Source organism: Scylla paramamosain, chromosome 3 (genome assembly GCF_035594125.1).
Source record: "Scylla paramamosain isolate STU-SP2022 chromosome 3, ASM3559412v1, whole genome shotgun sequence".
Classification (NCBI taxonomy): Eukaryota; Metazoa; Arthropoda; class Malacostraca; order Decapoda; family Portunidae; genus Scylla; species Scylla paramamosain.
The window spans coordinates 12,700,999-12,772,500 of NC_087153.1; the positions used below are offsets into that span (position 1 = coordinate 12,700,999).

Consider the following 71,502-nt stretch of genomic DNA (forward strand, 5'->3'; position numbering starts at 1 on the left):
ACAAGTAATTCTCATCACCATTCTGATCAAATATTTCAAGTTTACATGCTGTCTCTGTGTATCTTTCAAAATCAGATCCCCTTCATAGGGAATTAGCCAAGACAGGACAGTCTTTTGTCCTGCTTCCATGTTCCATGCTTCAGCTCCTTACAGAACTGTCACTATCAGAACACACTAACAATCTTTTATTTATATTTTTTCCAAGTGACTTACAACCAAACACTTACTCATTCATCTCTATAACTGTTCTTCCATCCACAGCAACTTGAGATCCTTGATACTTGAAACAGCCTACTCCTCGCTCAGCTGTCTCAGTTTATCCTTTTGCACTTACATTACTGAAATAAATAATTATATATATATATATATATATATATATATATATATATATATATATATATATATATATATATATATATATATATATATATATATATATATATATATATATATATATATATATATATACATATATATAAAGAAAAGTTGGAACATGCAAATTAAATTTATCTGTGTTCTATGTGCTCAGTTTTTGGACGGTCCTGAAGCTGAGGTGTGTAGTGGAGGAGAGGGAGACTTGAAATGCAGTGCTACTGATCTAGCGAGGTATAAGGTGGTGGGCTGGACTGGATCTGTGATTATTGCCACTGACTCTTCAAATGGAGATACTGTGGCCATTAAAGTGAGCTATATTGTAGTACAGTCAGCACCACTTGACTTGATTGCGGCTAGTTGCACGTCACAAAACTGCACCCCTATTATTTTTCCTCTGTATCCTCCACAGAAAAGCCATGTGGGAAAAATCACTTCTTTACGGCAACACTAGAGATCTTGCCCAATGCTTTGATTGATAACAATGGCCAGTATTTATTATGCTTGTTTGAAGAAATGTGTACTTTCTTATCAAGTGCCTCTGCCTTCACCCCCTCCACAGCTGTGAGTTACACACACATATTTCCATGTGCAAATTTCCTCTCATGTCTTTGACATGCACAGATGAGGCTAATGTGGTGAGCATGATTGTGTACTACAAATTAAGGCCCAGTGCTAAGGAAATATAACACCAAATTGGAATGAATGTATTTATAATATGCTGCTTGGTCTCCATGTTGAAAGCTTCTGTAAAGCGTAAGGTACCCTGCCACAAACATGGTGGCTAAAGCGTCCCAAGATAAGTGATAGGACTTTTTTGGGTAACAAAAGGCAACTGAAGGAACAGAATCCTATGCCTCTCCAGGATGTTAATATTTGTAGCAGGGTACCTCTTACTCTACAGAAGCCTTAAACAAGAAGACCAAGCAGCATATTATAAGCACATTTATTCCAGTTTGCATTATTAGTACTGACCCTTAATTTGTAGTACACAATCTTGCTCACCACATTAGCCTCACCTGTGCATGTCTCAGACATGAGGGGAAATTTGCACATGGAAATATGTGTGTGTAACTCACAGCTGTGGAGGGGATGAGGGTGGAGGTGATTGATAAGAAAGTACATGTTTCTTCAAGCAGGTGTAATAAATACTGACCATTGTTATCAATCAAAGCATTGGGCGAGAACTCTGGTGTTGCCATACAGAAGTAATTTTTCCCACATGGCTCTTCTGTGGAGGATACACAAGTTTTGTGACATGCAACTTGCAGCAATCACATCAAGTGGTGCCGACTGTAGGTTTGTGTGTGTGTGTGTGTGTGTGTGTGTGTGTGTGTGCTTGTGTGTGCATGGGTGCATGTGTACATGTGTATGAGAGTTTTCTTCATCTCAGCTACCTCACTTTGCAAAGATGTCAGCCTTATATACATTGAGATAGATAGATAGCATTTGTGTATGTATCACCAACAAGATTTCTTATAAATTAATGACTTCTTTGTGTTGCCATCTGTTTTTGCTGTTGTGTACTAAGTAATACATTACAAAAACATTTTACTTAACTTTAGAAACAAAGTGAATGGTTTGTAAAATCTTTCTAATGAGACTTACATTGCTGTCACTGTAACAGGTGCATGTAAAGAGTGGGATAGGAAGTGGAGAAAAGACTGTGATTCCAAGAGAAGTGCCATTCATGGTGCCTGTGATGCGATACCATGAGACTGACACTGCCATCTACTTGGTTCTCAAATATATAAGGTAAATTATGCTGTCAATCTCTTGAGTTGCTGTCTGTTTCAGATTTTATATAATTTAGAATGATTTGAAAAATACATGTATTCCGAAGATAGTAATATAGTATGATTATATCTGAGGTAGAAATAAATTAAGCATGTGAGGAATTCACAATATAAAACATTAAGGATATAGATTATTGGTAAGAGTGGGATATAGAGAGATTTACAGAAAAAAAAAAATGCAGTAAATTATACATAATGAATGGTATTGATTAGGAGAGGAGTGTGAGATGAAGCATCTTGTTGGGTTGCTGTACATATGTATGCTGTGAACTTAATGTCTACTATTTGTACACTGGAGAGTCTTGTTGTACAAGCTGTCACTATACAAGAAACTACTTATGTGAGCAAATACTTTTAAGTCACTTCATACACAAATTTTATCTCAAGTATTGGTCAGAAAAATATAATGAAAAGACAGTATGGCCATACCAGTGCAGTGTAATGAATATTGTCACAAACATTATTGTCACAGCAAAGACAATATTGTGGTCAAAATGTATACCACATCAATATTGACAGCTATACCACCATTTATTAAAAAAACAATGCTTGCATATGTGGATCTTGTTCATCTAATGGCAGCTCTTCAGACTGCACTCTAGCATTCTCCCTGTAGCTATAGAAGCAGTCCTTCTGTACCACTTTATTCTAAGTTTCTCTTAGTCTTTCTCTGAAACCTCTACTAGCTACTTTCATATTGCCTAGTTCTTTCACCAGATTATTCTATGCCACCTTTCCAACATGCCCAAACCTTATTATTCTGTGTTTTATTACTGTGCCAGTACACTCGAAATTCATCCTCTCTGAATTCACCATCTGTGATGTGTGATCTTAAAGTGTTTACTTCAGTCCTCTATATATTTTTTGAAAATTTATATTTTAAATGTTTTATTTCAGTGGAGGGAAGTTGTGGAGCCATATCAAAAAGTATGTTGAAGCAGAAGAAAATTTCTATAATACTCTCCATGGCAGTGTAACAACCACTACTTACTCCGGCCGCCGCCTGCTTCAGGAATCCATGGAATATGACAGGTCATCTGCTGGACACCAAACACCTTCTCATAATTCCCACGTGTCCCATTTGTCATCTGCAAGCCTGTTAAACATACCCACTTGTACTACAACAAGAGCAAATTCTGAGTGTTCAGATGTTTCTTCTACATGCCTGCCTGATGCATACCTACAGATCTACTCAGAATATGATCCAACCCTCCCTTCTTCATCCTCCATGTTGATTCTTCCCCATAACACACACAACAATCATACTACAATGGATTCTGTACCTAAATCACTCAGCACAGGTGCTTTATCAGGAACATCAGTGTATCCAGACCCTGGCTGTGCTGGCCCACATGACAGTGGTGGGAAATCAGTGGCAGAAAATAAAGTCACAAAAGACTACGTTCCATGGCCTAATGGTGACAATATGATTGAGGAAGACAAAGTGAGTATAGGAAGTGATACACTGTCAGGAGTTAGTGAAGATTTTAGTTGTTCTTTACCTGTTGGTGTCCCAGATCTGTTACCAGACACAGTACCACTTCCAGAAGTGAGAATCACTGCAGATAGCTCTGTGATTAGCTCATGTAATGAATTACCTCAGACAGTAGGAGGTAAGGAAAGTAGAAAAGATAATATTAATGGCTACTTAAAGGGTGAATCACAAAGGAGCAGTAAAACCAATAATATAGTTACAAAGGAAGTGACACCAGAAGATGGAAAGGAACTGCTGGACACTAGACAGTTAAAAAGTCCTCTTACTGAAAATGGAGGAAAAGAGACTGTATCTCCTACAACTGCTGTGTCCCCTACAGCTGCTGATCATCTTGAGCCTGATGATGAAAATAGTATAACTGACACCTCCTTTGCCAGCATCACTCTTCCATCTTTTTCATGGGCTAAGCAGGAAGAGTCTGAAGTGGCCTCCCTTGATATCGAGGATCTTATAAGGAATTCTCGTCAGCTGTTGCAAAATGTTGACCACACACTGTTACAGAGCAGGAGTCAGAGTGTAATTTTTCCTATTTCGGGTGAAAGTAGCTCAGGTGACCAGTCTGAACTGCCTAATGATAATGGTAGTATAAACCAGGATCAGCCTAATAAAAAGGGGGCCTTAGATTCCCAGACTCTTCATGAGAAAAAATCACTAGGGATCAAGCTCTCAAAGAGTAATTCTTCAGTGCGAGTATCGCCATTAATGGCTCGCCGACTTGGATTAAATCAAGAGGGTCACAGAACTAAAAAGTCTAGCTTGAAATGCACTAGAAGTGAAAATAACTTGTCAACACCACAGAAATTTGCTACGTCTGTAACAGAAAATAATAAAATAGATTTGGAAACAGGAGTTGTAAAGCAAATTATAGACATGTCACTGAATGGCACTAGTCAGGCTGTGTCACAACATTCTGAGCAGTCACAAGATTATGTAGAAAAGTGGAGTTCAGAATCGAAAGAAAGCCTATCTCTTGCTAAATGTGATCCACCTTCAGAAAATTCCTTGGCAGCTCTCCTTGAAAAGTATTCTGCTAGTAGAGGACAAGACTCCCAGCCAAGGTTACCAGAAGGCATTGTGAAGGTATGGCTGTCCCAAATAATCTCAGCTGTCTCATCTCTACACCACCAGGGTATAGTCTTAGGGTAAGAGCCAGCTGTTTTTGTTGACAAAAACATTATTCTGCAGATGTTGGAATATTGATGTGTCTTAGTACGCCAGTTAATCAGAATTATGATACAGTATTTATTAGTATATAAGATTTAAGTGTTTGTTCTCTTTCCATTCTCAGGGATCTGAATCCAGATGATATTCTACTGGATGAAGGGGGAAGCATCTTGATGACTCATGTGAGTCGTTGGTCTTCAGTGCAACAGGGAGTGTGGAAGGCCCGTGGCGTGTCCAGCATGTCAAAGGTCTGGATACAGAGGGGCTACTTGGCCCCAGAGCTAATTTCACCTGTGGCTCATCCAACACCTGCCTCTGACTGGTGGTCTATAGGAGCATTAATGTACCATTTGCTCACTGGACAGGTAATGCTTTGTTTGATCAAGTGGTGGGCTGTAAATAAATAAGTTAGAGAAAGACCATAGCCAGATAGGACCTCAATGGTACTGAAATGTAACCAGTGGAAGTTCATACTAGGAAATAAACTAGTGACTGGCAAGTGAACTGAATCTGACAACACATGATGATATGGTTGCTTTGTGGTTGGCTGATGTGCTTTTACAGGGACTGCCACATGTAGGTCTGATGGCTTCTTGCATCTTCCCTTATTTTCTTATGTTCTTATGTTCTTAAAACTACTGTGATTGGCTCTCAGGCCATTCTGTAAATAGTTGAAACTCTGAAAGTTATACATTCTGCTGTACACACTGCAGTGGAATTTAGTGATAATCTTTGTATGAATACATATTCTATGAATAATAATGCACAATATTTCATTGGTCTTGACTGTAATGTTCATTAATATTACACTTGTAGTATTCAATGTCTACTTTGTCATTTTAGAATCTCAAAACATTTTGAGGAGATACAAATGAGAGTGTTGTTATTAAGATCTGATAAATTGTACTGAACAAATACTTGAGATATTTCTTCTGTATTTCACAGAGCCTTTCCCGAGCACATCCTTCTGGCATCACCTCCCACACTGAGCTCCTGATGCCACCACACCTCACTCCTGAGGCAGTTTCTCTCCTTTCCCAGGTATGGTAACTTGCTATTTTATTTTCTGATTTCTTCATTTATTTAATTTCCATTGAAAACTTTATGGATTTCTGCTAAGATCTTTTGATAAATGTGAAAATTTGCCATAAGTTCTTGAATCACTCACAGCTGCTGTGTGTTCATCCCACGGAGAGGCTTGGGGGAGGTGGAGCAGGAGTTCAGGAGGTCAAGGATCATCCCTTTTTCACTGGTATCCAGTGGGCCAACTAGCTGCTTCGGGTGATGAATCTCCCTATGCAAAGAGTGAACTATAATGCTCAAGTGTAGATAACATTGTGAAGCAGATTGAGGCTGAGTGAGTGAGTGTTCATAATAGTGTTGTTTTAAGTACATTACATGACAAAGGATCTGGCAAATTTGCAATATTGGTGCTCCTCACACAATGAATCCAGTATTCACTGTGATTTTTTCAGATTTATTATTTGAAAATAGATAAACAAATACACACACAAACATATAGAAATGTATATATTGTATCTGTATATTAGATTAAAATTTCCTTAAAAGTGATATTGGGGTCAAGGTGTCTGCATAATGCCTTGCCATATATATATATATATATATATATATATATATATATATATATATATATATATATATATATATATATATATATATACAGTGGAACCTCAGTTTCTGAACTTAATTCGTTCCTGAATTCCATTTGAAATCTGAAATGTTCAAAAACCAAAATTATTTTCCCCACAGGAATCAATGTAAAATAGATTAATCTGTTCTTAGACACCCATCCACCATGTCTTAGCAGGTAATGACCAACACTCCCACTGCTAAGATTGCCACTCCACATCTTCAGCATAGAAATTTTTTGTCCTAAAAGGATGTATTAAATGAACTTAGTGACACAGAACTCATCAGAAGATATTGTTTAGACCATGCAGGCATTTTCTATGTTACCAATCAAGTAAGGGAAGCCTTACAGAGTGACACAGAGAGGAGCAACCCACTCACCACCAAAATGAAGGTAATCATAACACTTAGACATCTTGATAGTGGGAAGAGCTACTGGGAAAATGCAGTTGTGCAGTAGTGATAGCATTATGGGTCATAGAGAGAGCCACAGGAGACTCGCGATTACTCCTGAGCCCCAAACCTTGTTTGTTTACATCAAGTTTCTTCAACGGGATCACATTTAACTTCAACAAAGATTGAATTACTGTCTTACCTTCTGTGTCTCTCCTCCAAATATATAAAGATTAAAGAAATGTTTATAGAAACTATAAATTAGTAATAAATGGCAGCTTTTGCTACATCCTGTAGTATTTGAAATCAAGTAACCTTGTTCAAAAACTGATTTATGGTTCGGCAACCGAAGCAATTATGAGTTAAAATTTTTGTTTGAAAACTGAGTTGTTCAGAAAGGGAGGTGTTCAGTAACTGAGGTTACTATATATATATATATATATATATATATATATATATATATATATATATATATATATATATATATATATATATATATATATATATATATATATATATAATTTAGATTTATATAAATAAGTAGATATATAGATAGATATGGAACCACACTTGGTCGAACTTTTCTCTCTCTCTCTCTCTCTCTCTCTCTCTCTCTCTCTCTCTCTCTCTCTCTCTCTCTCTCTCTCTCTCTCTCTCTCTCTCTCTCTCTCTCTCTCTCTCTCTCTCTCTCTCTCTCTCTCTCTCTCTCTCTCTCTCTCTCTCTTAGCATCCTACATATGTCAGCTAAGGAAGGAGAGCATTCTATGCTATTACAACTTTCTCAGAGTCTTACATATCTTTGGCCAGTGGGAGGGTTGGAAGATCAGCCACTATAGCAATTTTTTTGACAGAGCCAAAATACACCAGCAGACATATCACCCATTAAAGCAATTGCTTGTCTTCCACAGATTCTGTAAGCTTCTTCTTAAGCAGATCAGACAAATACAGTTAAACCTCAATGTAACAAACTAATTAAGAGGAAGGACATCTTTATATATCAAGTAATTCACTATATATGTGACAGTCATCATAAAACAAGGCCTTGTAAGTAACTTAGGTTGTTTTGTAAAGCAAAATCATTAGGTAAAGAGATAATATGATGTGCAGTTATCATCAGATACCATGAGATAGAATAGGTTGAGCTAATGGAGATGTTTCTTAAATCTTCATCAATGATAATGTGTGGGTGAAACAAGTGCTACCAATTGTTAGCTGCTTCTTATTAAGTTAACAGGAAATTTTAACATTTAGTGAACTTTCCCTGTCATAATGATATGGAGCTCAATTAGTGTTTGCTGGGCTTAAAGGGTTTGTTTTATTGAGGTTTTCCTGCTACTACTTTTGATTATCCAAAAGTCCCAACTTATACATAGTTGGAAAAGCTTTTGCCTCACCCTTTTGTGATCATTAAAGACTATGCTTGTTATGCATAGCAAGCAGAACCATTTTTTAATCTTTATTAATTAATATGTTTTGAGTGATGCTCTTGTGAATAAAATAAAGAATTCAGTTGAGGAAGAGAGAGAGAGAGAGAGAGAGAGAGAGAGAGAGAGAGAGAGAGAGAGAGAGAGAGAGAGAGGCTCATAAACAGAGAGATGGAGTGTTTGCTGTGAAGTGTTTGGACTGGTAAGATGAAGCATCTTCAGGCATGTCGGTCCCTCTGGCGGTGTACAAGGAATGTAAATCAAAATGGAATAGAAAATTAAGTAAATGAGATGAACATATTTATTTGATGGTATTTTGCTTTGATCATAAATGTCTGAAATGTGCCATCTTTGATATGAGTCAGTGAATGTTCATTATGGTCAAACCTCTTTATATAATTATGCTGTATACATATGTACTGTTTTTACTTATTATTTTCATGTGTTTATTTTTCATTCTTATCTGTATTCCATATCTTTTATTTCTATTTTATTTTATTACCTATTTATTATTATTATTATTATTATTATTATTATTATTATTATTATTATTATTATTATTATTATTGTCATTTTTGTTATTTATTTATTTATATTTATTTATTTATTTATTTATTTTATTTATTTATTTATTTATTTATTTATTTATTTATTTTATTTATTTTATTTTATTTATTTTATTTTTTTCTGAGATGTTAGTGTTCTACTCTTTGGCCTTGTATAGGGCATTATCATTTGGTGCCATCCTGTACTGGTAGAGGCAAGTGTGTTTATGACACTATCTCTTGAAGACTCGTGCTACTCTTGGTGCCACATCTAACCACTGTTAAATTTAAGTTGTATGGGTAGCATGCAGTTGATTTTAAATCAGTTGACAGCACACTAAATATCAGCATGCCAGCATACTTATGTAGTAGTTGTGCATAGAACTCTTTATCTTTCATTTCACCTCAGTCACTACCTCCTTTATATATATATATATATATATATATATATATATATATATATATATATATATATATATATATATATATATATATATATATATATATATATATATATATATATATATATACATACACAGTAGGGTATGTGACAATGAACATGATTCATTCCGTTGTGGTGATCATTATAGCAAATGTCAGTTATGGCGACTGAAGAACTTAAGGCCAAAAAATTCATTGATTCCGGGGAACCAGAAAATAATAAGAAAAATTCCACAATTAAAAAAAAACATCAAAATGAGCACATTTGCACTACCAAATTTGAGTTAACACAACATGTATATATACAGTACCCTCCCAAATTTCACGCCTAGTCCTATATTCTTACCATTCCAGCTTCGCGCATTATCACCCTGAGTTTCGCGCTGCTTAGACGAGTATGGGTTACATTTACCTACTGTTCATCATGTGTATACATACAGTAAATCCTGCCTAAATTGGAGCCATCTCTCTCTCTCTCTCTCTCTCTCTCTCTCTCTCTCTCTCTCTCTCTCTCTCTCTCTCTCTCTCTCTCTCTCTCTCTCTCTCTCTCTCTCTCTCTCTCTCTCTCTCTCTCTCTCTCTCTCTCTCTCTCTCTCTCTCTCTCTCTCTCTCTCTCTCTCTCTCTCTCTCTCTCTCTGAAAGTAAGAACAATCCTAAGAATTGCTAAATAGAATGAAACTGATTGAGAATAAAAATGGAATTACATGTACAAGAGTGAGAAAGAGTGAAAAAAGATGAAACAAAAATGACATCAAATGAATGAGGGGGAGAGAGATATTTCTGACAGATAAGGGGGAGAGGAGGTGACAGGGAAGGAGGTTTGAAACAAGAGAAAAGAATGGAGAGGATAGAAAAAAGGAAGGAAGAGACAGGAGCTGGATAGGTGAGCAGTGGCTTGCATCGCTGGTGAGTTAGTCTTGCGAGTTTTAGTTTGTTATTCCGATTAAGTTTTTATTGAAATTTCAGTTCTCACACAAATAGCAAGTTTGTCTTGTTAGTTTCGGTTAGTTATTCCAATTATATTTTTATTAAAATTCCAGTGCTCGCACTAGTGGCAAGTTTGTTTTGCCAGTTTTGGTTCATTATTCCGATTAAATATTTATTAAGATTTTGGTGCATTATTGCAGTTGTGTGTTGTTGTGTACCCTACTGTGTGTGTGTGTGTGTGTGTGTGTGTGTGTGTGTGTGTGTGTGTATATATATATATATATATATATATATATATATATATATATATATATATATATATATATATATATATATATATATATATATATATATATATATATATATATATATATATATATATATATATATATATATATATATATATATATATATACTGTATGTGGATATCCTTGAAGTTGCCAAAGTACATACTTTTAGATTGAATTATACATATTGGTTATGTAATCAATGTTATATGTTTGAGTATCAATGATTTCATAAATACTGCAGAGTTGAAATCCATCTCTATCAAAATTGTTTGCATATAGAGCAAGAATATGGATATCTGATGGGAACCCAGCACAGCCTTTGTGGAAACTGATGTATCTGCTCCACTGGAAAGACTCACTTAAAGTTGGCTGTCCTGCAGTCCAAACATTGAAGGGCAAGTGACTTGCATACAGTCTACTAATCAAGAGAGAATTGGCTAATGCTCCCAGTTCTGCCTCATCCAGTCTCTGTTGTTTTGCATTGGGTAGGGTTTTACATACCAATTGTTTTGACATGATGTCAACATGGCTGGATGTGTCAGCAAAACATCCATGTGGACAGATTCCTTGGATCATAAGCCATCTTATATGGTTGTATAAATTATCAAATTCTTGGGATTGGTTACATAATAGCATCATGAAGTGGGAGAAATCAGTTGTAATCCACACAAAACTCATTCCAGAGCCCAGAGAGAGACTCACCACAAATATGTCATTGCACATTCCCCAAAATGTCTATAGCATATGTATGTACTTTATAGAAAGAAGAAAACCAAGAAAACTTGGTACTCTTCATCAGCATAATCCAAGAGCCTTCATCATGCTTGCAAGAAAAAAGGAAAAATGGCAATATGGTTGTAGCAAAAAAAATGCTTTCTTGTGGAGCAAACTTGGCCCTTTAATTGGAAAACTCACAGCTCTGCACTGGCCCCAGGTTGTAGAAATGCTGCTTGGAAAGTAGCAAGTCAGGTACAAAATGCATTATCTTGTTTTAAGTTTGTCTGATGTGTCATCTATGTAATAAATTTTGTATATCATGATATGTGCAGCACTAATCATGAATCCATTAAGCATGCAGTTTCTTATGGTCTTACAGTTTGCTTTGTCCTGCACAAATGATATAGCATACAAATAAAAAATAGAAGTAAAGTATTAAAACTAAATAATAGGATAGAATTATAAAAAAAATTTTACCTAATTCTTGTCATGGAGAAATTCACAGTCCTCTCTTGTTATTCCTTGTAATTACCTATAATGACATAAATCATAATTAAAAGGTATCATCAAACATACAGCTGATAAATTCATGATCAGTGCAGCATTTTTTTTGAAGTGATATGCTCTGCATTTTATTTTTAATTATTATTTTACATAAATGTATTGTGATTAATTTATACCTTATTTTTTTCAAACTCATGTGTAGACTCCTGAACAACCTCCCCCTGGCAAAAACAAGATTTAATAGTGCTTGATTCTTTAAAGAACTAAAGAGTTTGAGTTATCACATTCATACTGTAACATATCCAGAATCTTACCACAATAACTACAAACTGCAGTGTTTTAAAAGTATTTTATATACCATGTGTATGCAAATGTGATGTAGGGCATAGGCTTTGTTTTGTGTAGTTGACAGACTTTATTTAGGTGTAACTAATGTTGCCTTGTTGTGAGTCAGCAGTGCTGTCTCACAACAAGGATCATCCTTGGTACTGACTCAGCACCAATGATGATCCTCTGTACATTGTTTGGTCAGTACACACTCAAGCTATCAGGAAAAAAATACATACTGATCATCTTGTACTTTGATACTTTCATATCACTTTTTTTTTTTTTCTTCTCTAGATAGGTATTAACTGTTTATTCTCAATCATTTAGTAATCCCTCAGACTAGTAGCTGACTAGCCATAGAGAAAGACCTTTATCAGCTCATGATGTGTTCATAATCATCATAATCTTTCATGGTCATTCTTGAAGTGGCAATCATCCCAGTCTTCTACGGTTGTTTTCGAAGTGATTAATTACTACCTGTGATTTGCTCTCACCTGCTGAACCACTCACCATGTAACACATTTTTACTGTAATACTAAATATAATGCTACTGGTTATGAAATTATTCCTTGAAGTCTCATTTCTTTGGAGGAAATAGTTAGGTATAGGATGACAAAAAGAATGAATTTTATGATACTGATTGAAGGTCTTCCTGAGATGGCTTCAATCTTGGTGAAATTGATAACTGTGCTTTTGTGCTCACTGTTTGTCAAGTCAAAGTTTTTGTTTCTCAAAACTTTGCATGTATGTATTAACAATTGATTTACCTTTTTACTTGCTGAAATTTAGGGCTAAATATTCTCTCAAGTCCTTTAAACTCTCATTCTACAAATTTTTATTTTGTTTTCCCTGTTGAGCTTTGAAAAGTGTCATCAGTTGAAAGATTCTCTAGGATCTTTCAATATAATTTTCTTTTTGACCACCAGTATGGATGCTATGAATAATGCTCCAGTAGTGATTCACTTCATTAGCTGAAGCTTGATCATTCATTTTTTAGATCATCTTTCAAACCTTTAATTACTGTTACTTCAGCCATCCCAAAGATTTACATTTGAAACCTAGAGCAAAATTTAAGTTTCCAAATTGCCTTTTGATGGAGTATATCACTTCTTCATTATCTTAATAAGCTCTGGTACAGTCTGCCTTTCTTTGAGTAACTTTTCTGAAATTTTTATTTCTCATTAGGAAAGTATGACAGTAACTCTTCAATGATGTTGATCTGGTCTTTGGAACTCTTTCTGTGGGCTGCACTGAGATAGTCAGTCTCCATATATGTATCAGAAAAATAATGAACTTGTATGTAGAGGCAGACATTGCTGCAGGATCAGGATGTTTCACTTAGTTTGGAAGACAGTATGCTGTCACAATGATCTCAAACATGGCTTCCCAAGCAGAAGCATAGAAGCATAGAATGGACTGGAAGAGCAAGTGGTCTGTGCAAGAAACCTTCTTTATTTTAAGAATACATTGGATAATAGTAGACATGGAGATGGGACAGCACAAGCAAAGTTCCTTTCCCATATGTTACAACTAGGTAAATACATACATACATACTTACATAATGATAGTACAAAAAACAAGTTCATAGTTAGTGCATGAATAAATTATTTATGATAAATGACAGAGCCTGAAAACTATCACCCTTGACCATTGCTTTATGGGTTTATGGCAAATGAAATGGCCTAGGCAGTTCTAGTGCAAGGCAAAGTACAATTATTTTGAATAAAGGAAAAAAATGTGTTTATAAACAGCATATATATATATATATATATATATATATATATATATATATATATATATATATATATATATATATATATATATATATATATACACACACACACACACACACACACACACACACACACACAACAAAGGAGAAGGTCAAGGCCTGCTGGACTTGCCCTAGATGTGAAACAGATATATTTCCAAAGGAGTGATTGCACTTTCATTGTTGTTAAAAAAAAATATTACATTAATATGAGACTGAGCCACAGCCTTTAGGACTACTGGCATTACAACTATATAGTTTATCCAATATTATGATGCTTACTTGCTGAAGCAAAACAATATCAATACAAGATTATTTAATTATTATCATTATTCACTCATGGTAAATAGTACAGCTTGAGAACTACAGTACTACCTACATTGTAGTAGTACTGTATGCATTGGTCCTGCTGGCAATTAAGTGCTGTTTGGTACCATTCATTAAACTTTGTAGAAAATTGTAATCATTCACCATTCCCTGACCATTTTGTCTCCATGCATGCACACTACTATTAAAACTGGGAAAATATTCACGTTATATATTTTGTCTGTCATGGCACCCACACTTATACTTGGAAAGGATCCATGCCCCTGAGGTACAATTGTGTTTATTTAACATGCAGTTTACATTCCTTTACACTTATCTAACATTTTAACAAGATAGTCTATATATACATTGTTTATTGTTGTCTTAAGTTCTTTCACATCCCCAATTTTCTTCTGAACATCTACATCAGTATTTGAAAACTCTTAACAGAAAAACAATAAAGATTATAGAACTAATAAAAATGTTCTTTTCACTATGTTTTTTTTATTTTGAGGATAATCCTTTTACAATTACTGGAATACATGCACTGAGAGAGAGAGAGAGAGGGAGAGAGAGAGAATTATTATTATTATTATTATTATTATTATTATTATTATTATTATTAATATTACTACTATTACTACCATTAATGGCAAGTTGTCAAATCACAAATTTGACAATTTTCGAGTTATAATAGAAAGTGAGGTACCGCTTTATCATCATTCATCAGATGCTTATAACTTGATGTGAAGTACACACAGGCCTGTGGTGCTCTATACAGTTGTTGCTGCAGGGACTGTAGGCTGAGCTGCAGCTGTGTCTGGCCTGAAGCTGCACCATCCTCAGTGCTGGTCTGAACTCCTGTTGAGCCAGGCTAGGCAAGGTGGTGGCCAGGAGGACCAGAAGTGAGTGGCACATACTCTCCAAGACAGGGCAGACCTGTAGAGGGACATGATGCCCTGGGCATCGAGTTTGGCGCCTATGCATCAGATGCAGCTAGAAGCCACAGTCCAGGACAACTTTCCTCGTATGGCTGATGGCAGCGAGGACAGTGCCTGTCCACCGGAGGAGGGAGATAGACTGCTAATGTTGACAGAGTGGTTGGAAGATGTGTGGACCAAGGATTCTACATAAGAGGATATATGGCCTCAATGGGAGGGCTGGAGGAATTGACTAGTGAGTTTCAATAGCAACATTAATAGAAAGTGTCAAAGTCTTTCAAGATCTAACCCCTCATGACTTCTGGCACCTAGCCAAAAACATCTCCAATAACTTTGCTTTATCATTCCCTCCTTTAGTTTAACCTGATGGCACCACTACCATTTCATCTATTTCTAAAGCTGAACTCTGCTCAAACCTTTGCTAAAAAATCTACCTTGGATTATTCAGGACTTGTCCCTCCCTCTCCTCCACCCTCTGACTACTTCATGCTACCCATTAAAATCCTTCGCAGTGGTGTTTTCCATGCCCTCACTGGCCTGAACCCTCAGAAAGCTTGTGGACCTGATGGGGTCCCTCCTATTGTTCTCTGAAACTGTGCCTCCATGCTTGCACTGTGCCTAGACAAACTCTTTCCACTCTATGAGCTTCTACCTTTCCTTCATGCTAGAAGTTCACCTACATTCAGCCTGTTCCTAAAAAGGGTGACTGTTCTAGTCCCTCAAACTACTGTCCTATTGCTTTAATTTACTGCCAATCTAAAGTTTTTCTTTTTAATCTACCCTCAACAGGAAGATCCTTAAACATCTAATACTTCACAACCTTATATCTGATCACCAATATGGGTTCTGTCAAAGCCACTCTACTGGCAATCTACTGGCTTTCCTTACTGAGTCTTGGTCATCCTCTTTTGGTGAAACTTTTGCTGTTGCCTTACGCATATCAAAAGCTTTTAATAAGAGTCTGGTACAAAGCTTTGATTTCCAAACTACCTTCCTACAGCTTCTATCCTTCTCTCTGTAACTTCATCTTATGTTTCTTTTCTGACTGTTCTATTGCTGCTGTGGTAGATGGTCACCGTTTTTCTCCAAAATCTATTAACAGTGGTGTTCCTCAGGGCTTTGTCCTGTCACCCACTCTCTTCATATTATTCATCAATGATCTAAATCAAACTTGTCTTATCCACTTGTACACTGATGATACCACCCTGTGCTTTTCCACATCTTCATAGACGTCCAACCCTTCAGGAAGTAAACAGTTCACCCAGGGAAGTAACAGAACGTCTGACTTCTTTAGTACTACATGGCCTGGAGGAAAAAAGGGCTCAATGTAGTTTCCAATAACAGGAAGATAAGAAAATAACTTGTAAGCTCATTTGTTACATTTGTATAATATTTGTTTCTTTTCCAATAACAGGAGGATAAGAAAACAACTTGTAAACTCATTTGTTACATTTGTATAATATATGTTTCTTTGCAAAATTGCTGCAGCAATTTTGTCTTTGTTAGATGTTGCAACTCCACATAAACCAAAAAAGAAACTGCAAACTTATTACTTAGCTGGAAATTTTAGTTTCTTCAGCATGCCTTTCTTTATCATCAGTCAGTCATGTTTCTAAAATGGCATTTTGTTGCTGGGTGTGAAATGGTTCCATGCTCTCAATATCACATGAGAGGAACTCACACGTTGCTGGGACCACTGTGATGCCAACGGGTGACTGGTCAGTGATGTAGTCATAGTCATACGTGGTGTAGGTAATATACCTGTTAACCTAGTAATAAATAAAAACAGTATTCTTTATGCATATTGTCAAGAGGAAAGTAACAGGAAGATGATTTATATACCAGTGGTACATTTATAACAACTTGTATTGTGCTGATTATATATATATATATATATATATATATATATATATATATATATATATATATATATATATATATATATATATATATAGGATCACCTGAAGATCCACCACCCCAGCCGCACTCGGGGTGGCAGATCTTCAGGTGAGACAATCTGGGATGGCGGATCTTCAGGTGATCCCATACTTTTAATGAAGTAAACTTTTTTCTGCATTTTTTATATCCACTCAGTTTTTTAATGCGTTAATGTTGTTAGGTTAGGTTAGGTTAGGTTAGGCTAACCTAACCTAACCTAACCAAGTGAGAGTCTGGGATGGTGGATCTTCAGGTGAGACAATCTGGGGTGGCGGATCTTCAGGTGATCCCTGTGGGGTGGCGGATCTTCAGGTGATCCTATATATGTATGTATATATATATATATATATATATATATATATATATATATATATATATATATATATATATATATATATATATATATATATATATATATATATATATTTTTTTTTTTTTACTTTTATATAGGTGGCTGTAAGAAACAGGATAAATATGGATAAATTGTTGCACAACTTTCTATGTGCATATGTACACACACACACACACACACATCGCGTAGCGTAGTGGTTAGCACGCTCGGCTCACAACCAAAAAGGCCCGGGTTCGAATCCCGGGCGCGGCGAGGCAAATGGGCGAACCTCTTAATGTGTAGCCCCTGTTCACCTATCAGCAAGTAGGTACGGGATATAATCTGAGGGGTTGCGACCTCGCTGTCCCGTTGTGTGGTAAGTGATTTCTATGAGCTCTGAGCTCTTCCCGGTGGTGACCAGCAGACGACCGTAAGTGAATCACACACAGAGCACGCACGTCGCACGCACACGCTCACAGACAGAGCATGCGTGGACACAGCAAACGCACACACTGAGGGAGCTTGCGTGCACACAGAGCCCGCGCGCACACAAACAGACAGAGCCCATGCACATAAAGACAGCATACACACGCAGGCGACGTTCAGTGAGGTAGGAGACAGGTTCGTGTACTGCACGTCTCTCTCTCTCTCTCTCTCTCTCTCTCTCTCTGATGGATGCTGTATCTCATTGCAGTTATAACTGCAACTCTCTCAATATTATAATCATTCCCCAAAGATCTATATTAAATTCTGTCTAGTTATCTATGCATTTGCATCATAACTCTCTCTCTCTTTCTCTCTCTCTCTCTCTCTCTCTGATGGATGCTGTATCTCATTGCAGTTATAAATGCAACTCTGCAAGTAAGGGTTAATATCACAATGATCTTTGACCTGCTGTCCCTGCTGATGGTGAAACACTTTGGAGAGCCAGTGTTGTTTTATGGAGACCTGCCACCCTTCATGTGCAGCGCCAGCTTATATGCTATCATTCTTCACATCCTCTCGAAGCTCACCCGGGTATGTAGTTAATGCTCTCTCTCTCTCTCTCTCTCTCTCTCTCTCTCTCTCTCTCTCTCTCTCTCATCAGCGCACTGGTAAGACATAATGCATTTGTGCCATAGTTAAATTCCACTTGAGAGCTGTGAGAATCATGCAAGTTAGATTAAAGGAATCTGATAAATCTTGATAGGTAAACGGTTGGATTTTAGGACATAAAGTAATAAGTGACTGGATCCCGATTGAAAATGCAGCATTTTATGGTTATAAATATATATGTGTATGACAGTTTTTGTATATGGCAAGGTTGCTTTGTTAGCACTTAGCCATCAAATGTGCAGATGCACTTTATAAAGTTTTTCCTGAGATAGACACATCTCAGGCTAGTAGTCTTTTCTGTATTTCATACTTTATTTTCCTTCTGCTGTTCATTTCTGTTTGGTTTTCACATGTGAAAGCACCAAATTTCCTTCCATAGCCTGCTCAGAGAGGCCTACTGTATGGAGACAAGGCAAAGAGCAAAACCAGGAGTGCCTCAGCATGATTTGGAATCAAGTTAGTTTTTGTACATGCATCCATAAGCTCATTTCTCGCAAGCTGGTAGTGGATTAGAACTTGCTTTTAACACTCAAGGACTAGCATCAGAAGGGTGGATAAACAGGAAACGAAAATGGCAACACTATAAGGACAAGAATCAGGAAAAGATTAAAATAAAATGTGGAACAATAAGCATAGCCACTTACCTCAATAAGGAGGAAGAGATTTTAGACATGATGGAAGACAGAAAAATTGACATATTAGGCCTGGCAGAAACTAAACATAGAGAAGAAACAGATAAAGAACTGAGACATGGGTATATTTTGATGTACAAAGGAAGAAAGGAGAATGCATAGAGTAATAGAGTAGGCACAGAAGAGGAAAAAGAGGAGTTTTTAAATAACCCAGAGGAAAATTACAATGCACGTCAAGAACAGACATCACGATGGGAAACTTCAGTGCAAGAGTGGGAAATGAAGGAAGAGGAATTGAAACAGTCATAGAACTATTTGGAGAGCCACACAAGAATGAAGAGGGAGAAAACTAATAGACTTATGTACAAAATGATCTTAAAATTATGAACAGGTTTTCAAACACAGAGAACAGCGTATGTATATTAGATATTGATGGAACAATAGTACAAGACAGTTTGATAAAAAATCATTCTTTGATTACTTTGTATCACCAAATAAAAAAGTCATAGAAAGTATAAAAGTTGTCCCAGGAGTGAGTTTGGATTCAGATCACAGACTTGTTATTGGAGAAGTGAAAATAACAAAAGTAACCACTCCCAGAAAACATAAATGGAAGGTGATAAAAACAGAAGGTTTAAAAGAATCAGGAATAAAAGAAGAATATGAGACAAAAATAACTGAAAGACTGGAAGGATGCATGGGGAGAGAAGAGACAAATTGGCAAGATGTAAGTAACATAATTAAGGAAGTTACAGAACAGGAATTGGGAAACAAATGGATAGGAGGAAGTAAGAAGAAGCACTCCTTGTGGTAGTCTGAAGATTTGAGGAAACTGGTTAGAGAGATTAAGAAACTCAGAATATGGCTGAGGAGAAGAACACCAGAAACAAGCCAAGAATATGTGGAGGTAAGAAGTTAAGTAAACAAAGAAAGGAAAGAAGCTAAGAGGAAGTGGTGGGGAGAAAGAGGAAGAGAACTTGAACAAGATGTACTTCAAGATAGAAAAAATAAACTATATAGATTCACCAAAGCATATAGAAAACAAGAAACAGGACTAATAAATATGAAAAATAGCAATGGAGAGGTTATAACAATACCTGAAGAAATTAATGATCATTGGACCACATATTTTAAAGAATTACTAAATGTAGAATGGGAAGAACAAATAGCAGACTATGATCAAGAAGAAGAATATATCACAAATGAAGATGAAGATGATATAACAGGAGAAGAACTGGATAATGCATTATCAAAAATGAAAAATGGAAAGTCATCAGGTTGTGACAGATTAAATAGAACTAATAAAACGTGGGCAACTTCTAAAGATGAAAATATTAGAAGTTATAAACAATATGAAGGAGAGAGAATATTCCAGAACAATGGGGAAAAACAATAATAGTACCTATATACAAAGGAAGAGAAAGGAAACTGCAGAAATTATTGAGGGATTGCAGTAATTAATCATATCACAAAATTGGATGAAAGAATCTTAGAAAAGAGGGCTAGAGTGATCATAGAAAATTAACTTGGAGAAGAAAAATATGGATATAGATGAAATAGAAGCACTACAGATCTTATATTTGCTTTGGGGATAGTAATAGAAAAGTCATGGGAATTCAGTAGACATGTATACATTGCTTTTATAGATCTACAGAAAGCATTTGACTCGTTAGCAAGAGGAAGACTGGCAACATTTAGAAGAGAGGTATGAAATAGGAAGCAGGCTGAAGAGAGGAATAATTAGCCTTTATATTCTTTGTGAGTACAATGTAAGAATGGGATACGAGAATGATAAATGGTTAAATGTAAGCTCTGGAGTAAAACAGAGCAGTGTCACATCCCGTCTTCTTTTTAGTGTATACATGGATGGAATAATGAAATGTTTTAAAAGGGGATATAGACAAATAGAAGGAGACACAATGGTATATGCAGATGATATAGCTGTGTGGAGTGACAACAAGCAAGACATGGAAAGAGCACTGTTGAGATGGAACAAGGTACTGACAGATGCAGGTTTAAAGATGAATGTGGAAAAAACTGAAAAAGTGAAAGTCCATAGAGGGGAAGAAGACTTCGTAGTAGAAATACAGGGAAGCAAAGTAAAAAACGTCAGGGAAGTGAAATGATTAGGAAGTATATTTACATCAAAAGGAAATAATAAACAAGAAATAACTGACAGAATAGTGCATTATACTAAATCAACAGGAGCATTATATCTACTACTCAAGGATGCACATATACCTCTAACAGACAAGAAAATTATGTTTGAAAGTATTTTGATTCCAACTCGAATACATGGGTCATAAACATGGACAACAAACAAGGAAAGAAGCAGAATACAGGCAGTGGAGATGAGAGTTTTAAGACTGATTACAGGAAAGACAAGAAGAGATAAAATTAGAAATAATAAAATCAGAGATGTTGGAGTTGTCTCAGTGTTGACAAAAATAGATGTGACTCATTTGAGGTGGTTGGGACATTTTGAGAGGATGGATGAGGGAAGAATTGCCAAAAGATAGGAATGGGTACCAAATGGTAGTAGACCGAGGGGAAGACCCAGGAAAAGATGGAGAGATGCAGTTAAGGAGACATTAGATAGATACAACATGCCAAAAATAGAGAAACTTAGGAGACAAGGGACTATGCAACACAATGGATGAGGAGGCTGGCCAGCCTCACTGACAGGGACACTGACTGGGATCTGAAGTAAGAAGTACTGTAATATTTCACAATATAATATTTTAAAGATAGTAAGACAAGACAGTATATACTTGATTGAATTTTATTGTTTTTCCTGCCTTTGTATGTGGTAGGTTAATGAATACACAAGATACATGTATGGAATTTATTTATTTATTTTGCTGATCATTGGATTACAACTTGAAGTAATGAGGGAAGTCTTCATGCACTCTCCATCCTGCCACAACACTTCTCAGTGGGAGATATCATGAACTGTCAAGTTCTCGGTGTTCGCTGGATGGTTTAAGAAGTTGGTCAGCATCGTCTTGAAGTACAGAGTAGTCGTCTCAAAACACTACATTACGGTGTACCTATTGATTTCCTGTGCTTTTATCCCTTCCAGTATTTTTCTGTTGCTATTTTACCATGTTATTTCTTGATAGTTACTTGAGTTTACATGACTAACATAATTTTATATAGTAAAATATAGTGAAATACTGAATGATGAGTGTGGAGCAAACTAATATACAAAACACAATAGCAACACAAGAAGGGATCTCTTAGCCACACAGAAACTAAGAAAAGATCACCATAAAATGGAGGAACTCTGAGAAACAACAATAAAGACCTTGATAATGTCAGAATAATGTTCAGCATTGTTGATATGTTTACATGTGACAAAATGAATGAATTAATTGGAAAACTGGAAGAAATTAATGAAAAGCCACATGTGATTGCCAGTCAGACCAAAGTTCTGTAGATTTTAGAGGTCAATATCTGAATATGAGATACAAGGATATGATTTTATCAGGGAGAAATTTATCCAGCAATGAGGAGGGACGAGGCATGTTACTGTATGTTAAACAAGGAATGATTTTCTATCTTTGAAATTTGAAAAGCCTTTTAGCGAATATATGAGTGTGAGGATAAAAACCAAAAGTGGGGACTTGCTACTGGTGTCCATTTATAGAAGGCCTAGCAGTGATCAGGTGAATAATTAAAAGCTTCTGAGTTTACTCCAGGAAATCAGCATTGCTAAATCTAAATACAAAGTAGTACTTGGTAACTTTAATCTGCTGGGTATTGACTGGTGATCTTTCACAGTTTGTGTTGGTGAGTGTAATTTTGAACATGATTTCATTGAAAAAGCATGTGATTGTTATTTTACTTAGCATGTACACAGTGTAACCAGGTCCAGAGGTGTCAAGGGAAACATACTGAATCTTATCTTTACTGAAGATGAAGAAATTATAAAAAATGTAAGCATAAGGAGTTCGCTTGGGAAGAGTGACCACGCCTGTATACACTAACTGTGAGGTAAAGGCATTAGATGCACAATGTAAAAGAATAGTTTACATGTATGAAAATGCTAACTACAAAATAATGAAGCAAAAATTGAATATAAACTGGGGGAGAGTACCTAGGCAATGATAATGTGAATAAAGTATGGAAGAAGTTCTTGGATAAGTTTCAAGAAATAGTAATGGAATGTATTCTGTGTTGAGAATTTTGGGACAAGGACATGACGAGAAGAACTAATAAAAACTTACCTATGACTTGGAAATTAAGGTCCAGGATAAAACGAGACGAAAGATTATGGGAACAATTGAAGAACATGAGGAAAAATATGGAGGGAGTTAAAAAAAGACTTTACGTATCAAGTGACCAGACACAATACTGTAAAGTTGATAACCAATTGAGGAGAGAAACAAGAAAACTATTAAAAATATAGAGAAAACCATAGCAAATAATATACAGTCTAATCCAAAAGTATTTTGGAGCTATGTAAAGAAGATGAAATACAAACCTCAAGTCACTGATTTATATGTTGGTATTGAAAAACGAGAAAAGATCACCAATAACAAAGAAAAGACTAAAGTCCTTGCCAAATTCTTCAAGTTTGTTTGTGAATGGACCTGAGGCTGCCATACCAAGCCTGGAAACTAAATAGATTGAGGAGTTATCATTTATGGAAGTAACAAAAGCACAGATTGAAAGAGCCTTACTAAACTTGAAAAGAAGTAAATCACCAGGACCAGATGGACATCACCCATTGGTTATCAAGGAGATTATGGAAGCTATCCTAAAGCCATTGGAAATCAACTTCAATTTATCCTTGAAGGAATGTGAAGTTTCACAGGACTGGAAGAGAGCAAATATTACTGCCATCTACAGATAGAGAGACAAATGTGATCTGGGCAATTACAGACCAGTAAGTCTCATGAGTAAAATCATAGCTTCAATTGTAAGAGAAAGAATAATTACACACATGAAGAAGAATAATCAGTACAGCAATAGTTAGTTTAGGTTTATCTGAAAGATCAACTGTGCTTCAGTTAATAAAAGTACTTGACAAGTGGACAAAGATTCTGGATGAGGAAGGGGCCATTGACATTGCATACTGTGATTTCATGAAGACCTTCAATACAGTTCCATACAAAAGACTGTTGGAGAAGTTGAGAAGTTATAACATCAGAGGAGACATACTGGGCTGGATCAAGGCATTTCTATCTGGCCAAACTCAGAGAGTAATGGTGAAGCATCTTCTTGGCAGGCAGTCACAAGTGGAGTACCACAATGGTCAGTCCTTGGGTCCCTAATGTTTCTCACCTATATAAATGATCTCCCAAATTTAATGGATCATAGTGAAATATACCAGTATGCTGATGACACAAAAGTTTTCAAAAAGATCAGTGAGCATGGTGATTGTTACACAACTGCAAAGTGACTTGAACAATGCTGAGAAGTGGTCTGACAAGTGGTTGCTGAAGTTTTACCCTGAAAAATGTAGCTTTTATGAGAATAGGAAGAACAGAGGTTTGCAAAAGTCAATATGAGATCAGTTCTGGAATACAGATGAAGGTGGATGTGAAGGAGATCTCTGGGTAGTAATGGACAGTACACTGAGATTTGAGGAACACCTCACAGAGAAACTGAACAAAGCCAACAAACTGATGGGACTAATCTGAAGAACTTTTAGCACCTTGGATGAGGCAATATTCAAAATATTATTTGTATTACTGGTGAGGCTACTGCTGGAATATGCTAATCAGATATGGTGCCCATACAAAGTCAAAGACAGAGAGTCTTGAAAATGTACAGTGAAGGGCAACAAAACTCATCTAACACTCCAAGACATAACATATGAAGACATATTAAGAAGGCTGAAATTACCGACCCTTGCATACAGCAGTCCGCAGAGATGTTACTGAAGTTTATAAGATAATGAATGGAATATATGATGAAGTTTGTAAGAATTTATTTTATAAAAAGAGAAGGATGCACAAGAGGACATGACAAGATCTCCAGGCAATGGATAAAATGCAGTGTTAGAAAATATTCTGCCAGAGTAATAAACATCTGGAACAACCTACCAGAGGCTGTAATTGCATTCATATTAATCTTGGAGTTTGAAAGACAGAGCCTGGAAAAATTGAGCTAAAATATAATTATAAAGCAAATTTAACCCTAGAAAGGTATACATCCAAATTTTTGGGTAAACGTGTGCCAATTGGAATCACTGTAGGAAAAAATAAAAATAAAATATAGACATGTTTTATTGATGCTAAATGATAGTCAAGTACAAAAATAAGTATTTCTTACTACTACTGGTGAGTTTTTTTGTAATAAAAAAAATTGAAAATCTGACTTTGAGTCCACTGAAAAAAAAAAAATAATAATAATAATAATAATCTGTGATTTGCTGGTAAAAAAAAAAAAAAAAATGAAATTAAGAGAAAAAATTGTTACCAAAGTAAACTAGCATGATGGTGGATGCCATATTCTGCCTGCCAAACCTTCGCTGCAAAGCAATCATGGTGCCTGGAATGAATCAAAATGGGTGATTTTAAATGTGTGCCGATTGGAATCATTGTCGAAAAAAATAAAAATAAAATATAAAGACATGTTTTGTTGATTCTAAATGGTACTGTGGTACAAAAATATTCTGGACTACTATTAGCTATGTTTTATAATAAAATAAAAAAAATCTGACTGACTTACCAGTTATTCTTGGCATTCGAAGCATAGGACATCTAAATGGTTGGGATACACAGGCTTCTCACACTGGGAGCAGACCGTCCTTGTCTGTCTTGCTGTCTTCCAAGGGCAGAAACTGCACCTCCTTTTGTTGTGGGGACCTGATGCAGCTGCGCGAACCACAGATGTATCATGGGTGATGTTGAGGCAAGATCTCATGGGCAAGATGACTGACAATTTCATGCCCCTCTGACAAAGCCTCACCTCAGCCCATGGCCTCACCAGTTCCCTGGCCAGTGTATGCATAAAAGTGCATCGCACTGATACCTTGTAGCTGTCTACACAGAATGAAAGCATACATGACAGCAATATTTAGGATTCCATAGAATAGACAGACTGACCACCGTTGAGTTTTGTGGCTGCAGGAGTATCTGGCACACATATTATCCAGTACATCTACTCCACCTTTTGTTTTCTTATAGTAGTGGATAATCTGTGGTTTGTCCTTATCTCCAATCTCAGGAGCGTTGTGTTTTGAAGATAACAAAAGAGCAACCTTGTTTTTCTTTTGACTTGTATGACACCATGGTGAGGTTCTCTTTGAAGAGGAAGATGCTTGTGTTCAGGGGGCATTTTAGCTTAGTGTCAACCATTGCTGAAGGGACATACCCCTTTCATCGTAATGTTCCTATGAGAGTTGTTCCTCTTTTGTCTAGTTCTTCTGAAAGGGACTTAGAAGTGAACCAGTTGTCCACAGTGATGTTTCTGCCACTGTCCAGATAAGGTTCCATAATTTTCATGGTGTAATATTCACCAAGTTTTCCATTGGTTACTTTTTCATGCCTGTGCTTCCCCAAATCAATAATGGCATTTAGCATATGATTATTTTCCACATCATATGCTATTATAAGCTTCCAGCCATATTTCTTAGGCTTGTTGCCAATGTAGAATCTAAACTTGCATTTTCTTCCTCAAAACCCTAACAGTTGTTCATCCACTGTTATATCTGTTCCAGGGACGTAACTTTCTCTGCAGTTGATGTTCAAAGAACTCCCTAATCTTGGTCAGCTCACCAGTCTTCTTGCATTTATCTCGTGTGCTTTGGTCATCAAATACTAAGAATTCCAAGAGGAATTGGAATCTTCTTTCACAAGCTCCATGTTGTGGATCAAACATTTATGTTGTTGTCAGTTTATTATCATATTTAGCCCCAGATTGTATAAGTATGCCCATGAGGGCCATTATCTCCAGGGCATGTGTGTGATACTGATTTAATGTTATCATTGGCATGTTTTGGTGCACATACATCTATTCTCTGGTATGTTTATGTCACCATGTCTCACACCATATCATCCACAAAAAGTGAGAAAAAATCTTTGGCGGATACAGCATTTCGTGACTTGGCCGTCACTCCTTTTGTGTATGGGATGACTGCTCATGTGGCTTTGGAAGAGGTGTCTGGGACCATATAGTTTTGTCAGATGTAAGACATTGGCTACAAGATAACATGGATCGCTTCTCAGCACGATCAACGCTCAATGTGGATACACCTGTTGGATCCTGAGAAGGTGATGATGGTCCCGCTGATGCGTCCTGGGAGGGTGTGGATCCACCTGCTGTTGTCCTGAGATGGTGATGATGGTCCCGCTGATGCATCCTGGGAAAGTGTGGATCCGCCCACTGTGTCCCGGGAGGGTGATGATGGTTCTGGTGATAAGACCTGAGAGGACATATGAACCACTACACTTGCATCTGAGCTGAATGGATCATCCCAAGACTCAGGTACAAATGCTGGATCAGAATCATCACTGGATGAGTCAGTGAAAACAAAACATGTTCTCTTGGGCTTTGGGGTGGATGTGCAGAGACATCGCTTGACAGGAAGGCCTGATGTTGATGGTACTCCCTCATCAGTAGCTTGACTTTCCTTAGTAGGTGTTATAATAGCACATACACCACCACCAGGCAAAGCACTACACTCTGAGTGTCTCTGATGGTGGAGAGGAGCCACGAGATGGAGGGGGAGGGGGGACATCCCCATAGATGCTCACTGAGGGGTTCTGCCATTGGTGACTGATTCCAGTGTGATGTGTGGTGACTGAGACATCACACTGGAATTCAGTATCTGACATATGTCATCCTCAGAAATTGGCCTCATTTGAGGCATGACTCAAATCCCCCCCCCAAAAAAATAAAATAAATAAATAAATAAATAAATAAATAAAATAAACGTAGATAATGTATAAAACTAGCTTTAGTATATGGGTCATGTCTACTGTCCAACAAATTTTACTCAAAGTAACACTCAGAAAATTCGCGCCAAATCATCTAACACAACAAGATATGGCAACTTTCCTTCACCCTTTTACTTTTTTTTATCCAAAAAATTATTTAGGTTTACTTGTGCCAATTGGATACAAAGCTACTTACCATAGTCAGAAATCTGTGGGGAGTACTGCCACACACCCTTCCCCTATGAGCGCATGTGTTACATTGTGGGTATAACTAACAAAAGTTGTCAAATACCCATTTCTGTGGGAACACTGTGCGCGAAAATATAAAATGCACAAGTGTGTGATTCCAATTGGAACAGGAATACTCATCTAGGGTTAAAGGTCACCTACCATCCAACCAATACAAGTAGTAGATAACTTAAAGAACTGGTGTCACAGGCCTGAGAAATCAAGCCTACTACCAGAAGTCATCTGTAAGCATCTGTAAGAAACTGCCCCACCATCAAGTGACCATCTAAATTACCAAAACCAAATCCTCCCAGGAGCACCACAAAACACGTTCATGTTCCAGCGCTGTATACAATACATGAGTATAGCATTCACAAGAACATGTCAGTGTACACTTGTGCTATTGCTGACTGCAAGCTGTCATTGCGTAAGCAGGACAGAGACGTGAAAGGATGGTGTGCCTTTCCAAGGAAGAAAGACACTGCACAAAGACTACTTTGGGAAGCCAGGTGTAAGCGGAGAGCGACTTGGAGGGCAACCAATTTCCAAATGCCGTGCAGTGTGCTCAAATCACTTCTTAAAGTGGGACAACGGGCCTTCACCTTCTCATCCTGATCCAGTTATTCAGGTATTACTGCAGTTTCAACCACTACACCATACGTAATTATAGCCCTTCGCAGGATCTACAACTCACTGTTTGGAGCATTTCTAGCCCCATTTTACCTTGTTGGAAATTAATAATAACTTTAGATGAGAATTTTGAAGGTTTAAGTCAATTCCAGCTTAGATCTACCTCCAGTTGTTTCTCGCGGGATACTGAGTGTATTCGTATGTTATCACTGGTGCGCATGCTTGATGGCTCCATAACGTTGAGTCACATGTTAAGACCTATGATGACGTGGGGTTACCAACTGTGAATCAAGTCACACGGAAACTTGTCGGCCAATCACATATAGGCACGTATGTTTAGAGGGGGAAGGAAAACCCGGGACTGTCTGTGCTGTGTCAGTTAGCCCATGGCCACGTAGAAGATGCGTGCTGGCTGTGAATATACGAACTGGCAGTTTACCACCATTTCCCTCACTATCTTAAGGTATTTTCATTCAGTAATTACTGTTGGTAGGTAGTAATGACTGACAGAATGTAGGAGGTTAGAAAATGTTACATTACATTAATTTACCTCATGGGAGGGGGGGATTAGGATGTTAGGTAATGTTAGGTTAGTGACCTTAAGGGGGCGGGACTGGGAGGGGATGTTAGGTTAGTGACCTTAAGAGGGGGTCCAGGGAGGGGCTTTGCTTGGCCCCTCCTTATGCTTGTTGACTTTGGTGAAAGAAATAAAGAGGATGGGTATATTGGTTGAAACTGCAAATTTACTGGCAGGCCACATGAACAATACCTTGATCTTTACCTTGATGGGGTCTTGGGTCCCTCATCAGACTCTCTTGCATCTTCCAACCAGAAAAACAAGACAACAGCAAGTGACAACAACAAAGGGTTGAATGATTATAGATGCGATATAGAAGTGTAAAAAGAGAAAAAAACAAATTAACGATACTCAAAAAGAACAGGACTGTTCCTTACTGCCACACTCTTCAGATCCTATACTTTCCATGGCAACTAAGGTTGTCTTTAATCAAGCGAATTGATGCCCTACAAGCTGATGTGCATGTTGAAGTCAAGACCTGGAATGATTCATCACCACTATGAAGTATGTGATTGTACCACATAGTTTTACTGATTAACTTAAGGTATTATTTTACTCTTTCACCAGTCTGAAAAAGGTTTTTCTTACACTTACCATCGGAAAGAGCTTCTCATTCTGAGTAATTTGAACCCCATATATATCCTCCACAAATCATTTATAATGCTGAGTGTGAAAGTAAAAATTTTACCCATCTTTGTATAGCATATATGTTACTGTACGTAAAGCGTATGTACCTCACGTCATTATTCCTCAGCATTTATAAGTGAAATGTTCAATAGTTTTCTATTTGCATGAAAACGTGTAATGTGTGTAAGTATCAGTATTCAATGCTATATTAAGCACCAAAGCCGATGCTCACTTGTTGGTAGAGTGTGGTTAACCCACTGATCGCCTGTGGGCATCACTCACGGCCAAGTCGCGCTCAAAGATGGGCAGGATGGTGACCGAGGTAAATACTTCAATTTTGTAGTAAAAACTGATTGTCATAGTGCCAAGTTGATTGCATGTGTTGTTAATGAATATTGTAATATGTTGAAAGTGTTTAATATCAGTGTATAATGTTATTTTGTAAGAAATTGAGACCGAGAACTTGTTTGCAGTTCTTACGGTCATGCCTACCTCATCAATAAACGTGTCAGGGAGAACTGCCTTTCCTCGACCCTACGGTGATGGGTGTGATCAGTAAAACAGATCACCTGAGAGCCAATTGATGCCCAGCCGGTGCGGCTACAATATATATGCCAGACTCAGATTTTTCTATTGGTATTAACAAAAAATAGACATTAATATAATAATGACTTTAAATCAACACTAGCTATATACCTTCATTAACATGCATTTAGGCAAAAAAGTGACCTTACAAAAATATATTTATTACATAACAATTTCATAACATTGATGAAATATAAGTCCAATACTTTAAATTTTGGTTTACTGTGCTTGATTGCATATCAGAATTCCAAATGTTTAGAGGCAGCCACAGCAGATATGGAATCAGATATGGATTTGTTACTTTCTCACTGGTTCGTGTGGCATATTTATTTGCATCAGTCATTCACTTACTTCCTAATCACTTGAGTGTAGAGAACTCTTGAGCCATGCCTGAAGGCAGAGGGTGATGCTTGCCAATCTTCATGTTCACTCGAGTGAGGAGGGGAGGGAACTCGAATGAGGAGGAAAGTTCTTCCACAGTCTTTCCTTCCTGGTGAAACCTCTTGACAAAGCCCCTTTCGCATGAATGGAGAGACACTCCTGAAGGTTGCTTGTCAGTCAGTCCTCATATCACAATCTGAAGGAAGGAAGGAATGTCATGTTCACTCTTTTCTAGTGAATTATGACTGATGCTGCTTCTGTCACTGTGCTAGCCTGTGGTGGTGGTGTGTTGCATTGTGTAGTGTTGGATCATTGTGTCCATAACTCCTCACCTGTTCTTTCTAAAGGTTCCCAAAATAAACCATAACTCACATATTACCAACAGCAAACAAGTATAACAACATTAAGGGAAATTGCTAACCAAACGTGAATTGGTGTATGTGTGTATGTGTGTGTGTTCGCATGCATGCATGCATTATTTGTCAGATTTACAAGTGTGGCTGGAAAACTCAAAGCTTGCAGAGGAATGCAGTATATAACGCTCTACTGAGGTGCCATCGAACGTTGGTTGTAGCAAATGAGTGGGAACTTCTTATTTTTTTAAAGGCAGATATCTGAACAAGATATCAAAAGCATCGAGTACTCTGTTAATCCATAAACTGCAGAGGGAGGGGGAAGAGGCATTGTTAATCTGTAAACTGCCGAGGGAGGGGAAGAGGCTACGTGCCACGATGGTTTAATGCAGATGTGGACAGGAATGACCTGCCATGTTGTTAGGGGCTGATTCTCTGAAACAATAGATAGTTAGATAGTTTATTAACCACAGCAAGGTACAGCATAATTTATGATTACATACAATAAGTCTGTAAGATTCCAGTCTACAACAATGTAAACATTATAAATTAAAATTTGCAGTCCAAAATTATATGTGTGGTGATCTGACAAGATTTATTAGTCCTGCCAAGTAGGTGTCCACTGACTTCACCTGCAAATTGATGACCCCACACCTGCGCAGAGGCGATGTTCAGTGACGTAATAGGCAGGGTCATGTATCTCTCTCTCTCTCTCTCTCTCTCTCTCTCTCTCTCTCTCTCTCTCTCTCTCTCTCTCTCTCTCTCTCTCTCTCTCTCTCTCTCTCTCTCTCTCTCTCTCTCTCTCTCTCTCTCTCTCTCAGTATTCACAACATATATACAAGACTGTATAGGGCATGTTACACTTTTGTATTGATGTATATCATTGAGTAAGTAGTGGATTAAATCTGTATATTGTGCACTTTTATCAGCTTAAAGCGCCACCTTTCCTCATGGCACTATTTCAAAAACCGAGTTTTGTTCACCACACCAGTGGAGTGGTGGGTGTTCCTTGCCATCTGTTTGCATCCACCTTCACCTGTTGGTTGGACATCTCTCACACTGAGGGTACTGCTGCGGTGAACATATTCCACAGTCGAGAGACTGGCAGTGAAGGTCCTCCAGTGCTGACTGGTGTGTGACCTTGCCACCCCAACCTGCTTGTGGCTGGAGAGCAGTGTTCTCATGTCTGTATGTGTTGGTCGAAGCGGAGCTCTGCATCAAAGTTCACTCTGAGGATCATGATGTGGTCCTGGAGTTGGAGGGTGATGGAGCCGAACCTCACCTTTCCCTCAACAGCTTGTGAGGCTGCCAGGTACTGAGACACTACCATGGCCTGAGTCTTCTCAGGTGCAAAGCTCACCTGCCAGCACTACCCCTGCCTCTGTATTATTTGCATTTGCTGGCTGATTTTGGCAACTGCTCACTGGCTTTTCTGGCAACAATAAGAGCAGGAGAGTGTGCAGTCATCAGCATACATGGAGACTACTGGCAGGGTCCTGAGAAGGTAATCAGTGTACAGGTTCCAGAGAACTGGCCCCAGCACAGATTCCTGAGGAACTGAAGCTCCCTACTAGGAGGCTCCTGGACTGCTGCCCGCTGAGGACAACATGGAGTGACCTGTCGTGGAGATTGTCACTCATCAGCATCAAAAGGTGACCTTGAATGCTTTTGACATGGAGCTTTTCGAGCAAGCCCTTGTGCCACACATGGTCAAAGGCACCCACGATGTTGGGTGTGGCATGAGCCTTGTTGCTGTGAGTTGGGTTCCTCTTGAAGCAGAGTCATGCACAGTGCTACTTCTCTGCTGCAAGTCAACATGATACCCAAACCAGGGCTGATCGGTGAGTCACAACCTGTACTGGCAGTGAGGAACATGCCATTGTTGGAGAGACTTGAGCCGCTCATTGAATGCCCTGGCCTTGGCATCTGCTCGTCCAGAGAGAATAGCTACCCAGTCCGTATTCTGCAGATCCCTCCTCAGCAATGGCCATTCTGCTTTGTCCCACAGCCATATAGTGCGGGAGATGGCTTCGTCTTGTGCCACACCCATGTCAGTCTGCATCAGGATGGAAGTGGGGGGGGCAGTGTTGCCTGGTGGGCAGCATGCATGGACTGGAGTTGCCTTGCTGAGCAGGAGGGTGATGACGCACCTCCTGTTGCTGTCTTGTTCTAGTGGCTTGTTGTCTGCCCATCTGTTGCTGATTTCCTGTTTGTCAGTTGTTGTTGTTGTTTCCACTGCCACCAGTATTACTAGCGATGTTGTTTCTTTTACATGGGTTGGGGAGGCAGTGATTATCTTCCCTGTTCTCATCCTCCCTGGCTTGAGTACCACTGTTCCTGTAGCTGGCTGAGGTGGTGGTGGTGGTGGTGGTGGTATTGTCCTCGCAGGTCCTGTCAGCTCTGTTGTCATTGAGTGTGGGTGTGGAGCAGGCGAAGAGTTTTCTTAACTTGTGAGGCTTGCCTGATGATCATGAGCTTTGACGGGAGGCAGACTTAGAGCACGTTTTCCCAGTCTTTGTCTATTTTACTGGGTAGTGCACTTGCAGTTCTGGTAGTAATCTGAGGAAATTGCTCTTGTTGCTCTGCAATCTCCATCATTTCTGGTACACTTAGAGACTTTGCTAAAGGAGTTTTCTGGTCTAGGAGGAGCTTTGTCTTCTCCCTGTACCTTTTTATGATTAAATCTTGCTTTTTGTACTCTCCCTGAAGCAGCATAAGTTATGTGGCAAGTTCTTCTCTAGTGGAAGAGGAGAGGAGGTGTTGAATGATGTCTTCTGTCTCTTCCTCCTGCATGTCAGTCAGGTCCTCACTGTTGGCCTCCACAGACTCTGGGATGGCGGATGATGTCACCTTGTACGTGACTGGCTGAGAGAAGCCATGTGCAACCCTTATATCTGCTGTTTGGGAGCAGTTGAAATTGGCATCTGAAGAACACTTGGCACACTGAATTAGGGCAGTCTTCCTCCATACAGGGCATCACAGGCTTGTCACGTGTAACAGCTACATATACAACAACATCTAGCACTAGGGAAACCAGCTTGGCCAGCCCAGGCGATATTGTTGTGTAGGGGAGGAGAAGCTGCCATGTGCGTCAGTGGTGGTGTGAGGCAGGTGGGTCAGGTCAGGTCAGGTCAGAGCCTTCACTGTGGTTAATCCCTCCAGGAATGTAGGTGAGGCTAGAGGCCTTGGAGGGTTGTGTTCCCAGGGGAATTCTGCATACTGAGACAGCAGGGAGGAGTGTAGGTACAGTGCTACGGTGACACTTTGGATACACTACACTTCTAAGTCAGTCACTGCACTTAACTCACTGTCACTGCGCTTTACACACTGTCACCAGACTTTTTTTTACCATCATTACACACACACACAACACAATGTTCACATCATGAATGGTGTAGTAGTGGACTGACTATCCTTCTGATGAGATAGGTGGCACTTGTGATGGAGGGTGTATCAGTCCTTGGGTCACAACATCCACTATAGTCTGACCATTTTATCCTGAGCATTTGGGCGTTGTCCTTTCCGGGGATTTCCTGGCCTTCAGCACTGCCAGACTTGTAGCAACACACACTTATGTCAGGTACTTACTACTTCAAAATTAAATGGAGTTGTAGTATTACACTGTAATCCTCCAATAAATTGAGTTAATGTAGCATACACTCATACCTTGGTACTATGGACTAAAGGGGGGAGAACATTGGTCTGATGAAGCCGATTGTCTGTAGGCGCTGACACTAAGCATTAAGTTACATTAGGAGCAGGTAATGTCAACAAATACATTACGAAAGACAGGAATAAATACAGTACAGTGAACCCACAGTTTTTCAAGGGGTCATGTTCCAAAGGCACCCATGAAGTGCTAAAATTCACATAATATTGATACTACCCCTAAAATGTTTACTTATTGTTTCTATTAATAAGAAATACCCCTAAAATAGCTACTTATTGTTTCTGTTAATAAGAAAAAATACTCACTGATGATGGATGAGATGAATGAAGATGATGAAGTAGCTGTGCAGCTCGATATAATGAACATATACGGAGAGAGAGAGAGAGAGAGACAGAGAGAGAGAGAGAGAGAGAGAGAGAGAGAGAGAGAGAGAGAGATGAATTGTGGTTGTGTGATAGCCAGTGGATGACTTTGACAGTGGCTGGTGTTGGAGCTCTCCCTCTCTCTCTCTCTCTCTCTCTCTCTCTCTCTCTCTCTCTCTCTCTCTCTCTCTCTCTCTCTCTCTCTCTCTCTCTCTCTCTCTCTCTCATACACACACACAGATAAGTTAACACACACATGCACACACTGTCATGGTGGACAGAGAAGTCAACGCAAACAGGTGCTCCTAAAAATCCAGCCATCTACATCTCTGAGAGCTGCCCTAGTGGAAATACAGAGGTGAGAGTTCACACTGGTTTTACTTGTTGCTGTCCCGTCTCCAAAAGTGTTTTGTAGAAAGCAGTTAAATTGTTATAATGAGTGATGAAGAGGGGCTACTTCAGTCCCCTCTATGTTGTTTACACCAACAGAGACTGTCCCGAAGGGAAGACAGAGAGACTTCTCGGGATTTGGGGAAGAGGACTGAAGGGTTGGGGAAACAATGATGAGAAGGAGAATTATCACACTGGAAACCAAAATGAAGGAAATGAAGGATAGATTTGACAAGATGGAGAAGATGGTTGAAACTTTGATTGCTGAGAAGAGGGTGTGGAAAGGTGCATACGACGATCTACGTAAAAAGTTAATGTTATATGAAAAGAAAGCAATGAAATATGAAGGCAAAGTGGAAGAGTTAAACGTAAAACAGGAAAACTGGAAGAAAGAACAAGAGAAAGAAAAGATCGATTTTAGGAAAATTGTGGAGGAACAAACAAAGGCAAACGACACAAAAAGCTAACAGAAAAAGTTGTTCAAGTTATAAAACAGAAAGAAAACTTGGTGAGAGACACTGTGGATAAGAAAAAAACTGTTGTGGTATTCGGCCTGAAGGAAGAGTGTACACCTCAATGGACTGCAAGAGAAAAGAAGGAAAAGATATGTGTTGAAAAATTAGTGGGGACATTACAAGAAGAAAAAGAGCTAACTGGAGACATTGAAGAAATTAAAAGACTGGGTAGATATGTTGAGGGTGGACAGCGTCCTATGAAAAGAAGGTTTAGGTCACAAGTGGCAGCTGAAGAAACACTAAGTAAATCCTGAAAACTGGCCAAGGTGGAAGAATACAAACAAGTGTGGATTAAAAAAAGATAGAACCAGAGAAGAGAGAGATACTGTAAATGAACTAAGAAAATAAGCAAATTAAAAAAAATGGAAAACTATCAGAGGTGGAGAAAAAACAGTTCTTTTGGAAGGTCATGGACATGAGGTTGAGAAAGTGGTACAGGAAGGAAGTAAATGCAGAAGGGGAAGACTAAAAGTAGCATACACGAACATAAAAGGACTAATGTCAGAAGTGTTGGAACTAGAAGACTATTTAAAAGAGGAGAAACCGAGCATCATGTGAATCGTTGAAACTAAATTGGCAAGTGAAGGGGATTTATTAAATACTGGTGAAGGAAAATACAACCTCTAGATGAGAAATAGAAAGAATAAACAGGGAGGAGGTGTGATGCTTCTAGTTAGGAAGGATTTATTAGTGGAATCTGTCACATATGGGGTGGAGGAGGCAGAAGTATTGAAAATAAGCTTAAGACAGAATATTGGAAGATACCATAACGTTGTGGTGACTTATGTTCTCCCCTGTTCCAATTCTTAGAGAGAGGATGAATATAAGAAAATGCTTGAAGACACAAGGACATGTTTGGCAGAGCTCCTTGAGGAAAATGGTGATATACTCCTGATGGGGGACTTCAACTGTAAAGAGATATCTTCAGAGAATTGGATCACAGAAGGCAGTGAGTCATCATGGGGGGAACAAGCTACTAGACCTGGCTATTGAAAATTTCTTGACACAATGGGTTACAGATGACACAAGATTTAGGGGAAATGAAGCACCTTCAAGGCTCAATCTAATTTTCACCAAGGAACAAGAAATAGTAGAAGACCTTAAATACATAAACCCAACAGGAAAAAGTGATGTGCTGATTCAGTTCACAGTTATGGATCATAACCTCAGTATAAGGAAAGAGGACCACAGAAGAGAATGGCTAAACTACAGCAAGACTAACTTAGGACAACTTAGGAAGTATTTCAGTGAAGTGAATTGGAACATAGTTATTCAAAAGACATAGAGGAAAAGTGGACAGTTTTCTTGGACAATTATAATAAGGGAGTAGAGAAATGGGTATCCAAAAGATCAACAGAGAACCTTTTCAAAGAGGATTGGTACAACAGGAGATGTGCAACAGCTAGATTGGAGAGAGAAAAAGCATGGAAAAAGTGGAAGAAAAACAAGAGACTGGACCTGTGGAACAATTATATAAGGAAGAGGAACGAATATGTCAAAACTCGCAGAGATGAGCAGAAAATTTTTGAAAAGAATGTTGTGGAGAAATGTAAAGACCAACCAAAATTATTTTATAAATTCATCAATGGAAAACTAAAGAGTAAAGATGAAATAAGCACGGTAAAAGCTTGAGAAGAGACAGTGGATGACCCAGAAAAGGTAGCTGAAGTGTTTAACAGATACTTCCACTCTGTGTTTACTAAAGAAAATTATTTCAGAGGTGAGAGGACAGCGTTAGAAAAAGGGACAGATTTAAAGGAGATTAAAATGACAGTAGAAGTAGTAAAGAATATTTTGGAAGACCTGGATGTAAGGAAAGCAATGGGTTCTGATGGTGTATCGAGTTGGATTTTAAAAGAGTGTAGCTCACAATTAGTCTCAGCACAGCACAATATAATTAGCCCCACCCTGGTAAAAGGTAGAGTACCCATAGATTGGAAATGGGCAGATATTACTCCAATTCATAAGACCAGAAATAAAGAAGATCCACTAGATTATAGACCTGTATCACTCATGAGTGTGGTGGCGAAGATTTGTAAAAAGATTATCAAAAACAGATGGGTGAAATACCTAGAAGACAACAAGGTGATAACAGAGAAACAGTTTGGCTTCAGAAAAGGAAGATCTTGTGTTACGAAATTGATAAGTTTCTACTCAAGAGTAATATATATAGTGCAAGAGAGATAGATGGGCCGACTGCATATACTTAGATCTAAGAAAAGCATTTGATAAAGTTCTGCACAGAAGACTAAAATGGAAATGGAAAAAAATTGGAGGACTCGGTGGATCACTGTTAAAGTGCATGACTGAATTTTTGACAAACAGAGAAATGAGGACAGTAATTAAAGGCAGCAGGTCGAACTGGAGAACAGTAATAAGTGGAGCCCCACAAGGTTCGGTACTTGCACCTATTATGTTCACAGTTTATGTAAATGATATGACAGAAGGTGTAGAAAGTTGCATGAAGGAAAGTAACAAATAAAGAGGACTGTAATGCCTGATTAATTAAGTGCTGATTTAAAAATCAGGACTCAATTAAGATTAATGAATGGTCATTAAGGTGGAACATGGAGTTTAATGCTAAAAAATGTAGTGTGATGAGGTTTGGAAAAAGTGTGAAAAGACCAGTTGGCAACTATTACTTAGGGAATGAGGAAATCTCTATAAGATAAGAAGAAAAAGACCTAGGAGTAATTATTACTGATAATTCATCATTTGGGAAGCACATAAACAAAATTATAGGAGAAACATATAATCTGGTGAGAAACATCAAGATAGTATTCTCCTATATTGATGAGGATATGATAAAAAACAAACAAAAAAAACATAACAACAATGATACGTCAGAGATTGGAGTATGCAGCATTAGTGTGGTCGCCAAGTTTGAAAAAGGCTACAAGAAAGTTAGAAAATCCAGAGAGCTGCAACTAAAATCCCTGCAAGCTTAAGAGAGTATAGTTATGAGGAAAGATTGAAGAGATTGGGCCTGACTACACTAGAAAAAAGGAGAGAAAGAGATGATTTGTTAGCAATATATAGAATATTGGAAGGAGTGGAAAAGTTGGACAGAGAAGACCTCATGATACCAGATATGAGAGATACAAGAGGATATGGAAGGAAATTGAAAAGGAGTGTTTGCAGAAGAGACATCAAGAAACTTAGCTTCCCACACAGAAGTATAACAGTGTGGAATGAACTTAAGGATGAGACTGTGTGTGCAAAGACAATTCATAAATTTAAAGAAAATCTAGATAAAAGTTGATATGGAGATGGGACAGCACAAGCCTAGTGTGGCTCTTGTCCTGTATTTCACAACTTGGTAAATACAACTAGGTAAGTACACACACACACACAGAGAGAGAGAGAGAGAGAGAGAGAGAGAGAGAGAGAGCATTGCATCAAGGTCACTTGCTGGCTGTCTTTTCTACTTTCCCTCCAGGTGGCATGGTTATAGAAAATTATGATAATTCAAACACAACACATAAAAAGGGCAAAAACCATGAAACAATGAGCTACACTTATTGATACATTGATTAAACAAATTGACCACCTGCTACAAGCAGCTTATGTCCAGTGTTGCCACAACTCCATCCGTACCACAGTCAGCTGCTCGAGATTTTGTCCACTGCTTCTGAAATCTGTTAAAGCGAGATCTGTAGTACTGAGGTATGAGTGTATGTTTTTTTTGTGTTAACTGCATTGTTTTTTGTAAACACCTTAATATTTGGCAGCATTTCCTCCTAGCATTGTCCTGTCTCTTTGAATGAATTGGGTCACACTGCCAGAGTGATCATGTCAATCCATTGGCCACTTCCTCTTGCACTGTGCACAAGGAGAGAGGGAGGAAAGAAGAGAGAGAGAGAGAGAGAGAGAGAGAGAGAGAGAGAGAGAGAGAGAGAGAGGAGAGAGAGAGAGAGAGAGAGAGAGATGCAAATGCATAAGATAGATGAAATTTGATATAGATGTTTGGGGGATGATTATAGTATTGAGAGAGAGAGGGGGGGGGGGGGCACAGATTTTTCTCTAACTCAAATAATTATAATTCATAGACAAGTATAAATCTCTTTAAAAGAAGTACATTTGCGTGAAATGTAAATTCTGCATGCAATACAGAGAGAGAGAGAGAGAGAGAGAGAGAGAGAGAGAGAGAGAGAGAGAGAGGGTGGCTTGTCTCTGACAGGCTCTAATCCAATAATTTGTCCAGTACAAAGTTTGGCTGTGCCACAGGCTAGGAAATCCCTGGAAAGGACAACACCTAAATACTCAGGATAAACTGGTTGAACTGGTTGGACTATAGTTTGTTATTTTGCAGGAAAAATTAATTTCCCTGCTTTTTGTCTCACACTAGGATTTACCACTTGCTAATCTGTGTATTTTGCGAAGTTCCGTGTAAAGTGAATGGAGGTGTAAGAAGATGATCAACGGAGCTGCGAGGAGTATGTCTGTCCTCTCTTGTGATCAGGTCAGGATTCTCTCTCTCTCTCTCTCTCTCTCTCTCTCTCTCTCTCTCTCTCAGTAAAATATTACCTGCTCACTCCTCCACTTAACTCCTAAAGGAGCCACCAGATTTCTATACAAATGTCCAAGGTGTCTTGCAACTCTCTCTGCCTCTGCCACCTTGGTGCATTGCTGACCGCGTCAACAAACCCTCCACGTACATTCACAAGACGGCACATAACTCATTTCCACACATCCTCTGAAAACAGGGAACGTTACTTACCAGAACTCTAAAACACAGCAAATCCTCCTCAAGTGGCCATGTGGAGGTGGAATTGACATTGAAAGTAACTATCTAGGTACTTTCTGGGCAGGAATGGGAAAGCCACCATTTCATCTTGGAGTTAGTTGGTGTTTCAGTATAGTCTCTGTTTGAAGTAATCAATCCAGGCAAAGCAGTTGAACTGTCAAGCTCAAAAATAGACTAGTTGGCCATTTCAAAAGTATTTCGATCTGTTTTATTCATATATGTGATAGGGGAAAAAAAAATCACTTCTGAATCAAGTATTTCTTAGATAAATTTATGAAGAATAGGAGAGTCATGGCTATGTACAAAATGGTGCAAGAGTAAGTTATCAGAAACACTTTATCTCCCACTCACACTCTGCAAAGAACATTCATCCTGACGGGTTTCTGAATACACGATATAACTTCTTACATGAAAAGCCTTCTCAGGGTTAGGTTTGGTTAGTAAGGAAGTTTCAAAGAATGGATGGCAAAACAAAGCAGAGTAGTCATGTATTTTCACTAGGTATAATTTTGCTTGAAATTACATGTACTTGCATCCATTTAATCTTTCTCCCCTCTGTCCACAGGTCCCAGAGGAAGCCCTGAATAAGATATCTTATGGCAAAATTCTGAGGGGGTTTATAGATTTTAGAAGTAGTCCTTTAGAGAAATGAGGTGCTATGATGGCCCACCTCAAGGTGCTGTATCTCATTGCAGCTATAATTGCAATTCTGCAAATAATGGTCGCTTTTACAATGACCTTTGGCCTGCTATCCCTGCTGATGGTGAAACACTTTGGAGAGTCAGTCTTGTTTCTTGGAGACCTGCCACCCTTCATGTGCAGTGACAGCCTGCTGTCATTCATCACATCCTCCTGAAGCTCACCATGGTATGTACAGTCTCTCTCTCTCTCTCTCTCTCTCTCTCTTGTGTGCTTGATAGCTAAACAGTTGGATTTTAGGACAAAGTAATAAGTAACTCTGGATCCTGATTGAAAATGCAGCATTTTATGGTATGTATGACAATTTTGTGTATGGCAAGCTTGCTTTGGTAGCACTTAGCCATCAAATGTGCAGGTCCACTGTATAAACAGTTTTCCCTGAGATACAGACATCTCAGGCTAGTAGTCTTTTTGGTATTTCATACTTTATTTTCCTTCTGCTGTTCACTTCTGTCTTCGATTTTCACATGTGAAAGCACCCAGTTTCCTTCCATGGCCTGCTAAGAGAGGCCCACTGTATGGAGACATAGAAAAGAGCAAAACCAGGAGTGCCTTAGCAGAACTGAATTTCATGATTTGGACAAGGTGGGTGGAATCATGCATCCATAAGCTCATTTCTCTCCTCCTTGACTGAACATCATAACTTAAATAGCTTCTCTCCATCTTCTCTCTTATTATATTCTCTCAACCCTCTCCCACCCTGATTCTCTTGTCTCTTTCTTTTAGTGAATAATACAGTTTTAACCTTAATTTTTTTTATTAATGACTGAATTCATTACACCAGGTTTTTTCTCTTTATATTACTACATTTTCATCAACAATAACCTACAGAATTATCATATGTATACATATTTTACAGCACTTCACCTAGACCAATTACACATATTAACATTTTCTAAGGAAAGCACTCCCAACACTGTACTGCTGCACTATTTCGTGACTTGGTGCATAGCGTGAGCAAGGTATTCAACATTTGTGGTAGCAATACCTGCTACAGAGATGCGTCCATCTTTGGTAAGGTAAACAGAGTACTCATTTGTCAGCTTCTCCACCTGAAAGATTAATTACATCGATTAATCACACAAAGACCTCACTCATAACAACTACTTGGAACTATGAATTCATTCTTATTCTGTCATTGTGCATATTTTTGCATTTTTTAAATGTGATCCCATTTTCTTCTACACAACAAATTACAACTAGCATAATTACATAACTAATAATTTACCTAATAATTTACTGATAATTTACAAATAACATAACATAACATAACTGATATTTACCTTAAATGTTCCTCAACTTTAGTTGAAGAACATTTAAGGTAAATATCAGTTATGTACTGTACATGGTGATCACACAGATCTCAACACCAAGGCTTCCTACTTATTCCCTTTCAAAACAGTTCAATGATGAACTGTGTATTCATGAACTACCTACTAGATTCCCTATTTATGTACAGATCCTCTCTTTAATTTTCTGCTCTCTCCCTCCTCCTAAACAGAGAATAATGAGCAATGGAGAGAAGAGAAGGGGAAGAGAAAATATAAAGAATTTGCATAGTTCATAAATAGTAGTAGTAGTAGTAGGCAGTTCATGAATCAGTGGGTTGTTTTGAAAGGGATTAAGAAGCATTGGGACATGTTCCAAAGAGGTTTACATAAGCTTATGTAACCTCCCCCCAAGAGTCTGGGACAGTCAATCAGCTGCTGCCCATTATTCATAGAAGAAATGAAGTCTCAAGACAAGAGGAGAGAAAGAAGAGTCAGGGATTCTGTTTATTTATCAAGAGTACCCCCTTCACGTGGGGAAAGCGTACTACCTCTCCAGCCCATGAGCTTCAGTAAGCCCATGAGCTCAGTAATATCATCACCCCCCAAAAACATGTTCCATATCATTACATAAACCTCTTTGGAATGCGCCTTTGGTGTAGCGATGTGCAAAATAAAATCATGTAATTAACATTTACAGTAATTGTTCCTCACCTATAATTGTAGTGCAGAAGAAACTGGAACTGCATTTCAAAAGTGCAAAAAAAGTGCATGATAGGAGGGGAGGAGAAAAGGAAAGAAAGTACTTATCTATCTTCTCTTCCCTTACCATAACTGATAAATTCTCTCTCTCTCTCTCTCTCTCTCTCTCTCTCTCTCTCTCTCTCTCTCTCTCTCTCTCTCTCTCTCTCTCTCTCTCTCTCTCTCCATTCTGCTGTGCTATTACAGGTCCTATAGTTAATGGTTCATTCTTACCTGCTGTGGTGTCATTCCAGTAAAGCAGAACATGCCAATCTGGTCAGTGATGTGGGACCAATCCTTGACAGACCCCTCTTTGGCAAGATTGGATTTCAGCTTCTCCCTCATGGAAATGATGCGATCAGCCATACCTTTCACATCCTCTGCCCAGATGGCACTACAATATAGATTAAAAATCTTCAGTGTCTTCTGTCTGCATGTGACATGTCATTCCTTCTATATGTAACTAAGCTTCGTCCCTACCCAGTGAGATTCTGATAGCCCTGGTGCCAATTTATGTTTTTATGGTTTTATCTATTTTTGCCATGCAAGTTCTGAATCCATCATCAAATGTAGTCTCACAGTATTCTCTTTTCTCATAATTCATATTCAATCTGGCATTCTCTCTCTCTCTCTCTCTCTCTCTCTCTCTCTCTCTCTCTCTCTCTCTCTCTCTCTCTCTCTCTCTCTCTCTCTCTCTCTCCCTTCCTTTGTTGCTTTTCCAACCTCTTCTGTCTGCGTTCATCTTCTCCACTTTCCACCTCACTCAATCCAATTTAATTAATAAAAACTACACATCTCTTTGTACTGGTAACTTAAGTGTCTATCCTTACAAGCTTACCAGAGCTCAGGGTTTGTGAGGATTGTTGCAACGATGCGTGAACCATGAAGTGGGGGATTGGAGTACAAGGGTCTGATGAGAATCTTCACCTGAGACATGACACGTGCAGCTTCATCTTTGTCATGGCATATAATTGAGAATGCTCCAGCTCTCTCACCTGTATTGAAAGATTATTAAATAGTTCAAAAGCATAACTGTTCTTGCTTTGTGATGGAATTCTGTATATTTTGTTGTGGTTGTTCAAAATGTCTAAAAGATTCATTTCCTTACCTTGAGTATTGTAAATGAACATCTGAAATAAAGAACAGAACTTCATCTAGTTCCTATTCCAAAGTAAAGACAGCTTTTGAATATTACTGAGGGAATTGCAAAGTGATTTATTCAACCTCTGTCGCTGATCCCTTCAGGTAAGCACAACTCAAGTTAGTGTAGGAAGAGACATCTCTAAACTGGTCCAGACTTCAAACTAATGAAGTAAAAAGTCATGATTTTTCCTCTATATCACTGTATATCACAATGAATCCTACACTAAGTTTACAGTTAGTTCAGGCAACAGCAAAAGAACTTTTACCATATCAGTGTATTCCATCAAAAGTACATGCTTACCATATAATCCCATGTTTTTGGAGAAAGACTGTGACAAGCAAATTCTGTGGCCATCTTCCAAGAACTTTCTAACAGCATAGGCATCTTTAGCAATATCTCCAGATGCAAAGCCCTGAAAATCAGTTTATTTTACTACCACCAGCACTAATAATAACCTCTCAACTCAGCTGAACTGCAGTGATTATGATACCATCAAGGCAAAAGCCAATTTTGAAGGATACTGCATGTGGATTTTAGTATTGCATTGAATGTTACATAACCACATGTCCTCTGATAAATTATTACTAATGAATGTAGATAGATGAATTATCTCTTAGTTGTTTACTTACTAATTATATGGGCAACAATACAAAATCTAATGTGCTATGTACTAACACAGGTGTGGTTAAGGGATACATACTCGCACCTGTTTTAATTTACTCTATACTAATAAATGCAGAGGCTTATATGACATGTATAATCATGAAATATGCTGATGGCATGTAATAAAAAATTTCCAAGCATAGCTCATTAAATATCTTGCTCAAGCAAATTCTTCACTGCAATGAGTCATTTGAATTATTTAGATCTTAATATCAAATAAAACTAAGACATCATTTTCAAATTGAGTGGGAGCAATTATATGCCTGACCACATTATAATCAACTCTGAAGTCAGTCAGTACAAGTATTTTTGTGTGATTATATAGAGAACAACTGTCAGGGACCCAAAATATGGATATGGTGTACAAAACTGGTCAGCAAAGGTAACATTTTACAGATTTACAAATAAATGACAATGTCATGAATTTGTTATATAAATCAATATTTGAATCTCTTAATTTTCTTTTGAAATAAGATATGGTAAGTTAAAGGTTAAGGATGAGGGAAAACTGTAAAAAAGATACAACAGCACAAAACTAAGGGCAGAAATTACTTAATTTGATGACTTGTATAACTGATCAGTAACCCAGACAGTGAAGATAATATTCAATAAACAGATTGGCCCTCCATGACCAACATACAAATTTAAACGTTCTTGTGTACCAGTGGAAAAATATTTAAGCATCTATCAAGAATAAAATTACATATGATAAAAACAGTGGGTGATAACTTTTTTCCCCAATTCATGAAGATCACACTAATGAAACTACTTTCCAAATAGTTTTAGTATATTTTATTCCATGATTGTTGTGACATGAGCTTAAACCATTAAGAACTTAAAATTGTATACTAAATGAAAAAGTGCATCTTTTCTTGTTATGTTCTGGTTCTTCAAAAAACAGACCTGACAGGAGCCGAGGCTGGGATGAGATTCAAAAGTTTGTAGACAATTAAAAAACTTATATGAATTATAAAGATGGTGGCTCTGGACTTTTGTAATGTAGCAGACAACTAAAGTTGATCATAATGATACACATCTCTATAAAAAAAGTAGAAAACTGATGAAATATTTGAAAGAAGAGGAAGAAGAATGATTGGGGTATACTAGTACATGAAGACTGCTTACCTTGGGGAGAAAATAAATAAATAAATAGAAATTGAGAAACAAGCCTCACCTGATAAGCCATATCAAAGAAGGGTAGGAGCTTCTTATCCTTAATGATCTTGCTCATTTCATCCCACTGCTCAGGCTTGGGATCAACACCAGTTGGATTGTGGGCACAGGCATGCAGCATAATCAAGCTTCCCTCTGGTATTTTCTGTGGAAGTTATATCAATGTAATATAATATAATTACAACTACTAAAATTATCATTATCACAGATCTCATCCAAATGGCAAGGTAATTATGGAAACCATAAAGGAGCCACAAAGAGGGGCTGACTACCAGAAAATAACCATGAAAGCACATAACTATACTCACAAAAAGGTAATATCTATTGACTGATTAAACTTAAAAACATAACAAACCTTCGCATTCACAAGAAAAAAAAGAGAGAGAGAGAAGGAACCTTGAATTTTCCTGATTCAGCTTTAGAAGAAAAGAAATCTGTAAGGAGATTGTCAGTTTGCTCCAGTGTAATTGATTCATTAACTGAGCATACCACTAATGTTTACTTAAGGATGTTATGCAGATGACACCTATATTTCATTTTTTGAGTCCAGGTGTAATGAAGATAACTTCTGGTCTCTTGCATCAGTAAAGAAAATTGCAGACATAGATGCACACACACACCACACCGGAGAAGGCAGAATTTTTGGTCTTTCACTCTGACAAGACCACACACACAAATACACACAGGAGACCAGGACTGCTTGGTTTCCATTCCTGCAAGGCTGCAGTCAACTTTCAGCTTTCATCCCATACCTAAGTGAACAGGAGCTACATCATGAATGGAGATAAATTACATCAAATTGTCTCCACTCAGCTCACAATCTGAACTTAAGTTCTCTCAGTTATCAACCAAAAATGCTGAAACCCCACACAACCAAGCAGCTATATTTCATATTAGTGTAACAAAGATAGTGCATACCACTATCCATACCACCTTTTAAATAAATAAATAAATAAATAAATAAATAAAAATTAAGATTGTGTATATAATGCACCATAGGCAGCTTTAAAAGTACAAATTCACACATGTAACTATAAGCTAAAGGTGACAATTCTCTGTATGCGAGAAAATTTCCGCGTGTTGAAGTCCTATGGAAGACAAGTTTTTGAAACACAGCAAAGACCAATATCTGTAATACCTTCTTTACTATAACACCATTGGACTTAAAGCTGCATCAGTATACTGCCATTATCCCGCTTAAGTTAATCCATTTCTCCCATCTTTAACATTAAGAAACCTGACAGGTAACTAGTCTACTGAGGTGCTCTTCTTGGACCAGAATTCCAGCTTATCAGACTAAAAAGCTAAAAACATCTCTGTCAATGTACCCCTTGAAGGTGGGATGAGGTCCTGGTAGGGCAGCTATCCAGTCTCTCTCTCTCTCTCTCTCTCTCTCTCTCTCTCTCTCTCTCTCTCTCTCTCTCTCTCTCTCTCTCTCTCTCTCTCTCGAAGTATCAAAGAAGGTAGCAATATTTTGGAATTTTCACATTAGGATAAACCTCATGTCATAACTGCCACTGCAAGAACTGTAAGAAATAAGATTTCTGTCAGTGCCATCTACTTAAGGGACTTCTTTGAAAGAACTGTCAGATATAGATAGATGAATCTCTTCATATCATTTCTATTATTCAGGTTCACATTCTTCAGCATTTTATTTAGGAAGATGCCTTCATCTATAACCAATTCTAATATCACTAACATAACCAGCAGTTCCTGTGGTGAAATGGCCAGTAATGTGTGCTATTTTAATACTAAACATATCTTACAAATCATTACTAACTGATATATCTTCCAGCGCTCCAGCGAAATCAAAACCGGAGGTCTTGGGATCGTAATATCTATAATGCTGAACATCCATGTTAACATGCTTGAAGATGGGCACATGGTTGCCCCATGTTGGGCTTGGTAACCACACATTCTGAAAGACACAGTAACTTTATTACTTGAAAGTACCTTGTTAATTAACTTTCCTGGGTAATCCTTTACAACTTTAATTTAATGTGTATTATCTTAAAGTAGAGAAACATAAAAGCCTTTAAATACATTGTACTGCATGATGAAGATGCATGCTATTATCATGACTTCAGTCTTGTTAATGTATCAGGTTATAGAAGAAATTAAAGCAAATGTTGGTAATTTGGAGAAGAAACAGGTGATAAAAAGAAATGAAATTGTTTTTCTTGCACATGTGTGTCTTAGCCAACATCCTTCCCAATATAGTATATGGATAGAAAATAGAAACTAAAAATTATAAAGAAATTTTAAGTCTAGATAGCTGTGGAAATTATGCATGATGATGATTTTGTTTGAATGACATTGGAAAATGCAAAGTACTTATGGAATTGAGAGTAGGATTTGAAATACAGGATATGATAATTCAGTAATGACAGCATTTGGCATAGATGGAGCATGAGTGATCAATTCTTTTAAAACTGTATTTATACCAAGGAATGACAAATGCATATAAAAAAGAAACTTTTCTATCCCCTATATACAACATCTATTTTACCTTTGGACCTGGGAAGAACTTTGACAGAAAGGCAGACCCAATCCTGAGGGCACCAGTTCCAGAAATTCCCTGAACTGTCACATTCTGAAAAGAAACCATGTGAATGTATATAATTATGTCCCATTGTAGGTCTGACACCTAGAATACAGTACAACATTGAAGATCTTTATTATAAGTATATAAGGTTCCTTGTAATATGGTGAAAGGCAGTATGATATGATATACAAGTTTATATATTTATTTATTTTTTTATTTACAAAATAATACTATGTGATCCTGATAGCTCTGAGAAATCCTGCATATATAAGATCAGCCACCAATCACTCAGAATGAACCAGATACACACAGTGATCCTCATGTCCTTGGGAGAGAGAGAGAGAGAGAGAGAGAGAGAGAGAGAGAGAGAGAGAGAGAGAGAGAGAGAGAGAGAGAGAGAGAGAGAGAGAGAGAGAGAGAGAGAGAGAGAGAGAGAGACTAACATGGTTAAAGGGGAATACACCTGAACTGAAACTAACATGATTAATAATATCAAACAAAAGTAGGCAAAACAATTATACATACCAGTCCATCAGCAAGTACTGGATTGTTGTCACCAAGTGCCAGCTTGATTGCTTCCTTGCAAAATTCAGCATTGCCTGATATGGGCAAGTATTCTTTGTCCAACTTTTGGCTGACAATAAATTCTTCAGCCTGAAGTATATAAAATAAAAATCCATTAATATTTCAGTTTTTTTAGGTACAAGAAAGGGCTAACTGTGACAGCAATGTCACAGTTTGAGATGAATACAAAACTTCACTCCTTTACAAATCAAACATGTGGAAGTAAAACAACAACGAATTACTACCCACAAAGCTTGGAGCACTAATTTACAATATTTGCTCCATCTTCATGATGCATGTAAGTACTCTGGTGTGTTTTGGAGCAGCAAGCACAAGACTGGCTTGAGCTTGAACTAAGAACTTTGCCTGAACACTTCCACTTGCCAGAATTATTATATTCAAATTAGAGTGACTTGAAAGAATGATTTCTCTTGCTCAATTACAACAGATTGCTGTCCAAACACCAACAAAATATTACAATGATTCAGATATAATAAACTCAATTAGAATATTTTGTTTGGAGACCACTAAAAACATCGCCTTCACAACTAATAATATTGGTACAAACAAAGATGGTGTAAAGCTGCAAAGTTTTCTAGTCTGAAGACAATCCTGCCATGCATCAGAAATTTTGTTGTTGTACTATATTAACTATCTTTCGAATGTCAGATTCAAGAATTTTTAAATCACAAAGTGATACAATCAAGCACAGCTAAGTTAGTTATATAAACCAGTATCAATTTCTCAAATCTCTTACAAAAATAAACTGACCTTCCTGACTGAGGGCAAAACAAAAGGCTTGCCATTATCATCTCGGTAGGCACCCACTCCAAGGTTTATCTTTTTTGGGTTAGTGTCCCGCTTGAAGGCCTCAGTCACACCCAGGATGGCGTCTGGGGGCCCCATCTCCACCCCAGACCACCATGAGCTGCATGCAATTGCCATAATTAATGTAATGTAATAACCATAAGGAGATCTTGCAAGTATAGTTAATCCTCCCAAAGTCACTGTAACAGCACTTTCAAGTAACAAGTTGCCTCCTGAGTCATCACAGCAGCACTGATACTGAAACTTTTAATCTAAATCAAGATCTGCAATTACATACATAAATGCTGAAAAAAAAAAAAAAAAAAAAAAAATATATATATATATATATATATATATATATATATATATATATATATATATATATATATATATATATATATATATATATATATAAACCTGTGTCATCATTTAAATTTCTTCAAGAAAATAAAGGCTGGTGGCAGCAACACCATGTGCAAGAACAATGTACTGAATTTCTCTAGTTTCTGGAGGATTATCTTACATTTCTGTGGATTAGTATTTTAACATAGGCAATGTCACAGTCAAAACACACCAATCCATATGCATTTTGAAAGCTTATATATTAGTTCTTAATAAACAAATGAATCTTTAATAACCTTATCTTCCCAAAGGCAATTTGTGCCCCATTAGCTTCTCAACTGTGTCGGTCTAAGCATAACTGTAGCCCTCATGAAAGTGTAACATAATACAAATAGAGATGTATATAGTAAGACCTGCTTAATTTAGACCTTCTGGCTAACTACACCAGGCAATACCTACTTATAATGATAGGTTAATTTAAATGAACCAGTCAAGTTCAGATACAGTATTCACCCACTTTGTAACCTTAAGAATATAAGTTTGAAATTACAAAGCAATATGTAAGTTTTACTGTATACTTTCAATGTATTTTCATGTTTTTTATTTATTTATTTATTTATTTATTTATTATTAGTTATTATTTTACATAAGGGAAATGTGAGATAACTAAAACAGTGTATGTAAGTATAATAGACTCAGTGAGTGTAAACAGAATATCTCAATGAATTGAAAGGACAATGTATGCAAGAGGAATGAGAGAAAAGAATAAACTGAGGATTAAAGCATGTAAGGTAAAGGTCATAGTCAATCTTTGGGAGTGAGTTCATAGGAACAAGCATCAGATAGATAGATTAGTAATAAAACATATATAAACAGTATATTTACATACATTATGGAAGACAGGTGGCACATACTGAAACCAGCTATTGACAAAAAGAACCCTTAAAGTTCTATTTCACAGTCTCCTGCATTGCAATATTTTTATTTCTATGCATTAAGTAATGAAACATAATATGTAAGATCAAAGCTTACTTCTCTATAAGAGGTAAGAATACTATGAGGCTCAAGTATGAAGCACCATACATGGGTTGCTATAGTCCCTTCATTTCTAGCTTACACCTGGAACCTAAACCACTTTTATAACCTTGTCACTAATTGGAAAAGTGGCTCAGTGACCAGATTGGTTACATGAACCACTGTCCAATCAGTGACCAGGTTACAAAAGTGGTTCAGGCTCCAGTTGCAAGTGAGGAATGAATGGACTTTAGTTAAACATGCAAGTGGCATTCATGTTTCCAGTTAATTTATGGAAGACAAGCAACTCTTGGCTGTGTCACTGTCCTTTATAGCTGCTAATTTTTATATATTTTTTATTGATTTATTTATTTATTTTTATTTATCTATTTTGTTTTTTTCTTTTTCTTTTTGTCCTTAGGTCCTCTTCTCTCAGCCACAATATATTTAACATGAGGCACTTTTATCAAAGTTGAGTTGAGAATGGCACTCTACATTTGGCTACATGTGGAAATAAGTGATATTCATCAATAAAACAAAGAATATTGGAACTTGATCCTCATTGTTTTATTCCCTCTTCTAAGAAATTACACAAGCTAATTTGCCTTTAACATAAATGAAAATAAAAGATGTGCAAGGGACTGTACATAGCACAAAATATTATTTTTTCTTTAAAATTTTGAAAATTCTAAGAATCCTCTCCATTACTGTTATTTATTTACTCATTTTCCATACCACTCCTCTTCCTCGGGTAATACAAAGTTATCACTGAACTCAAACTTCTAGATCCATTGGATAGGCATGACAGAACATAATTATCAATTTTGTCAATTCTTTTAATATTCTATGTGAAGAAAAGTGATGTAGCTTAGAAACGAAGATGCTATTTCAAGTCTCACCTACTGTTGAGGTACATTTTTTCCACTGGCTAACTGGTGCCACAGCACACCAGAATGCATAACATACAGATATGAACTGCTTACTCTGATAAAATATGAGTATAGCAAATTATCATTAAGAACTGAATAAGATGTTTTACAATAGTCAACCCTCCACCAATGTTTAAAGGCACAATCAAGGCAATGGATAGAAAAAGTCAATAAATTTCAAGAATATATAAAGTAGTCTGTATTTCATTAAATTATCACATAAAGCATACCTGGGCCAAGTATAATTTGTTTTAGCAAGACCCTGATTTGATCCAAACTTAATTTCTGGCATCCTGAGCTGAAATTATTACAAGTGCATTGTGTAACACTGTATTCTGCCTTCACATGCATCAACTCTGCAGTATCAATCGTCTCAAAGCCCAGTATAACAAGTAAGCTTATTGTACTGGTGGAGCAATTAAGTGTTGGAAGCACTGTTGTCAGCACAAGCCATTTCAAGTACAGGAAATTATTTTGGTTTTGTCAGATTTTACAGTTTTTCTTTCCATGGCATCAGTTAATGGAATTCATATTGAAAAGAGAACAAAAAAGTATATATACAGAAAAGGATAAAGTGAGGCAAACATGCTCCTAGTGTTGGTCTATCAATACCTGTTTCTACAGAAACCAGGTAATAGGTGCTTTAAGTTGTGGAGCAACTTAAAGGACCTTCCCCCAGCAGCTGGAGGGTTCTAACTTCTAAATGCATTGCAGATATGGTCATACAGAGCCCACCTGCACACGCCACATCGAGTTTGTGCCGCCATGATGGTTGTGGTGAGTGACATGTTGCTATAAATGACTCTATTTTCAATACGTGAAGCTTTATCTGCATTCTGATGACACTCATGTTCACGAGTTCGTTCTACGTGATGTAATAATATATTTCAGCATTCAATGATTGACTGTTGAAAATAGAAAGCTTAAGTAAAACATGTCATAAAATCTTTTTTTAACATCTTCACAGTCCAACTTGTCATAATACCATTTTCTTTTTTTTGTTTTGTCAAGTTTTTACTATACGTCTTGATTCTGCAGTCACTGCTGAATCTGATGGTATTAACCAAAACTGGCTTTTCCATGTATGAAATGAGTTATGGCATATAATTCGTGCATTTTGTATGCTTGATCAGTCAAAATATGCAAAATACAGCAAAATTGCGGGTCTGATGAAGAAATGCCATAAAATAAGAAAGATGCGGTCAAAAATCACCTACTAGGAGGTGTTTCCAAGGATGAAATCGCAATTTTCGTATGTGATGGAAACCAAAAGGTGCTCCTGGCTGAATCATCATAGTACCCTCCAGGGGCCAGGCAGAGTGGTGGGTTATAGAGATGTGCAGTAAGAAAATTGGAATCCCCCTCGCTCTGCTCGGTGAATTATACAAAACAGCATGTTTATTTAGATGCTATGCAATACACTACTATACACTATTGAATAATGTCATGTGGCATGAGTATGAACAACGTGAAAGATATTACTAATTGCCCACCCAGGCAGTCATTTTTCATTACTTTGATGCAACTCTCTACTGAATGGTGAGGCCACTTGATGAAGCATATATATGCACATGGAAAATGTGATAAACAAGGTATCTGTTTAAATTATAAGGTTATAAATCTACTTCCTTTTATCATGAAGTGTAACATGATGTTAATCATAATTTAGTCTACTGTGAACTGATTAGAACAAGAACTCGTATATGTTGAAGGAGGATTCCCAGCATGTATAGTGCGGTTGACACAATCACATTAATATAGACTAGGTAAGCAATGAAAGGTACTTTAACAAGTAATCAACCAATTCCTGTAAGCACACTTAATTCTTACTTGCAACCACCTGCCCTTCCTGTGTAACTGTCCACACAAAATTAATGCATTTACCTTTCATTTTTCAGTCTCACATTGTGGTCACGGGACTTTTTTTTGCTAGCTTGATGAACAACCATCCACTGCATATGAGAGCTCCTGAACATCAATTAAAGGAAGCTATAGCAGAATTGAGACTGTACATTATATATATATATATATATATATATATATATATATATATATATATATATATATATATATATATATATATATATATATATATATATATATATTTTTTTTTTTTTTTTTACTATTTCTCTCTAATTTGAGTATCAAATTGCACACCTCTGCTGAACCTAGTGAGAAGTCTTATCTTCATAAAACATTTAACTATAATGTAAATACTGGCAGGTTGAGAAGACCATATCTGTGTGAATGTGTGTGTGAGTATGTGTGTGTGTGTGTGTGTGTGTGTGTGTGTGTGTTTGTGTGTTTAGTTGTAACAAAGCCAGCCTGAGCTACATAGGTTCTGCTCCCATACCTTAATTCATCCAGTCTTAGCTTCAGTAGATGTATGCTCCTTACTGCTATAATTTCTTCTTCCAACCCATTCTATGTATCTATACTTTCATGAGGAAAGCTCCACTTCTTTATGATACTCTGTTATATTCCCACTCTAATTTTTCTTCTCTCAGATGTCTGGTTTCACCTTATCCTTCCACTAACAGATATTTCAAATTCTTCTTATTTGTTTACTGACTTTATATATTTCATTGTAGTCCTACTCTCAGGCAAGACTTTCATGGAACAATATATCAAAAGAGCCCAAATAACTAATTTGGAAGATTTTTTTTTTTTTTTTTTTTTTGCGGAGACAATTAAGATATTCATACAAGATAATGAAGATAATAGTAAAAACAAGTACAAGACAGGACAGGTCAAGGACAAGTCCCTGACAGTCATGTCAGCAATCCTGTAACATCAAACTGTCCTCCTGTGAGGTTGTCAGATGCTGCTGGTTGATACCTTATCACACCCAATCTTTTTTGGAGAAACAGGTGGCAGATAAAGATGCATGGATAGATCAAGCAAGGTGGTACACTTAAGGTAAATAGTTGAGTAACATACTCTACTGAAAATTTATTGTTTGTCATGTCTTGTAAGTACTTAGGATTGAAGGACAAAATGCAATGTAAGTGCATGTGGATAGTTAATTGACTACAAACCTTGACTGCACCCAAGATAACATATCATGATTGCACCTTGCCTCAGTACAAGTATATGGGAAATGGTGATCCAAGAACAAATGACACTAATATGTACTACCAAATACTGCAATACTCAAACATTTCACTGCCATTTAAAAATAATGCAGTGCAAACAGTGCATTTATACTCACTCTATTTTTGTAAGAAGTTATATTTTTGTTCATGGTATACCAGATGTTATGTATTTATTGCTTACTGAAGAAAACCAGTAAATCTGAAGGGTGGCATGGAATGCTGCTGTACACAGCCTGATAAAGTAAAATCATCATTGTTGTCAAGCTCTGACTTGCAGAGAGCATCTTTATTGAAAGAAATTTTCTTGCCAATATATGTAAACATCATATCTTGTGCCAATCCACATTATAAAGTACGTTCATTTCTTAATCTTTTGCAGTTATCATTGCTTTTGTATGTACTTGCTTTACAAAGAGTGAATCAGTAGATAAAGACCTTGCCAAATATAACAATATTAACTTGAGGACAAAAAGATGTTTTACACAATTAGCTCAACTTGAAGGACCTTGAAGAATTTTGCTGGTATGACCTAAGCCTGGTCTGGTAAAGTGGGCTATGTGTGTTCTGATTGTTTCCTATCACATATGTTTCTGACTCAAGGTTTTCACCACTTGTTTCTGTTAAAATGGAAACTTGAAATGGATTAGATGTCAAGGATGACATGCATGGTACCTTGTCAGAGGACCATTCCACTGTTTCATCTTATGAAAGCCAAACAGCAACAACCTTCTCTTTGAAATTAACTTTTGAGCAAAATTAAAGTTTTTGTTTAATTTGGATGAGATGTTTGTAATTATTTTATCATGTGACCATAAATTTTTACACAAAAATGGGTGAAAAATTCTGTTAGGGCTATTTGCTTTATCCATACTTTGTGAATATCTTACAATGTACAAGACAATACTTAAAAAAATAAAATAAAGTAAATTCATCGTGTTTTCATGAGAGGGGGTCCATCACTTTCACAAGATTCTTAAAGGGGTCCATGGTTCAAAAAAGGTTAAGAACCCCAGATTCTGAAAGTTTCACTTCATGCTAATCTCACAACACACTCAATGAAACTCAATTGTGTACAGCAATAATATCTATTTTCTCTAGTGTTGTTTCTTTAAAAACATCAACATGTATCACGCACACATACACCACAACCTTCTAGAGAAAATGGATTCATTTGCCAGTGTGAGGCGTGATTCTGATCAGGAACCAAAAACTCCTGAAAAACAACACTAACTTAATAAACATAAGCACAACTTATCAGACAGGATAACCTGTCACTGGCTCCAGGAAATTATAGGACCAAAAATTAATGAACTAAAATAAACGGCACTCGTGTTGAAGTGTTGTACCTGGATAGTTGGGCCGTGTCTGGCAGGTCTGAGTTGCCGGTTATGCATTTTCCTCACAGTTTTCTCTAGACAAGATATATGATCACTTTTACATCACTAGACATGCATAGTCTATGTTTATTTTTGTGTGTGTGGTCTCTCTTTCTCTCTTTCCAGACAAGATAATTTATATGATCACTTTTACGTTGTTAAACGTGCACAGTCTGTGTTTATTTGTGTGTGTGTGTGTGTGTGTGTGTGTGTGTGTGTGTGTGTGTGTGTGTGTGTGTGTGTGTGTGTGTGTGTGTGTGTGTGTGTGTGTCTCTCTCTCTCTCTCTCTCTCTCTCTCTCTCTCTCTCTCTCTCTCTCTCTCTCTCTCTCTCTCTCTCTCTCTCTCTCTCTAGACAAGACATGTTATCACAGCACATATCAACACAACAAGCATAGTGTGTTCTCTCTCTCTCTCTCTCTCTCTCTCTCTCTCTCTCTCTCTCTCTCTCTCTCTCTCTCTCTCTCTCTCTCTCTATAGACAATAGATGTGTGGTCCATGATTGTGTCTCTTGTCTAGAGAGAGAGAGAGAGAGAGAGAGAGAGAGAGAGAGAGAGAGAGAGAGAGAGAGAGAGAGAGAGAGAGAGAGAGAGAGAGAGAGAGAGAGAGAGAGAGAGAGAGAGAGAGAGAGAGAGAGAGAGAGAGAGAGAGGATGCAGCAAGTGACAAGTAAAATTTGCCCCAAACAAAACACAAATGTCAATCATCTCAAGGTCGAGGACGCCCCTCCAACTCAGCCTTGAGGGGCAAGCTATACGGCGGCAAGACGAGATGGATATACTGGGGGTCACATAGGACTCCACGCTGACCTTCAGGCACCCCATACAGTGTCTAGCCAGGGAGGCCTCGGGTAAGTTGGTGTCACTCTGGAGGATTTCGTGGCTCCTTGACAACAAAGGCCTGGAGATCTTGTACAAGGCTCAAGTTCATTCCTCCCTGGAGTACTCGTACCTTGCTTGGGGAGGAGCGGCGACCAGGCATCTTTCCCTCCTGGAGGCATCTTTCCCTCCTGAACAGGGTACAGGCTCGGGCAGTGAGGCTCATAAAGGACAGTGGGGCCAGAAATGAGCCAAAGCTCCACTCTCTTCAACATTGCAGGGATGTAGTGAGCCTCGCTGTGATGTACAAAATACAGCAACAGCGAATCCCGCATCTCCAAGCTCTCCACCAGCCCCTGTGGCATGCACAGGTGACCACCCGGGCTGTCACTTTAATGCCAGCTGAATTATTTCAGTGTCGATGCTGTACTTGGCACCATCAATGCCAGTACGTCCATCATTATGGTAAACTATGGAACACCTTAATCGCTGCACAGATAGACTTCAGTAAAATTGATCTGCAGCAATTTAAGGAATGTGTGAATGTCTGGTTACCATAAGCACCAGAGTAACAATTGTTAGTAACATTTAGAGTTAGGCTTTTAGATAGGAAACACTAAAAATGTTCCCTTTAGCCTGTAAAGTGCTACATTATATGTAAAAATATTTTGTAACATACTCTTTAACTATGTATTGATTTGTGTAAATATAAAAAAAGAGAGAGAGAGAGAGAGAGAGAGAGAGAGAGAGAGAGAGAGAGAGAGAGAGAGAGAGAGAGAGAGAGAGAGAGAGAGAGAGAGAGAGGTATCAGTCATAAAAATTATTATCATATATATTCATTACTCATATATTTCATCAAACGTGCCCACACAGCCAGCCTCACCTATTTTTGACTTTTCCTCCTTCCTATCACCCTCTCAAGGGAATACCACACCTTCCCCACATTTATGCCAGTCCATAGGAAAAACACCTGCATCACCTTCCTGTCATCCTCCCTGGTCATTGGCTGGAATAATGACCTCTACCATCAATCCTTTCACCCCATTTTAAGACAGTTGATTTCTTCATCTCAGATTCTGAATCCTGATCCATTTCTTTCACATAAACAGAGCCTGTACAGGTAGTTCAAGTCACAGAGTGAGTGAGTCACAAGTCATAGAGAGATCGGGGACAGTACAGTTCCAGAGAGAGAGAGAGAGCACATCAGTTCAGTTCAGTTCAGTCCATCAGAGTTCAGATCAGAGACAGTCAGTCTTCTGAGAGAGAATCAAGCATCATCACGTCCGTTGTAATCTGTGTCTCGGTATCAGGCATGTACATCTCTGTCCATCATTAAATCAAGAAGAAATCTTATCAACTTTGTGTTCCTTTACCAACACAATCAACCATAATCCAAACCAACAATATTCATCGGAATAACAGTCAGCCACCACCATCTATATCCTGTTACTGTCATTCCCAGCAACATACAGTAAGTCAAGCAACCAGTGATCTTACTGATACAAGCGGTGTGCAGCAGCAGTCAGAACAGTGGTGAATCAATCTTATTAGAACAGGGGTGGTAATCTTACCATTTACTCCCAGGTCCTCAAAAGTTACCAGCACACACACACACACACACACAAAGAGAGACTATGCACATCCAGTGACGTAAAAGTGATAATAATCTCGTCTGGTGAGAGAGAGAGAGAGAGAGAGAGAGAGAGAGAGAGAGAGAGAGAGAGAGAGAGAGAGAGAGAGAGAGAGAGAGAGAGAGAGAGAGAGAGAGAGCCCTGCATAACTGGCAATTCAGACCTGCTGGACACGACCCAGGTAGCCGGGGACAACACATCGACACAAGTACCAAATAAACAGATAATAGTCCCATCTTATACAGAGATCACAGAAACTTAATCTTAATCACTAATCTGCTGGCAAGGCTTCAATTTAAAAGCGGTCGCTGGTCGCCATCGCCCCTACCCCCTTTAAACACACTCCCGGACAAAGCAATAAGGAGCAGAGGGAAAATAATGGTGTTCTAATTAGCGAACTTGACCAAGACTGAAAAGTGTGTCATTTCATACCATACAAGAATTACTACATTATATCTATTAATCTGACCTTGCTTGCCCTTGAACATGAGTGTTGACATGTCACTGCTAGACGTATGGAACATTCCTATTTCTACACCAGCAGCAGGGACACATCAGCTGCCCTCACACATCTCACCTTGCCCTGGAGTACACATGTGGAGTCCAGAGCTTGTTTTTGCCAAGGGCCAGCCGGCAAGGGTTAGAGAGCGCCATAATGCCTGGGACGTAACCAGCTGACACCGGACAACACAGAGCGACTGCTGGGCCGGCCAGGGAGGTAGGCTATAAAGGTCCGGCCGAGGCGCCCACACACCCGCTGCTCTCACGGCCTTTAACTCTATTTTCACTCTATATAGACAATTTAATGTACTAAATAAACTGTATAAGTCTGAATTTACCTCGGCAAGACAATCAGGGATGTTTTGTGTGTGTGTGTGCGTGTGTGTGTGTGTGTGTCTATTTGGTAATGTCTGCTTTCAGACGAGAAAAGCAAAGTAAGCGGGAGACTTGAAGATTATGAACAACCATTTGCTTTCTTACTCCCGGAAACTATGTTCTTCCCTTATTTATTTATTTTTCATTGATTTCATGACCAGAGCATGAATATAAGAGAAAATAAAGATATCAAATAACCTAATTACCAAATCTAATCCTCCTCCTCCCCAGAGTCATGAAAACCTCTTGCCTAAGTAATAAAACTAGAACACCTGTGGGACAGCTGATGCATATGACTATTAAGTTTTAATGGCTGCCAATGCATTCAACAAATATTTTTGTGAAACCGTTTCTTCGCCAGGTCAAAAGACTGAGGCCCGCTTTTTTAAATGTCATATTAGTACGAAGCAGCAAGCCCCACGATCGTATTTGGTTTCATTTTTCTTTCGCTTCACCACTCACTGCTGATTCACATACGCTGTCCATGCATTCTGGTAATCAATCACTTTCAGCCTCCTCACTCTCTTGCCTCCCCTTTCTCAAGTGCCTGCACACCCTATTTAGTCTCTCTCCTTTCTAGCATCACTAATCTCATCACTCCACCACAGCTTACATGTACGCTTTCTGGCATTCGTTCTTACATATCCAATCTGGCTGGCGGCTGCATTCCTCACATTCTCAACAAATCTATCATTCAGTTCATCCACACCATTCAGGCTTTCATCCTCCCAGCTTCTCTCACTCAAGTGACTTGAGTCAAGTCTATCTGGAAATTCTCCCATCCTACATCCCTCAATCTCCACTTTCTTCTCCTAGTTTTTGTATTCCTTCCCTCTCTTCCATACAACTTACATTCTAGCTCCAACATGTCATGATCCAAGACAATGTCAGTCATTCCATCCTCAATTATTCACATGTGATCCACAATCTCATGCATTCTCCCATTCACTTGCATGTAGGCAACTGCAGATTCCTGATTCCTAGCACACTAAAAGTCACTTGTCCTGCCAGGGTCATTCAGGTTCTCCAAGTCCATCTCATTCACAAACTCATCAAGCATCTCAACATTCCTATTCTTTTGCTCACCTAAAATACCTACATGTGCATTCATGTCTCTCATAACAATCACTCTTTCCCTTGTATGATCTCTTACAATCTTCTTCAACATAATGTACTTCCTGCTATTCTCCCTAACTGCTCTCTCACCTTCCACTGTCATGTACACTACAGGTACCACTACCCTCTCAGGTCTACCACATTCATGTACTCCACTCAGGCAGCTAAAACATCCTTACTTTCAACACTGTCTCCTACATCAAGCTCTTTCACTCTCAGGCTCCTCACCTTTCTGTGGAGCAAGACTACGCCACTCCCTAACTTCGGTTTTCTGCGTCCCTTTCCTACCATTACATACTCATTCCCTTCCATTCATATTGCATCTCTCAGTTATACCTACTATGTCTAGATTCCACTTGTTCAACTCCCTGCATACATCCTCAAACTTTCCAGTGCCCCATCCTCTCGCATTCATACAACCTAGTTTCATACATGACCTTGCCTGCCTGGTATCTTCTCTTCCTTGCTCCAGCACACTTCTATTCTTCATTCAGGATGAGTCCATACATACCACAGACCTTGCATGCACCTAATCACACAGCCATCTGCACATCCTCTTGTTGCTAACTTCATTAAGGTGCACTCTGTTCAGCATTAAGTCCATGTCCTCCCTCAGGGTAGTGTCCAAATCAATGAAGCTGACTTTGTCCTTCTCCTTCAGCCAGTCCAGCTTCATCCTTAGCACCTCTTCCTGGATCCTGCCATTCATCTACCTTCTTGGTCTCTCATACTGGTGTCCTCTTGGTCGTCTGATCACTCGCACCACTGCCATTAAGTTCTTTCCTTCAGCCACTTTCACTGCTTCCACAACTTCCCTAACTATTTCTTCTGTGCCGTTCCTCTCCAAGTCATTTTGGCCACCCTGAATTACCAGTAGTCCATTCTTGAAGGTCTTGGTCTTCTCAGTCACTGTCTTCTTGATATCTTAAATCCTGGCTCTCCTCAGGCACTCCTGTGAGCTCCCACTCATCCTGGTCTTGAGATGAGAGTATCCATTTTTCACCCCAACAATGCAGATTGGGGACTTCCTCTGTACCAACTTCACTATTGGTCCTCTTCATGATTGCTGGTTTCCCTCTCTCTCTGTCTGCATACCCTTGTCTTCTTAGTCTAACCAGGATTGCACAACCTGTGTATCCTGGGCGTCCTCAGTCTGAGTGTCCTTAGTAATGCTAGCAGCCACCATCATTTGGATTTTCCAGTGAGCCATGTCTTTCTTCCTGGTCTTCAGCCTTTCTTTCACCACCTCCAGACACTCAACACATAAGAACATAATGTTTTTGTGGCTCAGCATCTTGGTGGAGGCTTTGAGCCCCACACAAGTTGTGTGCAACCACAGCTCACCCTTCTCACACTCCACACCACTACACCTGCTTGTCACACTCTTCTTGCACACCTTGCAGTCATTGACAGCCATCCTGACTCTTGCTGTATGGAAACCAGGAAAGATGTCTTGAAAAATACAGGAGCAGAGTCAAATGCATCCTCTTTCTCTAACCGCCCTCTTCCCTCCTGATTGTATAAGTGCGTTTTTGTCATCCAAGATCGCTCTTGGCTTCAAAGTGTAGTCTTGGCCCCTTCTTGGTATTGACAGAAAGAGCCAAAATGAGAATTTTAAAATCATACATATATTTTTATAAAAGCTACAAAACATAGTGCATTGGTACTATATTCAACATTAAAGATATGAATTGGGTATGTGTAAAAGCTAATTGATAAACACCGAAAGTATTTCTTTGCTGAAAACAGCAAAACTTGGTGGTAAACAAAGAAGTACCCCGTAGCTGACTTCCATCTCTTGTCTACCCTGGCTACATGTGTTAGCCCCTCCTGGATCCACTCCCCCCCATAAGAACACTGATCTAACCTAGCATTAGCTAACCTAACCTAACATTACATAACCTAACCTAAGTAGGGAGGCTTCACCCCTTGGACCCCTTCTCCCCCCACTTTATATTTCCATTTTAGTTGTATCTGAAGGTATATGGGAAAGAATAGAAGAGAATAGAGCAGCAATAAGCCCAGGAAAGAAATAGAAAATTATCCAATTTCCATTTAATCAAAGCTGTTAAATTCTTGGACCTGTTGGTGGGGTTAGGTCAGATAGACTATACCAGGGTGTACTTTCATATTATTATACTACAAAATTTGCTCAGGAAATATTTCATATTCATAACAAAATTCATCTTTAACTCCTTATCTGCTCTCCCTTATCTGCTCTGCTAACTTAACTTCTTATATTCTCTCATTTGCCTTTTTCTAGACTACCTATCACAATCTTTCTCTTCTTGAGATCATATATTATCTATTTTCTTTAAGAAACTTTCTTATGCTTCATATTTATAACATAATTCATATTTAACTCCTTATCTACCCTTATCTTGCCATGAATATAATGTTATCTTTCTCTTCTTGAGATCATATATCATATATTGTCTTTAAGTAACTATAAATTAGACCTTTTATCATCAATAACATAAGTACTTATTCTTTGGGGGGCCACCATATTGCTTCTATTTACACATCAAGATCACCCCAAGACACCTCAGGACCATGTTACAGATTTGTCAAAGATTAGTCTTAGTTTCTACCCAGCGTCTTTGAAGCAAGATTGCTGGAATCTTGATGACAAAAACACACCATCTTGATTTTACTGAAGATTGTGCTTCTAAGACAAGCACGATCTTGGATGACGAAAATGTGCCTTATGGTGATGTTCAGAGCAATCATGAGAGTGGCTTGACTGGAGGTGAAGGATGCTCCTATTTTGGCTTGTAATATAGTTAATAGTGAGCGTTTCTCACTGAACGCATAGGTGAAGACACGCAAGTTATTCCTTTGTGTACAATATTAAAAGATACATGAAAATCATCTAGTTACTTAAAAATTAAAAGTGCAGAATCACCATCCAAGAGACGAGTGGGAGGTTTTAAAACATTTGACATATGGAAATTATAATAGTATTGCTGATATTTTCTTTACCCTCATACTAATGAATGATGATCGTACTTGCTCTAGAAGCAATATCAGTCAAAAATAATCTCCCATAACCAAACTAAACCTAACTTAACCTAACTAAACTTTTAAAACTTGCTGTCAGCATCATAAATAATGTGCAGTGGATACATGGGGGTTCAAATTACTCAGAATGAGAAGCTCTATCTGATAACACTCTTGAAAGAGAAAATAATACCGGGACTTGTCAGGTGACAGTGGACACTGGCCGTAAACAAACACTACAAACACAGTCTCCCAAACACACCCAAATGTGGCATTTTGAATGCCGGAATCTATTAATTTAGAGGATGTATACATTTTTTCTTTCGCATAGGAATACTCTGGTACATTTCAATATTTCTAACATAACTTTCCATTGCATAGGAATGGTAAATATCATTAGGGTGTGCTGTTGGGAGGGGTAGTTCTCCCCAACATTTCCAATAAAATTTCCTTGGGTTTGATCAACCTAACTTGAAGCATGGAGCTGGAAGAGTGTTTAAAAAATTGAAAGTGGCAACATTGGTATTAGTAAATACTAACACCACATTTAAAAAAGCAGGCATGAGCCTCATCCAGTTATCTTTAAAGACTTTCTACCCGACTCTACTTGCTTTTTGTTTTCTTTGACCTATCTCTAAATCAGAAATATGATGATATGATGGCATCAATATAAGAATTATAAAACAGTGTAGTGAAGAGATTTCTCCATTTTTAGAGTACATATTTAAAAGATCATTCAAGGAAGGTTATTTCCCAAAAAATTTACAAATAGCTTAAGTTGTTCTGGTATTTTAAAAAAGGTAAAAAAAATTTGATGCATACAAATTGCAGGCCAATTTTCATTTTACCTTCTTTTGTAATTTTTTTTTTTTCTTTATTGTTGCAGACTGATTAATGAACTACCTCACTAAATTTTCACAACTCACTGATTGTCATTATGGTGTCAGAAGCAATTACAGTACAGAAGTGGCTATTCATCAATTATGTAACAAAATTTATGATACATTAGACAACTAGTTATTTCAGATATCAGTATCTTATGATTTTTCAAAAGCTTTTGACACACTCCATCTTACTAGAATAATTAAAAACTTATGACATCTATGGTCTAGTACATGAGTGGTTTACGAGTTACTTGAGTCACAGATAACAATTCACTGTAGTCAATGGTTTTTCATCTCCACACAGGTCTGTATATTATGCTGTACCACAGGGATCCATGTTGGGTCCACTACTATTTTTAATATATATTAATGACATAGTTTGCTGCAGTGATACTCTAAATTTTTCACTCTATGCTGATGACACCACACACTATATTTGTGGTGACAACCTTAACATAATGCAAAATGTATTGAATCATGAATTCTCTCATAAATATAACTGGCTATGTTGTAATAAACTAAAACTCAATATCAACAAAACATGTTACATGATTACTTGCCCCTTAATGACTAGTATATCACACAATGTAAACATAAAAATAAATGACATCTCTACAACTCAGGTGAAGGAAATAAAATTCTTAGGTGTAATTACTGACTATAAACTATCTTGGAAGTCTCAGATATATGATGTATGTAACAAAATTTCAAAATTAACTGGGGTTTTAAATAAAATTAGAAATTGTATTAATACATCTTGCTTAAAACAATTATACATATCACTTGCAAAGCATCATCTTCTGTATTGTTCAGCAATCTGGGGTGGAGCATCAAAAACATACATTGATAAACTGTTTTTAACACAGAAAAAAATAGTATGTATTATTTTTCATAAAGCTAGTTATGACCACACAAATTCTGTTTCATGAACACAAAATTATAAAATTGCCAGATCTACTATTTTTCCAGTCGTGTATTTTCACTTGATAAATCCCTTCATCTATGTTCTGTAGAAAATTATTTCTGATATTCTACATATGATGTTGATTCAAGAAGACCCCTTTGTCTAAGTACCTCACTCCAGAACCACTCACGCCTAACAGAACATCTGCACAAGAGGGACCAGATGTTGGAATACTCTGTCACTAGAGCTAAGAAATATTATATCCTTAAACTCATTCAAATACTCTGTTAAACAATACTTGCTTTGTCAATATTCCCTTGATTTGCAACTATGAAACTAAATATTTATATATGTGTGGGTGTTTTTTGGTTTTAGTACGTATGTATGTCTGATCTATGTCTGAAGCTATGTCGGTCTTTGTGTTTGTATGTGTGTGTGTGTGTGTGTGTGTGTGTGTGTGTGTGTGTGTGTGTGTGTGTGTGTGTGTGTGTGTGTGTGTGAGTCATTTTGTTTATGTGTGCATAGCCAATTTGTCTCTTAGTAAGCCAAAATATTTTTGTGTCAGTCACTGCATATATGTTTGTGTATGTATGTGCATGTGTGCATGTGATTTTCAAGTGTGTAGATTAAGTTTGTATATGTACATGTGTGTGTGTGTGTGTGTGTATTTACCTAGTTGTGTTTTACAGGAAAAGAGCTATGCTCGTGCTGTCCTGTCTCCATATCTATAAGCATCCAGCTTAACTTTAAATTCATGAATATTTTTTTGCTTGTACCACTGTTTCATCTAAGTTGTTCCATATTTCTATGCTTCTATTTGGGAAACCATATTTCTTAACATCTCTTCTACTTGCTGTTTTCTTCAATTTCACTCCATGTCCTCTTGTATCTCTTGAGTCCCACACAAATAAGTCTTCTTTGTCAACTTGATCCTTACCCTTTAAAGCTCTGTATATAGCAATCAGGTCTCCTCTTTCTCTTCTCTCTTGTAATGATGGAAGCTTCTGTCTCCTTAATTTTTCTTCATAGGTTAAATCTCTCAAACTTGGTACCAATTTGGTTGCAGCTCTTCGGATCCTTTCTATTTTCCTTATTTCCTTTTTATTATAGGGTGATCAAACAATTGTAGCATATTCCAGTTTTGGTCAAATCACATCAACTTTTTCATCATCTCTTCATCCATTTAAGCAAATGCGCCTTTCATCTTTCTTAGTAATTCATAGGTTTCCCCAACTATTTTGTTTACATGTTTTTCTGGTGATAAATTATCACTGATTGTAATTCCCAAGTCTTTTTCTTCTTTGGTTTTCTTAATTTCCACTTCTCCCATGGTGTAGAACTTGTCAATCTTCTTTTGCTTTTTCCTAATTCCATCACCTTGCATTTCTTTGCATTGAATTCCATTTCCCATTTCTTACTTCATTTATATATCTTATTTAGATCTCTGTAATATTTCACAATCCATATTGTTTTCCACTCTTTTCAATAATTTTCCATCATCTGCAAACAGACTTATATAACTGTCAACCTCATCCACCATATCATTGACATACACCAGAAACATTACGGGGGCTAAGACTGTCCCCTTTGGTACTCCATTTGTAACTCTACAGCATCCTGATTTTTCTCCCTTTATTACTGTTCTCATTTTTCTATCCTCAAGAAGTCTGTAATCCAATTCAGTGTGTTTCCTTGCAAACCCCCTATATTTTGAATTTTCCATAGCAGTCTCTGGTGTGGTACCTTATCAGATGCTTTTTTTTAGGTCTAAATAAACACAGTCTGCTCAACCCTCTCTCTCTCTTAAATTTTATCAATTTCTCTACTATAAAAGCTCACTAAATTCATGACACAAGATTTTCCACTTCTGAAACCAAATTGTCTGTCAGTCAATGTATGTGTTTCTTCTAAATATTCCATCCATCTGTTTTTAACTATTCTTTCCACTATTTTTGCCACCACACTTGTTAGGGACACTGGTCTGTAATTCAATGGATCTTCTTTATTACCTCCTTTAAAAATGGGCACAATATTGGCTCTCTTCCAGTCTAGAGGAATTTTTCCTTCCTTAAAAGAACACACTATGATATTGTGTATACCTTCTGCCAGTTGTTCACAACATTCCTTAAGTATCCAGTTGGACACTCCATCTGGTCCTTGAGCCTTACTTACATCTAAATCTTTCATAATCTTGTTAATTTCACTTATATCCACCTGTATCTCTCTCATCATATTGTCTCTGTGCCATGCTCTTTCTCCTTCAAATTTGCTTTCTTTGGTAAATACTGACTGGAAGCACTTGTTCATTAATTCCACTTGTAATCGCATATCTTCATATGTAATGTCATCTTTCATTAATTTATCTATTGTTTGCCTGTTTTTCATCTTCCCATTCACATATCTGAAGAATAACTTCGGCTCATCTTTGCATTTGTTAACAATATCTTTCTCATAATTCCTTTCTTCATCTGTCAGGATTGTGATATATTTGTTTCTTGCCTTCTTGAAATCTTCCCATTTCTCACTTCCTCCTTTTTTTCTCTATCTATTCCATGCTGCTTCTTTTTCTTTTCTTGCTGTTATGCATCTCATATTAAACCAGTCTTTTTTATTTTTCATTTCCTTTGTTTTGATCTTCAGTACATATCTAGTGACCCCTTCATTATAAATTTCCATGAATATGTCCCACTTTTCCTGTATACTGTTTGCCGTGAACAGCTGTTTCCATTTAGCCTCTGCAAAATATTCCCACAACCTGATAAAATCTGCTTCCTTGTAATTATATCTACCATTCTTGTAAATTTCATTCCTATTTTCTATTGGACCACTGTCTATACTAAATTCAATTAACAGATGGTCACTTTTACCTAGTGGGCACTGATAATTCATTCCTTCAGTGATGTCTATTTCCTTTGTAAACACCAAGTCTAGCCTTGATGCCTCTTCATTACTCCCAAACCTTGTATTTTCTCCAATCCACTGGGTCATAGTATTTGTCATTATTAAATTTAGAAGCATATATCCCCATGACTCTTCTCCCCTGTCCATGGTCCACTCTTCCCCAGCATACCTCCTTGCAATTAAAGTTACCCATAAGTGTTATATTATTACTCTCTGCCAGTATTCTCTCCAAACAGTTACTAGTATCTCTTGACATTAATTTATAATCCTCTTGTGTCCATGCATTCATCTTTGGGGGTACATAAGCCACTGCAAAATCTCTTCTTCCTTCTCCTTTCCTTTTTGTTTGAATTCTAATCACTTCTGCCATTCCTTCTCCTATTTCAACCTCTTCCACTGTTATACTCTTCTTTGTAAGTAACATGACTCCTCCCCCTTTCTTATTATTTCTATGTTTTACCCACACATTATTATTACTATTACCAATTCTTACATTTTCTATAGTCTCATTTAGTTTAACTTCAGTAATACCCATGATGTTGGGCTGCTTTATCTTAATATAATTATTCAATTCTCACAATATTGATATTAAACCATTTATATTTGTATATGCCACTGTCCACTTTTTATTTTTCCATACATTATTTACATTTTCTGTTCTTTTTTTGTCAGATACCACTTCCTGAGCCTCTCATCTTTTACCATCCAATAGAACTTTTTTTTTCTCTTCTCTTCTGTTTTCGTTTTTTGCCTTTGCTTCTTTTATTAGATCGCTTACCTTGAGTCTCTCCTCCTCATTCATGTCCCTCTTTATCCAAACTTTCCTGTATTGCTCTGTCTTGTCCAGTTTCCACACATTCGATATCACTTCCAAGGCTGTTGTTTGTGCCCTAAATTTTACTTTCAGTGGTCGCTCTCTTCCTTCTATATACTTCCCCAGTCTAGGTATTTCCTCAATTTCACTTATCCAGTCCTCCTCTTCTCTCTGTATATTTCTTATAACATCCTCTGCTACCTTTTTTTGTTCTCTTTCCCTCTTGTATCTTACTGGCTCTGTTTCCTCTTTTAATCCATATATAACAATACATTTCTTTTTGTCCACTGTGTCCCTTACCATCGATTCCTTCTGTTTGATCACTTTCACAATTTCCTTACTTAAATCTGTCTTTTCCTTCTTTTGCGCTTCTATGATTTCTGTAAAGTTAACTTTTTCTTCCTCTTTTTCCTTCCTCCAGATTTGATGTTCACTTTTCATCCCTATCACTTCATTTTGATGTTTTTTAACAATATCATTGTTTTCCTTCAATTTTGTTTTTAGATCAGGGCATAGTGTTTTCAATTCTTTGTTTTCCTCTTCTAGGTCATGTTGTTTTTTTTCTGATTTTTTCACTCGTGTGTGTGTGTGTGTGTGTGTGTGTGTGTGTGTGTGTGTATATATATATATATATATATATATATATATATATATATATATATATATATATATATATATATATATATATATATATATATATATATGTTTGTTTGTATATCATGTTGTAATAGATTAGTTATAGTGGTGAATAGCCTTGCCCACTGTCTGTTGACTGATAATTATTTGCCAATAGGTTTGTAAAGGAGCTGCGGCTCAACAGACCATGTATTCATTTATGGGTATGTATGGGTCATCATCCATGTATTCATTTACTATCTGCATTTTGTATACTATTAAGGCCAATAAAAATTAAAGTCTCTCTCTCTCTCTCTCTCTCTCTCTCTATATATATATATATATACACACACACACACAGAGAGACACACACACACACACACTATTCCTAGGGATAAAAGCAAACCACACTGACCCTCAGTGCAGTGGGATACATCAGTGAATATTGTATATAGCATGATAAGCTGTAAACTTTGTTAATAAAGTATGCTGCTGAGAGATGATGTTTCCTTGTTTTTACAACTTTACCTTCCACCACACCACTGCTCAGAGCTTTAGGACAGTGACATCC

The 71,502-nt window shown here is 37.6% G+C and overlaps 2 protein-coding genes and 1 long non-coding RNA gene across 7 annotated transcripts in view; 2 read left to right on the top strand and 1 right to left on the bottom strand.

Annotated features, from left to right (window-relative positions):
* Window positions 1–10,388, top strand: part of LOC135115932 (ribosomal protein S6 kinase delta-1-like) — an 18,971-nt gene extending 8,583 nt beyond the window's left edge. For all 3 annotated transcript variants that reach the window (XM_064033070.1, XM_064033081.1, XM_064033087.1), the window contains 6 exons: window positions 530–682; window positions 2,000–2,127; window positions 3,066–4,805; window positions 4,952–5,192; window positions 5,773–5,868; window positions 5,998–10,388. In XM_064033070.1, coding sequence (XP_063889140.1) covers window positions 530–682; window positions 2,000–2,127; window positions 3,066–4,805; window positions 4,952–5,192; window positions 5,773–5,868; window positions 5,998–6,099 — 2,460 coding nt within the window. In that variant the 3' untranslated portion in view covers window positions 6,100–10,388. The remainder of the gene's footprint in view (window positions 1–529; window positions 683–1,999; window positions 2,128–3,065; window positions 4,806–4,951; window positions 5,193–5,772; window positions 5,869–5,997) is intronic.
* A 7,052-nt stretch (window positions 10,389–17,440) lies between these two features.
* Window positions 17,441–41,907, top strand: LOC135090400 (uncharacterized). 2 transcript variants are annotated; one of them, XR_010261902.1, is made up of 3 exons: window positions 17,441–17,953; window positions 18,174–18,349; window positions 41,581–41,907. It is a non-coding gene; the product is annotated as an uncharacterized LOC135090400 (long non-coding RNA). The 2 variants fall into 2 exon arrangements; XR_010261901.1 differs by having other exon boundaries at window positions 17,441–17,942.
* A 545-nt stretch (window positions 41,908–42,452) lies between these two features.
* LOC135090379 (aspartate aminotransferase, mitochondrial-like) lies at window positions 42,453–60,709 on the bottom strand. 2 transcript variants are annotated; one of them, XM_063987146.1, is made up of 11 exons: window positions 60,399–60,550; window positions 54,789–54,872; window positions 50,584–50,740; window positions 49,774–49,902; window positions 49,213–49,296; window positions 48,484–48,621; window positions 46,705–46,848; window positions 45,168–45,279; window positions 44,562–44,718; window positions 43,958–44,117; window positions 42,453–42,766 (listed from the first exon to the last, which is right to left on the bottom strand). In XM_063987146.1, exons 1-11 carry the CDS (start codon window positions 60,473–60,475, stop codon window positions 42,644–42,646), a joined length of 1,365 nt encoding a protein of 454 aa, XP_063843216.1. In that variant the 5' UTR covers window positions 60,476–60,550; the 3' UTR covers window positions 42,453–42,643. The 2 variants fall into 2 exon arrangements, with proteins under 2 accessions (XP_063843216.1, XP_063843217.1); XM_063987147.1 differs by lacking the exon at window positions 54,789–54,872 and having other exon boundaries at window positions 60,399–60,709.
* Between the last annotated feature and the right edge of the window lie 10,793 nt (window positions 60,710–71,502).

Excerpts from the sequence above, each read along its gene's own strand:
- LOC135090379 (XM_063987146.1), bottom strand. The coding sequence starts at position 60,475 with ATGGCGCTCTCTAACCCTTGCCGGCTGGCCCTTGGCAAAAACAAGCTC. Across the intron at positions 49,297-49,773 it reads CAGTACTTGCTGATGGACTG|AATGTGACAGTTCAGGGAAT; the intron begins GTATGTATAATT and ends GTTTCTTTTCAG. Across the intron at positions 44,118-44,561 it reads CTCACAAACCCTGAGCTCTG|TGCCATCTGGGCAGAGGATG; the intron begins GTAAGCTTGTAA and ends TCTATATTGTAG.